A 62,372-nucleotide genomic window follows, 5' to 3' on the forward strand; every position below is an offset into this window, starting at 1 on the left:
TTATATAACGGCTGAGTGGATCCTTGTCATTTGATTGATTGTATGTCATGTGACATGGATTACATAAAATGACATAACATAAAATGTTAAATAAAATGTAACATTTGATAACATAATGATAACATAAAATGTGGAAAAAGTAAAGGGCTGTGAACACTTTCTGGATGCAGTGTGTGTGTGTGTGTGTGTGTGTGTGTGTGTGTGTGTGTGTGTGTGTGTGTGTGTGTGTGTGTGTGTGTGTGTGTGTGTGTGTGTGTGTGTGTGTGCCCCTGTGATAGACTGGCATCCCATCCAGGGTGTACCCCGCCTCATGCCCCATGACTACTGGGATATGCCCTCCATGACCCTGATTTGGACCCAGGAAGTGGGTATAAAAATGGAGGGATTGTTCACATAAATTAATAACCTCTGAGTGAAAAGTTTCAGCCTCTGGTGATTTCTGATAAAAGATTCTTGACTCGCTGACTCACATTTTGATTCTGTGAGCTTTAAGCTTCGTGTTGGAATATTGATCAGAACAGAATGGCTGCAGAAATTCTCTCAATAAAAACTCCAGTGGAACTTCTCCATGAACTCGACTGTAGCAGCCGTGGACATGAAGACACGATGGCAGACAGGTTGGACAAGTCCAGCATCACCAAGGATGTGGTCACCTGTGACACTGTGACATTAATGACCCCACACAACAAGTTTCTACTTTTTGACCTGTACTTTTAGTTTAGTCCTTCTCGTTCATAAGAGGAAAAACTCTGATTGTCAAATTAGACAAAATTCAATAATTGAGAGTTGATAAAAGTTTAGATTATTGGATATTTCAGTGATGTGGCACGGGGTGAACTGACTTTTGTTTTCCTGAGAAGGAACCTTCATCACATTAGTTTTTTTGTTTTGTTTTGTTTTTTTTACAGAATTCCAAACTTCCTCCTTTCATCACTGTGATGTTTGACACACGAGTTTATCTTCAGCGTTAGCTGATGTTCAAACTGATGTCTATGTCTCTCTGGACTGAGGACCATCATTTCAGTCTTGTCCAAATTTAAAAGCAAGAAATTACAAGACATCCAGCTTTTCACTGAAGGAATAACAAACCTCTAAAGTATTTACTCTAGAAGAGCATCTCGTCACACAAGGTGGAAGATGTCTAGTTTGAACGACAGCATTTTCACTGTAGATCTCGAAACTTATGCTGGAGGCCACGTAGATGATCACTGAACCATTGTGAGTGTCGCGGCTATTTCTTTCATTCTTTTTCTCTCTTATATTATCTCTAAGTTCTTTGCCACAATAACCACTTCAGAGTGATGACATAACTGTGCTTTACCTGTTGAGTCGGCTGTGGTACAAACTGTACGGTAAAACAACCGTAAAGCTCCGCTGTCGTCAGTCGTTTATTGATCTCAACAGCAGAAACATCCAAAACGTAACCCTTTGACTTAGAAATTCAAGCCTGTCTTTGTAAGGTTGATTTCTGATTGTGTTGCACTCTGACAATGTGTGTTGTTTTTCAGAGTACATACATGGTTTCAGGAAAAGAACTGCTGGTATGACACAGGAAACCTTTACCACCTTAATTGACTTTTCTTTTGCAGCCGGCGTTACACATGTAGCAAAGACACTTCCCTTTGTTCTTGCTGCTTGAGTTGTTTTTATGTTTGCATACGGCTTTCTGCTCAATGTCCTTTATCTCACCAAAAACAGGATCTGTAGCTATTTTAGCTTCTCTGTTTATGAATCTGACCACATCTGCAAACTTTGCTCTTTGCCCACTTTTCTCTTGGATGTCAAACGCTGAAACTCTCCACTTCTTCCTAATCTTATGCGGCAGCTTAGAAACTCCTGTTCTGAGGTGAGAAGGGTTCTCAGTTTCTTGAAGCTGGTTAATGTCTTGCATTGCATTGTTGCATCCAGTGAGAAACAGTGAGTAACTCTGAGGAGCTTTGGCATCATCTGGTTTAATCTGTGGCCAGTTGAATGCTTTGTTCATATAGGAAGTTGCAATTTTTAGCTCACTCCCATAGTGATAACTTGGCAACCTTCTTGCTTCATTGTAACCTTGATAAGGAGTCATATGCTGACAACTTCACACTAGATCTCTGGGCTCACCTCTGGTAAACTGCTCAAGATAGTAGAACCTGTCACTGTCACGATCAGCCTTGCCATGAATAGTGTGGTCAAAGGCTCTTATGAATGACTTCTACTCCAGTGGATCACCACTAAGAACTGGAACGTCTCTCTGGGGTAAATGTGCCGGTTTGTGTTGTTTGACCAACATCTCTGTGATGTCATTTTGTCTTAACATCACCTCACACAGGTCAGGACCATTGTTGACAGTCTGCTGTGTGTCATGTTCTTGTTCTTGTCTTACTTCGCAATTATTTGCCTCTGTATGTTCAACTTTCACCTTTGGACGCAGGTTCATTTGCTGTGGATGGTTTGCTGAGCTTATCACAGGATAAACGACTGTATCACTCTCACAAGAGTCATATTCACAGTCCTCCAGCACTTTGAGTTGAGCTGTGGAAGCAGCGATAGTTGTCTCCATCTCCAGTTGTTCCCTCTTGGCTTTTAATCTGTATTCCTCAATGTCTAATGCTTGTCTCTGTTTCAAAGATGCTGCCCTTGGCACCAAAGCAGCGTGTTCTGCTTGCTCCATTGGCTGCACCAACAATATGGATGAAGCTTTGGATAAAACTCTGGATGAAGCTCTGGATGATCTTGAAGAGCCACTTATAACACTGCTTTGTGTATCATATAAACCAGACTTATTTTTTACTGGTACATCAGCAGAAACAGTCATCTGGTCTGATGTCATCTTGAAGTTGTTGTCTTGTTGTTTCTATCCATTTTTCAACATCATTTATAACTTTGTTTAACTGTTCATTTCTTGGCTTAAACCAAAGCTCCTGATCAGCTGATCAGCTTCCTTTTCTTCTTCAGGTAACAAACTCCTTTAATAACTTATTGCATTCATTTAGTTGTTCATCAATGATGTCTGGACTTTCATTTTTTTTGCATAAGTCCATTTACATAGATCGTTTTTGCAGTTAACTGTGAGAGTTTGGATCGTCTTGTACTGATAGGCCTGGTCAGGTGCTCTTCCAAACCCTTTCCTGTGTGTTTTACCGGCCTCTTGTGGTTGGCTCTGGTACTGCAGCTCTGCGTCTCAGGCTGTCAATCTTGCGCATCATCATCCGCCATTTTTCCTTTTTATAAACAACTTCTCTCAACAAGTGTCCATAAGTGATGATCGATGACACAAATCACAGCTGGCTTTCATGACGACTGTCATCTTAACAAGACCAAAACTAATTATTTGTTGTCTGCTTTACTTGAGAAGATGAGTATCTTACGTCCGTTTTTCTGTTGTCTCCGGGCGTCATGGCAGCCTCCGTTGAACTTCACAGGCGGGTTGTTTTACTTTATGTAGTGGTTATTTCTTTCATTCTTATTCTCTCTTATGTTATCTCTAAGTCAGTTGGCAGATGATACAGAATTTTTTTTGAAAGATGCATCGCAGGTTCAGCCTGCAATCAATCTGATGGACACCTTTTCAAATGCGTCAGGTTTACACCTCAACCTAAATAAAAGTGAGTTATTTTCCTTAAAAAGTTGTGATATAACATACAGGTAAAAAGTAAGTCAGTTATTTGGGTGTGGTCATCACAAAAAAATCAGCAAGACAGATGCCTTCTAAACTTTGAACCGAGAATTAAGAAAGTACAAAACAAGTTTAATCTCTGGCTACAAAGAGATGTGTCTTTAAAAGGTCGATCCCTTCTATCTAAAGCTGAAGGATTCTCCAGATTAGTCTATGCTGCTTCTTTGCTTGCCTTGGACTCTAAAACGTTAAAAACAATTGATCAAATGCTTTTTAATTTTTTGTGGGAAAAAAAATGTACACATTACATTTGAAATCTGTTGTTATTAATACCTGTAAGAATGGGGGTCTTAACTTTTTAGAGTTCTCCACCTTAAATTCTGTCTTTAAAATTAATTGGTTAAAATATGTTCTCAAAAATGATTCATCTTTATGGAATTTTATACCCAAATCTGTTTTCAAACAAATTGGTGGACTCCCATTCTTACTCGTCTGCAACTACCAAATAAACAAGATACCCCTGAAATTGTCAGAATACCGGAAACAAGCAGAAACTGGTCTATAAACACAACTTCTCTCCTCATTGTTATTACTATATTATACATTATTATCACAATTATTATATCTGTAATAATGGAGACATTCTGCATAACAGAAAAAGTTTATTTCTACAAAATTGGTTTGACAAAAACTTATTTTCAGTGTCACCACTAATCACTATGGACACTTACTGAGTCATCAGGAATTCATTAGAAAATTTTCATTTTCTGTCTCTTTAAAGGAATTTAATCAGGTTATTAAAGCTGTCCCAGTTGGAGTGATGATGTTATGCAGAAATGTCTCTCCTGCAGCGTCTCTGTTGTCATTCCATGTGAAACTTACTGTGGGAAAATATGCTTTGTATCTCACAGGAATGGCAACAGAGCAATATGTGTGTTACATCAGATAGATACAGCAACAAAGCCTTATGTAATTTCATACTGGAATACATTTGTTGTTGACCTTCCGTGGTAAAAGATCTGGTTACTCCCCCAAAAATATTTGGTTACAAATAAAATCAAAGAGATCTCCTTTCAAATTCTCCATAAAATTTATCCTGTGAAACATGTTATGCTTAAATTCAAAAGGATATTGACATTAACTGCTCCTTTTGTTCTGATCAGCCTGAAACAGTTCTCTGCTTATTTTGGTCCTGCACCTGCACAAAAAAGTTTTGGCAAAATCGTGCTTGATTTTTGTGCAATAGAATACATGGAGATTCTGTTTGAAATACATATTATATTTGGTGTGTTTAAATGTAATGTAAATCATAAAAAAGCGTTTGTCATTAACTTGGTTCTTATTCTTGGAAAATTCTATATCCATACAGTCCCGTCGCCAGATCTCAGTCTTAAGGGGGGCTTATGAAATCCACCAGGTGGGCACCACTATTAATAGCTTATTTTTGCTTATTTTTACTATTTACGCAGTCCTAATCCTTCACAATAATCATCACATTAACCATGACTGGACCAGCGCTCTCTCTCTCTCTCACACACACACACACACACACACACACACACACACACACACACACACACACACACACACACACACACACACACACACACACACACACACACACACACACAAGTACAAATAACATTAGATCACACGCAGCATCTCGAACTAAACAAACAAAAAAACACCACGGCGGGTGCATTTCAAAGCAACCAACAGAGGGGTAGCAAAAGCAATAGTAATTGCCATCACACACACACACACACACACACACACACACACACACACACACACACACACACCACACACACACACACACACACACACACACACACACACACACACACACACACAAGTACAAATAACATTAGATCACACGCAGCATCTCGAACTAAACAAACAAAAAAACACCACGGCGGGTGCATTTCAAAGCAACCAACAGAGGGGTAGCAAAAGCAATAGTAATTGCCATCACACACACACACACACACACACACACACACACACACACACACACACACACACACACACACACACACACACACACACACACAATAAAAATTTAGACCTACTTTGAGCCAGCGCTGTCCTCTCTTTCAAAAACTCACACTTCATTTCCCCCATAAACGCGGTAACTGATTGTTGCTGGGCAACACGTGATTACATACGTAGACAAACTTTCCAACAAACTCACACGGTTTTAATATATTTAATGTCTTAGTGATTATGCAACACTGGCCGTTTTAACCCAAAGCAAGTACAATAAAATGAAATTAGGATTTTATTTACCTATTTATTTATTTGAGATGTGTGACTGTGATCTGGCATGGGTGGGCGAGCCCAAGCATATCAGTGGGCGGGCACTACCCCCTAGGGCCCGCCCATAGCGACGGGTGTGTATCCATAAATGTAAATTCTCCAATCAAAAGCCAATCTTCCAATTATTTAACAAAGAATTTGAATTGTATTGATATAGTGTAAAATCCCCTTGTTGTTCAAGAAAAAAAAAATCAACCTTTCATTATTGTTTGGTAAATTCAATATTCATAAATGCAGAGTATTGAAAAGGACTCCAAATTTACAAAGACTGCTGACTGAATTTGAATAATATAATATAAGCAGTATTAAACGTACAGACTCTCCCGAATGTCATAAAACTGTCGTTTGCTATAAGGAATCCCTTTACTTTTGTTATTGTACAAGTTATTCTATTTTTTCCCTTTTGTGTCGCTTTCCAGTGTCATATGTTCATTTTGTTGTTGTATTTGTTGAAATAAAGATTTGGGAAAAAAAATCACTTCCTATTCAAGTAACGTAAGTGAGGAAGTCTTAAAGCTTGGTAATAAACCTTTCAAAATAAAATACACTTATAAGTCACTGTAAACCAAAGTATAAACAACGACTTAATAAGAAAATAGTGCTTACAGTGAGTATGTTTTGAGGGTGTGTGATTTTAGAGTAGGTGAAGGAAACGTCTCCAATTGGCTTGTGAGCGTTGACTTTAAGCTGTCCACAACCGCTGTCCACCCAATGATCATGTCCAGAAAGTGATGCTAAGATATCAGGCAGTCTGGCTTCAGGTTCTGTTGGAGTTGATGTGACGTCAAGATGATGAATAAGTGTCTTGTCCCAGTGGACAGGACAGTGAAACTGTAAACTGAATAAGAGGGTGATGAGAAACCACTGACATAAGAGACACAATGTCAACATCTGAGACGCTCAGACCACAAGCGAGGATCAAATCCAGGGTGTTTCCACTAAAGTGAGTCGAACCCTGAATCCTACTATATCTGTAATGTCCATGAATGATTTGCAGAAGAGGTCAGAGAGCTTGTTTACATGGATGTTGAAGTCACCAACAATCAGAATGTTTTCCACACGAGCTGCCAAATCAGAGACAAACTCACCAAATTCATGTAAGAATAAATTTCGTTGTTTCATGTTGGGGATGAACCAAGCAGCCACTTATTTATGCAAATGAGTGGAAAGAGGAAGGAAGCCGAGCTCAGACCATAAAACCTTCATGTGCAGCATCTTTCAGCCCCACAGCTCGCTCCGTTTGACAGAAACATCTTCATTGTTCTGAACTGATCCACATTATTTAAAGCACATGTGACTGAGCTATTATTTATTTTAAGGTATTGAAGAGACAGTGATGATTGTCACAGCAGCCAGTGGATTTGTCGTCCTCCTCTCTGTGGCAGGTACTGGATATTTACTGGACATTCACACAACTTAATGAGGAAGCTGGCTTTTGTTGATAAATGAGTTCAAATTTAAATAATGTTTCCAGTTTTTGAGACTTCCTGTTGGAATATGTTGCTTGTTGTTGTTGTCGTCCATTCGGCTGCTCCCGTTTTGTTCTGGGTCGCCACAGCGGATACAGCCAGATCTGCACTGGTATTTGGCACAAGTTTTACAGTCTCCTTCAGGGAGGTGGTGGTGTCATGGTTTGGACGTGATTTAAGAGGTTTTAATTTGTCATCTGATGGTTAATAATCACATTATTCCCTTTGATCGGTTTGGGTGTACAGAGTAAAGTCTGGTCGGTGTCAGGAGGTCATTTCTCAGACTTCCTGTAATTTGTTATGAAATGATGCTGAATTTATGTGGAAATGATTGTTGTCCAGAAGCTTCAGAGATCGGTCGCTGAGATTGATGATGACTGAGGTTTTAAGCAGAAACGAGGTGATAATTGCTTAACGCTGTTGACCTCGACTGACTTCTGCATCACAGAGAAGAACTGTCAATCAAACCTCGCTCTCAAGAGACGGCCAATCACAGCAGAGCCAGTGTCGACCTGGTTCCCTCCCACATAGTGCCATAAGTTTCAAACGAGCGAGCAGAAATAAACTTCGCACGAGCAGAAATCAAATTTGAGCGGCGGGGGGAGCGCTGGTCCTCGCGCGCGCAGAGATAATTTGCACGCGGCGAGTGATTCTTGTGCGCTCACAGTTAATATCTATGCATGAATGTATTTTTTACTTGAGTGGGGTTTTGTCACTGATCTGACGCCATAGAAGTAGAGCGGCGCTCTCTGTGTGTGTGTGTGTGTGTGTGTGTGTGTGTGTGTGTGTGTGTGTGTGTGTGTGTGTGTGTGTGTGTGTGTGTGTGTGTGTGTGTGTGTGTGCGTGTGTGCGCAAGTGGCTGTTACACTGTAAAAAATGACACAAGATCTGCTGCACTGCAAAAAGACTGAATCAGTAACAGACATTAAAGCATCAGACTGATGACTACAAGCTGAGTAAAGCAAGTGAAAATAAACGGCTGCACTATAAAACAAAATAAGCTGCACTGTAAAAAAAAAAAAAAATTGCACTGTAAAAAAAGTGCAATTTTTGGATCAAGTGGAGCTTCATCAGGGAATTCTGCATTACCGCTGGGAGAACACCAGAACACTTACTGTTTTGTTTTATACCCCATGTTGTTTGGTGTATCAGTTATGTTAGAAGTTCAGCTATGTTCGTTAATTTGGGTGTTATGGTAACTTATGTGCTACCGGAACTACGTAGGCACGTTGTGAATTTTTGGGGTGAAAAAAGAGTGAAGGCAGTCTGTTTTAGATCGTGCATGTGTGTGTTGCTCGCTGGCTCTGGTGTGGCTCAACAAGTCATCTGCACCGGAGTTAGAGCGTCCACAGAGCTGTACACCTGCTGTTCTTCAGTAAAAGAAGATAAACTTAGTTTTCCTCGTCACGACTCATCCTTCTCCTGACACTTTGTTGGCTGAAATGAACAATATGATTAACTGTTTAGTTTGTATCAGAAGAAGGTTGAGAGGGGAAAAAAAGACCTGGTCAGAATTTATTAGAAAATAAAGAGATTACAGACAACCGGTGAAGTGGATCACCAATTTAGATTGTTTATACTTTGTACACGTTAAAAATGGCAAATATTTGCTTCAAAGCATTTTAAAGTGATTTATTAATGCTTTAAATGAGTCTTTCTTTAGTTAAATTTCCCAGAATAATATATTTTATTGTTGGTTCATGAGTTGCTGGATCCTGGTCCCAGTGTTGGGCACAGCTGGACTTGGTCCTCAGATAAGGTTGGTGCAGCTAAAGAGGTCGATCATGTTCTCGTGGCTGCAGAACAACAACCTCCACTGAAATGTGACCGACAGGAAACACATCAGATTTAAAAAACAAGAATGAATGAGGACTTGTAACCATGTTCCAGGTGTATAGTGAGGTTCCATTTTCAGAAAAGTAGACTGCCAAAGGTATTTTATGCTAAAAGCAGACAACAGAGGGATTCTTCTGTATTTTGACCTGCTGAATTAAAAAAAAAAGGCTGTTTCCAAGTTGTGTTAATTTGCTAATACTACATACCCGCCCAATTTATCAAAATTTCACATTTTCTTGTACTAGAAAAGAAAATTGAGCTTTGTCAAGGAAGGAATTTGTTTTGCCAGAGCACCAAAACAGTCACAGTATTTTTTTCTTCATTTTATTACAATGAGAGCAGAAACAGATTGTCTTACATTTACACATTCATTGTTCTTATAATGTTGTGTGATCTGTCATTAATTTGTCCTTTGACATTTTCATTGATTTATGTACATTTGCACATTAATTCCTTCCTCTGCTGTGTGTTCAGGATGTGGTCTCACAAGTGTACAGGAAACCATCGCTGATGTATAGTTTGCACCTGTCCGACCGTGTGTCCCTCATGACAGCAGGCAGAATTTTCTGCAGTTCCCCAATGCATTTTCTTCCACAGTTTTTCGGCCGTTTTCTGCTTCTTTCACCCAACTTTGTGATATGTGTGAAGGGGCCATTAAAGAAGCATTGTTTCGATTTATTTCAATTTCCTACTTGTATAAAACTGACAGCAATTATTGCCTTTGAAAATTTGGCATCTTTAGCTACTCTGCTTAAGACTTTCAAATGAAAATATGTTAGACAGTTGTGAAAATATCATTAATTATACATGCATTTCACATAACTGGAGGCATAACAGTGTGAAAATACTATTTTATTTAACCAGGTTTGTCCCATTGTAAAGGAGACCTGGACAGTTATAAAGTTTACAATTCACCAAACCTGCATGTCTTTAAATGTGGGAGGAAACTGGGAACACCCAGAGGGAACCCACACAGACACGGGGAGAACATGCAAACTCCACACAGAAAGGCCGGAATCAAACCTATGACCTTCTTGCTGTGAGGCAACAGTGCTAACCACTAAGTCACCGTGCTGCCCAATAATACTAATCTTGATTATTGTAATTGGGGATAAAGGATTACATGTACAGCTTTAATATAGTTGTTTTGCAAATAATCTCACCAAAAAACTTTTTTTCATTTTAGTTCTGGAACACATACAAGCAGACAAATAAATAAAACGAGCGATCTTGTTGTTTATGCAAATTTGGGGTGAAGGGGTAAAGATACAGTTTACCCATATGGAAAAGAAATAGAAAAAATTTACAAGAAGTTACATCGGTTCCAGTAATAAACTTTATATTTGACATGTGTTGTGCTTATAAGTCTCAGTTTGATATTACACATATCTACTAAGGATTCTGTATGTGGAAATACTGTCATATATTGTTCTTTTAAGTTCCCAATTTATATAAGTCACATATTGTACAAATTTACTCAGGATCTTACATCTGGTTTGGCTGTCACATGCATTACTTACAAGTTCCAGATAGAACAGATACAAACTTTATAAAATGTATGTATATCTTTTCCATATGGGTATCGACTGCATTTTTTAATTCAGCAGGTCAAAATTCATGGAAATAAAAGTTTCATTTTCTTTTCTGGTGCACAATAAAACCAAAATTAGGCAGCCATGTTGTTTTATGCTAATTAGGGGTAAAGGAGTAGAGATACAGCTTGCTAGCATCAATTTATGAGCTCAGCAGGTCAAAATACGTGGAAATAGAAGTTTCATTTTTATATAGACCCAATTTTTAAAAAATGTAGAAAATGTGATAAAAACAAGAGGTCATGTTGTTTTATGCTAATTAGGAGGTAAAGGAGTAGAGATACAGCTTGCTAGCATCAATTTTTAAGCTCAGCAGGTCAAAATATGTGGAAATAGAAGTTTCATTTTTATATAGACCCAATTCTTTAAAAAAATGTAGAAAATGTGATAAAAAACAAATGGCCATGTTGAATTATGCTAATTAGGAGGTAAAGGAGTAGAGATACAGCTTGCTAGTGTCCATTATGGTAACTTCGGCAGGTCAAAATACATGGAAATACGATATGATACGATACGATATGATACACTTTATTGTCCCTTCCAGGAAATTTGTGTTGACTCGAAGAGCTGCACAAATAAAACTGCCATGACATGATTACATAACTCATGCATATTGCACAGAACTTGAAATATAAGTTTCATGTTATTTTATAGACAAACAAACAACAAAATTGTAGAAAATTTGATAAAAACAAGGGGCCATGCTGTTTTATGTAAATCAGGGAGCGAAGGAGTGAAGACAACTTGGCAACAGAAATTTCTGAATTCAGCAGGTCAAAATATATTTGAAAATCTGTTGTCTACTTTGAACAGAAAATGCGTTTTATTCAAGCCCTTTTTTGAAAACAGAACCTAACTGTGTAGCTGGTAAAGGATGATTACAATTTGTCTTTGTTTCTTCTGCATTTGCTCTCATTCAAACTCAAATTGCTGGAAAACTGCAGATTTTTTTCTTTTTTTTTTGTTTGTTTGATTATACATGAAAACTGCTCTGATATTAATGGTTCCATTGGTTGGTAACAGTTTTCTAATTATGCAGTAATTAAGCAGTAATATTTTGGAGGCGCTCAACTCAACTCAAACTTTATTTATAGAGCACATTTAAAACAACCCGGGTTGACCAAAGTGTTGTACACATTTTAAAACAAGATAATCAATAAAATGCAACAACAACAACAAATAAATAACACTGAAATACATAACAGAGTGCAATAAAACAGAATAAAGTAACATAATGAAATTAATTAAAATTAAATTAATATTTTGCCAGAAGCCCACTTAAACTTGATTAAAGTCCAGGTAGAAGAGGTGTGTATTTAGGGAAGATTTAAAAACCTCGATCGATCCCACAGAGCGGATGTACCAGGGCAGGTTGATCCAGAGCCTATAGGGGGCGCTGTGTTTTATCAACGGCCTCCATTTCATTGACATACTGAAGATTAACATGTCAGTAAAGTGTGTTGTAAATGATGATTTGTGATGCTGGAGGCTGCACTCTGAGTGCTCTTCTAGTTCTCACTGACTTACAGTGGGAGCTCGTGGATCTGGAGTCGTTTTAGGAAGTTGTGTGTTTTTGAGCTGTTTGTTGAATCAGATTGATGACTGGTTTGTGTTCTGCTGTGTGTTGCAGTGGTTCAGACTCAGGATGACTGGAGTGTAACTTATAGACCTACGAGCATCTGTGCACCAGAAGGATCCACAGTGGAAATGCCCTGCAGATACACATACCCAGCCACATGGAATTCTGTTTCTATCAGTGTTGAACGAAGATACTGGTTTGTGAAAAAGAATAAAAATAACCAACCTGTGGATCTGCGTTCAGACCCTGAGTACTCAGGTCGGGTGAAGTATCTCTTTGATCAGAACGTCTGCACTCTGCAGATCAAGAACCTGAGAAAGACCGACTCAGCTGAATACAAGTTTCGATTCATATCAAACCATGGAGCTGTAAGCTTTACAGTTCTTCATGCAGTCACTTTGACTGTCACAGGTAACATTTTCACTCATATCCAAATGTTGAACAGAAGATTCTTATCTACTGATTTTTGAGATTTCTGTATTTTGAGGTTCAGGTGACAAACTGTTCCTGATCAACATTTAAAGATCTCTGAGTCCAGATGAAGATTCTGTGTTTGTATAAATTAGCAGCTTTTAATATGAAGCTGGTGACAGTCTAATATTTATTATTACAATTATTATTATTATTAATAATAATAATAATAATATGAAAAATGTATGACAACTATACAACTTTAAAATACATAATTTTCTTTTGTTATAAAATTACAAAGTTTAATTTACTTGACTGGCTGCAATAAATTTTAAAAAATCAAGTTGTATTTTATCAGGTTTTTGCAGATATTTTATTGCTGTCATCTTGACAGGTGATTAGTTTTACAAACTCACACCCATTAAAATATATTATTTTTATTTTTAAAAAACTCAATGTCTATCTTGACAGTTGAATACTTTCTTTAAAATAAAAAAAAACATGTATTCACAATAATATAAATAAATCATCTGCAAATAAGGAAGCAGCAGGTTAAAGGTAAAGAGAACAACAAATCAGTCAGTTGTCTTCACCTCTTGGACCTCAGAAATTGGTGACCTGCTGCAACAACATTGATCAAAGTTATTACAATATTGGGACGTTATTACATGATCAGGTTCTGCAAATGTAGAACCAGTTATTACATTATTGGTACAGAGATTATTACACTTTTGGGAAGTTAGCAAGACAAAATACAACTGACAACTGACTTTTGTCTTGCTGACAGTCGTGGTCTCCAGGGTTTCCCAAACCTGGTCCTCAGGACACAAAGTACTGCACATTTTCCAACTGTCAGGATCAGCTCAGTCAGATGTGTTCAGATAATCAACAGCTGGCTGAACTGATCCGCTCTGATTCGTCAGGGACGCACACCAGAACGTGCCGTTCCACACTGCATTATGGGTAATGACAAAAACCAACAAGTAGCCATTGTCCAATTACTTATGGTCCTGACACAGAGAACATTTTTATAATATTAATCTTGGTGTGAATTGAATCAGAGTCATTTTTTGGTGGATATCGTAACATTTAATTTCCTGCTCAGAGTTTTAATGTTGTTTCTGTCAGATTGTTTTATGATCAGTGATGATGCTGTTTCCTGTTTAGATTCAGATCTTCAGGTCAAAGTCGTCTCATCAACCAGCAACTCGTCTCACACTTATGTGTTTCTACGATGTCACAGTGAATGTGATCCACCTTATTCTTCCTTTGTCTGGTTCAATAACGGACAGAAAATTCACACTGGAACTTATTATTATGGACGGATTAATCCTGGAGATGAAATCTGGTGCACTTTGGAAGGATTTGAGGATTACCGCTCTGCTTCAGTGTGTAAGTTTATTATTTCACTGTGGAACTAGTTTTTCTTCCAAAACTCAAACATCCTAAACTCAGGATGTTGACTGATAGAAATCTGATGTTTCTGCGTCATTAAATATATATTTAAAAGTTTTTTTTTCTGTGTGGACTTGATTCTGCATTCGTTCACATTAACTGTGGTTAGCGGGAGCAGTTAGCATCAAATACAGTTCAGTCAGACAACGTTTAGCGTATTTATAGCAGCAGAACATAGTTTGAATTTGGCGTTGAGGCTCCGCCCTCATCCCTCCCCACAGATGATGACTTGTGATATTGGGGAGTGATGATTAGACACATTTCCACCAATCACAGCCCAGAGCTGGATGCTGGGGTGGAGGCGGGGCTAAGCAGCAAAATGGACGCGGCAGCAGCAGCGTTTAACAGGCAGCTGGGAAACATCCATCTTTAATCTGGATATTTGTCAAAGACGAATCTTGTGTCCAAACCTCTGGATGAGGATTGTTGACTGTTTGTCCATCAGACTCATTTTGTCCAAAACAATCAATATGGCGTCTGTTTCTGCAGCCGTTTTGAAAAATGAGTCCAGTTTCCGCTCAGGGTTATAAAAGATCTGCAGAGTGTCAAACAGTAACTTTTTGTTTGTGGGATCAAGACCAGTTGATTGAAAAAAATATGAACTGGGAAACGAGCAGAAAATACGTACTTGAAATCATTGATTTTGTCCAAACACACTTATTTTGCCATTTTCCAGTTTAAAGACGTACAGACAGTAGGTGGCAGCACATTCTATCTAATGTCAGTCACTGAAGTAACTTATTATGATACAATTAATGTTCTGACTTCAGTTTCAGTTCCATTACAGTATTTAAATCCTTCTTGCTTGTGCAAATATCAAGATGATGTCGACCCCGTATAATTACTGGGTTCAACATCCAGATTTGCTCAGAATGCATCAGTCGTTGTCAAATGTGGTGCTTTTGGACAAAATACTTTCTACAAAAACTTCTTTCAGGCCTTAAAATTGATTTCCTTCAGTTTCAGTTTTACTCTTTAATAGATAGACCATTCAAAAATGATGATATATAGTTTGTAAAATAAAATATTTTGATGGAAAATTAACCCTCTGGAGTCGAATGACGCGCCCTCATGTAAAAAAGTCACATGACCTAATTAGGCAGACATAACACTCAATCTGCTGCACTCTAAGGCTCCCTTTAAAAATGTGTTGAGACGTCATCCTTTATAGCACTTTTTAAATTTTTTTAATAGGCCGAGTATAACTTGACCATGCGTTTTCAGTAATATTATTGCCATTTTTCACTGTGCGTTTATGTACACACATGCAGCCAAAAGGATCATTTCCTTCTCTACTGCAGCAGCAACAGTGGTGGAAAATATGACTCCTTCTTCCTCATTGGTTGGCTCCTAAAATCTTCCACCAATCAGAAGTCATTAACCCCACGTGTTCACAAACCCCACGTGTTTGATCACAGCCCCCCACGCCATGTGGGTCTGATTGTGTGTGCGTCTTCTCTTTGTTACTGGTGGGAAGCGTGTGTGGTTAGTGTTTTGTTGTTGTTTGTTTGTTTGTTTGTTTTTAATAAAAATGAGGCATTTTATGAATGTGGAGAAAGTGCTTTGGTTTTTTTTTTTTTAACTGGAGATAGACTGAGCGTGCAGTGAGTTGTCAGAGTCTGAAATAGACAGTGAGGATTCTGGTCATGAAAGAGATGATCCCTCTTCTGTTCTGGAGGAGCAGCCAAAACAGGTGGATCCACCAACGTATGCATGGAGATCTGGACAGAGGGTCGGAGCTTGCGCTTCTGTTTCCAGATCCAGATCTACGCTCGGATGTGCAGCAGAGACACGCCCCACCACTGACACACCCCAGCACTGACTGCTGGAACACAGAGGAGGATGCAGTCACTGGTCCAGCAGTAAGCAGATTTCAGCCTCGGAGAACACCAGGAGTCCAGGTTGATACACTTTCCACCCAAAAGTCCAAAAGACCTTTTTCTTTTGTTTTTTGCAACTGACACAATTAGAACAATTTGCACCAACACAAATAAAATTGCTGCAAAAAACAAGGCATTAGGGACAAAAATACAACTGGATAGACACTGAAATGGAAGATTTGTACAGTTTTTTTGGACTTCTGATATACACGTTGTTGGTGTCACTGCCAAGTCTCCAGGACTACTGGAAACAAACTCGTATTTTGTCTGTGCCCTTTCCAGCAAAAGTAATGTCCAGAGACAGATTTAAATCAATATTCTGGAACATCCTCCAAAGTGATCCAGATGGGGATGTAGAAAATGATAAAAAAAAAAAAAAAGGGAACAGCAGGTCATGATATGTTTCAAGTCAGGCTTCTTTATGATGACATCCTCAGTGCTTGCCAGGCTTATTACCACCTGAGGAGGGAGCTGGCAGTGGATGAAAGGATGGTGGTGGTGAAGGCAAAAACTGGAATGACTCAATATTTGAAGGACAAGCCAACAAAATGGGGCATGAAACTTTTTGTATTGGCTATAATGGCTACACACAAGTTTTCCATTTACACTGGCAAGACTGTGAACACAAGTGAGTCATACGATGTGGTCATGAACCTGATACAGTCGTCTTCGCTTGGTACTGGTACCACATTTACATGGACAATTTTTACACAAGTCCCAAACTGTTCATGGACCTGGCTAACATGAAGTTTGGGGCATGTGGCACATACAGGGAGAACAGATGAGGATGCCCCAAAGGGAGGGCAAATGCTCTCACAAAAAAATCTGAAAGAGGATCTACAAGATGGATAAGAGAGGGGCTTCTGGTGTTTGTAAAGTGGATGGACACACAGGTGGTGTTTGTGTGCTCCACCATCCATCATGCGTTTTCGGGTGAGACAATGTGGAGAAGGGTGAAGAATGAGAAGGGTGGATGGTGGACGGTGAAAGACATCTGAAGCATTTCCTGCATTTATGTAAATAGTTGTATTTTTGTCTTGTTTTTGTTTTGTTTTTGCTACATTTGTACATATGTTCTTGAAATTTACAATATATATTTGCATTTGAAGTTATGAAAATGGTTCGTTAAACAAGTTTGTGGTTTTCATAGTAAAAAACCCAAACTTTTTCATACTTGGATTTTATGTTTTTTGTGTGATTTTAGGTTCACTGTGTTAATACAGTCGGTCAGAATGAATGAAAAACTGTAAAGTCACACAGGTGAGGTTGTGCTGAAAAAAAAAATGACACCAAACAAGGCCAGGTAAACACTTTTTAAAGGTAAATTATAAAAGGTAAAACCAACTAGAGACATTCATCACGAAATGCCCCGTGCGCAGTATTATTTTCCATGCAAAGTGCAGCAATATGTACTTGTATCAGGTGGGTATTTGGTTGAACATTATGTGTTTGAATGTAAACTGGGATATAAAGTGAAAAAATTGGAGATTGCCATAATATTTATTTTGAGGATGTGACAAACTGACCATAAAAAGTTGGTCACAGTCGCCAGACTTCCAAACAAATGCAACCACTGGTGACCTTAAAAAGCAGGTCAAGGTCACTGGCCTTCGAACCCATGTGAAGTACTCCTCCAAGGCATGTACCCACCAAATATTAAGTTTCTACGAGCAAAAGATGCCGAGCTATGTTGCGGCGAACGAATTGCGGCAGGACAGACGAACTGACAGAAGGTCAGACAGACAACCTGAATGCTATATGCCCCGCCTTGCGGCTGAAGCGCCGTGTGGGGCATAAAAATAGCCAAAAACGGCCAATTATACCCTGGACTCCAGAGGGTTATAGCATTGTGCCAAATGCTGCACAGGTATATTCATTTTGGTGGCATTTCAAAGTGCTGCATGCTGATGACGCCATTTCACAACACTTTATTTAGAACTCAGTTTGTCTACATTTGGTATCATCATGTGGTATTGATCAGGTGATGGTCTTTTTTTAATTTAAATTTTTTTAGCTCCCAATTTTCTGTAGGACTACAAACTTCCTACAGGCACTGCACGAGTTTCACAAAACGACAAATAACCTTTGCGTTGCCCGTTCCTAGTTTGAGCATCCGCTAACAGTATGTTACTCTCGTTCAACGTGCAGCTCTGCTGGATTTAAGTCACAAAACCATCAAATGAGTTCTTGTTTCTTTTCCATACTTGTATTCCAGATGCTCCAAAGAGTTCCTTAGTGTCTGTGAGACCATCTGGTGACGTCATAGAGGGACGTTTAGTGACTCTGACCTGTGACAGTGATGCGAAACCAGCAGCTACTTACACCTGGTACAAGAACCAAAACCAGCTTCAGGGAGCAGAAAGAACATATCGTTTTTCCTCCATCAAGTCTGGTGACATCGGCTCGTACACCTGCAGAGCTCAGAATCAGTTTGGAGAGAAGAAATCTGCTCCTGTGTTTCTGAATGTTCAGTGTGAGTATAAATATGTACAGTCAGATTTTACAGTGATGTGCAAAAGATTTAGGCACCCTAGAAATGAAACTGGTCTTTTAGAAGTCTTTCAGTTCTCATATTTGTCCATAAATGTGTACAGACACGTCCTCTAATGAATCTCTGTCTGATGAGACGGATCCATTCTGTCACACAGTGGAGAAAAAAGAAAAAAAAAAACAGACGACATGTAATGACACTAAATGTGAAATTAAATCAGTTCTCAGAGAGGAGGTGGAGAAAAGAAATATGTTTCATTTTGGGCATTTTATTTCTGAAAATCAAACTAAAGAAAATTCACAACAGGAAAAATAACCAAATGGATCAACTGGCTCACAGTCGCACAGCTGTGACCGTTTATACACCGACACTAAAATATTTGTTTCACTGTTTTCTTTACAGTGACACAAAACCACTTTTGAAATGTTCAGAAAGTAATCAATTAGATAAAAAATAAACTAATTAATTCTAATTAAAATGTATAGTACAGAGTTCTGAACTTTCCCTCTGTCTCATTTAATTAATCATTAGTCTCATAAAAATGTTTTTACAGATGCTCCAAAGAGTTCCTCAGTGTCTGTGAGTCCACCTGGTGACATCACAGAGGGACGTTCAGGTGAATCTGGACCTGTGTCAGTGACGCAAACCCAGCAGCTACTTACACCTGGTACAAGAAGAAACGAAAATGTTTCTAAACAGCATCAGGACCCGTCTGGACCATCACCTGAGATCAGACCTGAACACAGTGGGGATTATTACTGTGAAGCCCAAAACATCTTTGGAAGCCAACCTCCACCGTGAGTCTGAACATTAAATCAGGTAAATTCATGTGCTCATATTCACACATTCACACCTTTGTTGACTGTCCGACTCACAGATCAATCGTGGTTTAACTTTCAAGTTGCCAAACACCAGAAAAGTCTTCAATGACACCAGGAAAAGTAGCTCGATTTGTTGCTACTTGCTTTTGAGAAAATAAGTTGCCAAGAGGGTTTGGAAAGTCACCAGATTTTGTGAGAAATTTGCCAAGTTGGCAACACCACCCATAGGGACACCATAAAAAGAATTCTAACTTTCCTCCCTCAAAATCTTATCTTTGGAAATTCTCGCCACCTAACCAAGCAACGCTAGTCATGTGACTCCATCCTTGCAAAGCATACACTTTAACTATTTTGACGTATTCACCATCAAAGTCCACAAAAAACACAGATTTCACACTGAAAAAAAAAAAGAAGATGTTTTCCTCATTCATTTTAGGGGCGTGACCTGAGATTATGTCACCAAAATTCATATTGCACACAGTTTGAGGTTTCTGAGCGTTTATCAGAGGCAGGTGAAATCAGGCTAATTTCCCATGTTCATAACTTCATTTCTCTGGTCATATGGCACCAAAAAAAAAGAGAAATGTATCAATATCTTCATAATTCTTTATTTATTTATAATAGTTTGACATTTTATTTATTAGTGATACACACTTAACCTTTGACCAAAAGATGTTGACCTACTATCCAGTCATAGTGACTTAACAGAAGTTTAAAGATGGGATAAACTATATAGTTTTGCTTTCTGTATGATATTTTTGATGGGATTTGAGTATATTATTTTTTAACTATGGCTAAAATTCCTGCCACTTTAAATATAACAGAATGCTAAATACCCTCAGCCGAATTAGCACTGTCTTATTTATAATTTGCAGTTGTTTAGTTGAACCTCGATTTCACAACTTAATTGGTTCCTTCCTAAAGGCCCCTTCACACATACAGTTGTATGCAAAAGTTGGGGCACGCCAGATAATTTCCATGATTTTCCTTTATAAATCATTGGTTGTCTGGATCAGAAATTCAGTTAAATATATCATATAGCAGACAAACACACTGATATTTGGGAAGTGAAATGAAGTTTCTAGTATTTACAGAAAGTGTGCAATAATTATTTAAACAAAATTGGGCAGGTGCATAAATTTGGGCACCTTTGTCATTTTATTAATTTGAATACATTAACACTAATTATTAGAACACAAAATGCATTTGGTACGCTCATTGACCCTTGACCTCCTTACACAGGTGAATCCAATCAAAGGGTATTTAAGGTGGCCATTTGCAAATGTTTCCCGTCTTTGCATCTCTTCTAATGAGTAGCAACATGGGAGCCTATAAACAACTCTCAAGTGACCTGAAAACAAAGACTGTTCAACATCATGGTTTAGGGGAAGGATACAAAAAGCTATCTCAGAGATTTCAGCTGTCAGTTTCCACTGTGAGGAACATAGTGAGAAAATGGAAGACCACAGGCACAGTGCTAGTTAAGGCGTGAAGTGGCAGGCCAAGAAAAATCTCAGATAAGCTAAGCGAAGGATGGTGAGAACAGTCACAGTCAACCCAAAGACCTGCTCCAAAGACCTATAACATGATCTTGCTGCATTTAGTGTCTCTGTGCATCTTTCAACTATACAGCACACTTTGCACAAAGAGATGCTGTATGATGCTGTAATGCAGAGGAAGCCTTTTCTGCGTATACGCCACAAACAGAGTCGCTTGAGGCATGCTAAAGCACATTTGGACAAGCCAGCTTCATTTTGGAATAAGGTGCTGTGGACTGATGAAACTAAAATTGAGTTATTTGGACATAACAAGGGGCAGTATGCATGGCAGAAAAAGGACACGGCAGACCAAGTAAAACACTTGCTACCTACAGTAATTTGGAGGTGGTTCCATCATGCTGTGGGGCTGTGTGGCCAGTGCAGGTACTGGGAATCTTAAAGTTGAGGGTCACATGGATTCCAGTCAATATCAGCAGGTTCTTGAGAACAATGTTCATGAATCAGTGACAAAGTTGAAGTTGAGCTGGATCTTTTAACAAGACAATGACCCTAAACACTGCTCAAAATCTATTAAGGCATTCATGCAGAGGAACAAGACAAATGTTCTGGAATGGCCATCTCAGTCCCCAGACCTGAATATTATTGAAAATCTGTGGTGTGATTTTAAGCGGGCTGTCCATGCTCAGAAACCAACAACCTGAGATGTTTTGTAAAGAAGAATGGTCCAAAATACCTTCAACCAGAATCCCAGACTCTCATTGGAAGCTATATGAAGCATTTAGAGGCTGTTATTTCTGCAAAAGGAGGATCTACTAAATATGATGTATTTTTTTCTGTTGGGTGCCCAAATTTATGCACCTGCCTAATTTTGTTTAAAGAATTATTGCACACTTTCTGTAAATCCTAGAAACGTCATTTCACTTCTGAAATATCAGTGTGGTCATCTGCTATATGATATATTTAACTGAAAATTGCTGATCCAAACATCCAATGATTTATAAAGGAAAATCATGAAAATCATCAGGGGTGCACGAACCTTTACATACAACTGTAACACGATTGAATCCGATTCGCGCACAAAGGAGGAATTTCATGCCACTCGTGAAAAATCGAAGCCGCTGAAAGACAGCAAGTGCCCTGTGAGTGTACTGTACTACTGTCTGACAACTTCACGATAAACTACATTAAAGTGGTTTAGAGCAGTTTATAGTTTCTTCAGGACACCTGCAGTCTTTCAGGTCTTAATTACTTTCACTCATCAAAATTTCTTAAATAATTAGGAACATTCTGATCAGTTAATTGATTTTTGACCCTGACTGGATTCGGCACAGTCCCTGATACAGTCGATGTAAACGACTGTGTGGTTACGTTGCTGAAGTACACGTGCTCTCTGAGAGCTGCTGTAATTAAATGAATTCTTTCTGATAACAATTAACAGATTCAGCAGCCATCATTAAAATCGCTGCCATTCCAGTCATCACCGTGTTCCTGGTTGCTGTACTCCTGTTTGCCGTCTTTGCATTTGGTGAGCAGTTTTATGTGACTTTGACTGTCTTCATTAATGAATCTTTACTTGTGTGATTTGGTTTATTTTAATGCCATTTATTTTCATGTTAATTGTCTGTGTTCATCAGGAGAAAGAGAAGGTCCAAACAACAATCAGACGGTGGACAGAAAACAGACAATGAATCCCAGGTGAGGAAGACGAGGAAATGATGACGGGTCAATGAAAATGCAACTATCTAACTAACAATCCTTTTTTTGTGACGCTTATTTAACACAACTTAGGAGGTAGACATTAAGGGCCCTATCTGTGCAGTCTTTCATCCACAGTCTGAAACAGAAAATGCAAGTGTATTTGTGTGTCTAACCCACACTTATTGTCCACATGGCGTGAAGCAATCAGCATGAAATGCGCCACTGGGTGCAAAGGCACTCGATAAAGACACCTAATTACTCATGGGTGTGTCAGTGGAATAACATCAAATCAACCAGAGTGTCATTTGTCATGCTTTCAAGTCTTTTATACCGTTTGCTGCTGAGACAGTGAGCTGACAAGTGAGAGGTTTTCGGTGCACCATAGAAGGAAACACATCTCAAATGTAGGAAGTGTGGTGACTGCTGTGGCAGATAGATTACCTGTTGTTCGTCTAAAAGTGTGTATGAAGATTGTTCACTGACGACTGTGCACAGACTGAACTGGTGGAAGTTTTAGGAATAACAAATCCCACATCCATGTCAGTCGCAGCACTGTTAAAGATGAAAGTAAAAACTGTTACCTTTATGTTGTGGTGTTTATGCCACGATGCATTAAAACATGGGTTGTTACCGCATCTTAAAGGTATAGTGCCACTGGGTTTTTCAAGTTAAGGCAATAAAATAATTTTCTTTGGCACCACTATAATTTTATTCCTTTGCAATTGATAAGGATTCCTAATATGATATTGCCAATATGATCAAAATTCATGCTGTCTGGAAACAGCATGGAATTTTGCTTGGAATTCAACCCCTGAGGGGGAAAATTTCAAGGAATGAGACACTATGATGAATATTTGGTGGCTTTGATAGTGATTTAAAAGATATCTTATGGATATTAATTAACATGAGTCACAAGTAATCTCAAAACCTCATGCATATGCTTCGTCCTGTAGTTAGTCCTGCATGATGATGATGAAGGAAGGAAGACAATAGTCACTCTGGAATTCCCCCCAGATAAATATGTTCTCTTCATGTAATTTGCAATATGTTACAAAAATATACCAACATTATAAAACTTGGATTTTGGTAGAAACTAAAATTTTTCTCAGTTTTGTTAAATTTGAAAGGCCCTATAGCTTTAAACGATATTTTTGTAGTAGTCTACATTTTCAACTCAAGCCACATTTAAAGGACATGTCGCACCAAAATTATAACAAGTTAGATTTAGGCTGTTAGTGACCATCCAATCCTACATCAGGATTACTTGTGTACTTCTGTGACCGGTCTCAAAGTACAGAGACTGCCGAAAACAAGTACCTCTGAGTATTCATTTTTCCAAGTGTTTCCAACAGTGTTTACGCAGCTTTGAAGAAAACTCCCAGTCCACGCTTGAATAGAATGTAGCTGTGGTTAAGATGAAGCTGCAGATTAATAGAAAAGTTTACTTAAGTGTGAAATTGTGTTATGGTGACTCGTGTTTAAAGTGACAGCTCTTCATTTTGATGCAGTCACGGGAAAACCAGCAGCCCGCTCTCCATTGTGAGAAGACTTAGTGTGCGTGCACAGGCATTAGTCATAAACGCGGGCTGTTATAAACCGTGTCTGCTAGAGCCTGAAATTGATATAGCCTGAAAAACAGCTGAGAGGTACGCGTGAGTGTGCACGTTCACTGCGGCAACTATAATGGAGTTAAAACAGTGTGCTGCTCTGTTGTAGAACAGACTCACACACATCAAGATCCAAAATCTGACAGACTCTCTCAAGTATACGGAAAATAAACCCTACCAGCTCCACTGAGAAGAACAACATACAAAAGGTAAAAAAAAAAACTGAACAGGGCACTCACCCACTTATAGAATGATTTCCCAGATTAAATATGTAAAGTCCACTCCACCAAAGAAGTCCTCACGCATGGATCATGCGTGATTGCCAGCCAGAGAACCATGATCAGGTCCACTCTCAGTCCTCACGCACTGATCACGTGTAAACTCTAGCCAGAGAACAATGTCCAGGTCCACTATAAGTTCTCACACATGGCTCACGCGTGATCACCAGCCAGACAATAATGTCCCATGGCAGCTTTGCTGTCACCTCCTCACAAAGTTCTCTCATGATTCTGGGATGTTAGAAAGTCCACTATCTCCTGAAAATAATGTTTGGATTTTTTCCAATGTAAGAAATACATTTACATGTTCAGGCAGCCTGTAAAAACTGCGTTGTGAAGACATTCTACGTGCATGTTCCTTATGGCAGTAAAAGAGTGTAAATAGTATAAGACGTCTGTGTGGTGACACAGACAGCTGAGTTACCACACATTAGGTTAAAAAATCTGACAGACCCTGACAAATGTAAGATTTTCGGGGTGAAGTGTGTCGTCTCCTCTCTGTACACTCTATGTCAATCTAAGTCATCACTTTTGAATGAAAGCTCAGAAACTTCGTTATCAGATGTAGCAGCGTTCATTTCACTCTGCTGGCCATCGGGATGTTTCTGCTTTTCCTAAAATGTATGTCACACACAGAGAAATGCCGAGCAAGACGTTTCTGGAAATGCACCTGCTGACTCCCAAAGTGAGAGGGATAATTAGCATTAAAATTCATCAGTGACTACTAATTATTACTGCATGTGCACGCATGGATTTACCATCATAAATACTTTAATCTTAAATAACGTGCGCTATGCCCTTTAAACGTCTGGCCGCCCTGTGAAAACTGAAAGCTTCGTTTTGATAACACATTTTAAAAATATGCCATGTTCTTCTATGATACCTGCTTTTGTTTCTATTCATGATTTAATGTTTTTGTTCTTGGGTATGATGGATCGTCTCTCCATCAAATCAAATCAAATCAGTTTTATTTATATAGCGCCAAATCACAACAGCAGTTGCCGCCAAGGCACTTTAATTGTAAGGCAAAAGCCATACAATAATTACAGAAAAAACCCTAACGGTCAAAACGACCCATATGACAGGGGTGGCCAAGTTCGGTCCTCGAGAGCCACATTCCTGACACTCCTGAAAGGCTCATTAAAGTCTGCTAACAAGTTTCATTGGATTCAGGTGTGTTGGAGCAGGGAGACAACTAAGAGTGTCAGGAATGTGGCTCTCGAGGACCGACCTTGGCCACCCCTGCCCTATGAGCAAGCACTTGGCGACAGTGGGAAGGAAAAACTCCCTTTTAACAGGAAGAAACCTCCAGCAGAACCAGGCTCAGGGAGGGGCAGTCTTCTGCTGGGACTGGTTGGGGCTGAGGGGAGAGAATAAGGAAAAAGACATGCTGTGGAAGACAGCAGAGATCAATCACTAATGATTAAATGCAGAGTGGTGCATACAGAGCAAAAAGAGAAAGAAACACTCAGTGCATCATGGGAACCCCCCAGCAGTCTTAATCTATAGCAGCATAACTAAGGGATGGTTCAGGGTCACCTGATCCAGCCCTAACTATAAGCTTTAGCAAAAAGGAAAGTTTTAAGCATAATCTTAAAAGTAGAGAGGGTGTCTGTCTCCCTGATCTGAATTGGGAGCTGGTTCCACAGGAGAGGAGCCTGAAAGCTGAAGGCTCTGCCTCCCATTCTACTCTTAAAAACCCTAGGAACTACAAGTAAGCCTGCAGTCTGAGAGCGAAGCGCTCTATTGGGGTGATATGGTACTAAGAGGTCCCTAAGATAAGATGGGACCTGATTATTCAAAACCTTATAAGTAAGAAAAAGAATTTTAAATTCTATTCTAGAATTAACAGGAAGCCAATGAAGAGAGGCCAATATGGGTGAAATATGCTCTCTCCTTCTAGTCCCCGTCAGTACTCTAGCTGCAGCATTTTGAATTAACTGAAGGCTTTTCAGGGAACTTTTAGGACAACCTGATAATAATGAATTACAATAGTCCAGCCTAGAGGAAATAAATGCATGAATTAGTTTTTCAGCATCACTCTGAGACAAGACCTTTCTAATTTTAGAGATATTGCGCAAATGTAAAAAAGCAGTCCTACATATTTGCTTAATATGTGCATTGAAGGACATATCCTGATCAAAAATTACAATTACAATTTGTTCATGTAAATGGGGAATCTTCTTCACAGACTAAGGTTAATTATGGAGTTCCACAAGGTTCTGTGCTAGGACCAATTTTATTCACTTTATACATGAAGCCAGAGGACACACACCATTAGCTAAACTGCAGGATTGTCTTACAGACATAAAGACATGGATGACCTCTAATTTCTGCTTTTTAAACTCAGATAAAAGTGAAGTTATTGTACTTGGCCCCACAAATCTTAGAACATGGTGTCTAACCAGATCCTTACTCTGGATGGCATTACCCTGACCTCTAGTAATACTGTGAGAAATCTTGGAGTCATTTTTGATCAGGATATGTCATTCAAAGCGCATATTAAACAAATATGCAGGACTGCTTTTTGCATTTACGCAATATCTCTAAAGTAGAAGGTCTTGTCTCAGAGTGATGCTGAAAAAACTAATTCATGCATTTATTTCCTCTAAGCTGACTATTGTAATTCATTATTATCAGGTTGTCCTAAAAGTTCCCTGAAAAGCCTTCAGTTAATTCAAAATGCTGCAGCTAGAGTACTAACGGGGACTAGAAGGAGAGAGCATATCTCACCCATATTGGCCTCTCTTCATTGGCTTCCTGTTAATTCTAGAATAGAATTTAAAATTCTTCTTCTTACTTATAGGTTTTGAATAATCAGGTCCCATCTTATCTTAGGGACCTCATAGTACCATATCACCCCAATAGAGCGCTTCGCTCTCAGACTGCAGGCTGGATCAGGTGACCCTGAACCATCCCCTTAGTTATGCTGCTATAGACTTAGACTGCTGGGGGGTTCCATGATGCACTGAGTGTTTCTTTCTCTTTTTGCTCTGTATGCACCACTCTGCATTTAATCATTAGTGATTGATCTCTGCTCCCCTCCACAGCATGTCTTTTTCCTGGTTCTCTCCCTCAGCCCCAACCAGTCCTAGCAGAAGACTGCCCCTCCCTGAGCCTGGTTCTGCTGGAGATTTCTTCCTGTAAAAGGGAGTTGTTTCCTTCCCACTGTCGCCAAGTGCTTGCTCACAGGGGTCGTTTTTGACCTTTGGGGTTTTTACGTAATTATTGTATGGCCTTGCCTTACAATATAAGGTGCCTTGGGGCAACTGTTTGTTGTGATTTGGTGCTATATAAATAAAATTGATTGATTGATTGAAAAATGACTCCAAGATTTCTCACAGTATTACTAGAGGTCAGGGTAATGCCATCCAGAGTAAGGATCTGGTTAGACACCATGTTTCTAAGATTTGTGGGGCCAATACAATAACTTAAGTTTATCTGAGTTTAAAAGCAGGAAATTAGAGGTCATCCATGTCTTTATGTCTGAAAGACATTCCTGCAGTGTTAACTAATTGGTGTGTGTCCTCTGGCTTCATGGATAGATAAAGCTGGGTATCATCTGCGTAACAATGAAAATTTAAGCAATGCTTTCTAATAATACTGCCTAAGGGAAGCATGTATAAAGTGAATAAAATTGGTCCTAGCACAGAACCTTGTGGAACTCCATAATAACCTTAGTCCTGTGAGAGATTCCCCATTTACATGAACAAATTGTAATCTATTAGATAAATATGATTCAAACCACCGCAGCGCAGTGCCTTTAATACCTATGGCATGCTCTAATCTCTGTAATAAAAATTTATGGTCAACAGTAGGGCTGCAGCTATTGATTATTGTAGTAATCGAGTATTCTATCGATTATTCTGGCGATTAATCAAGTAATCGGATATAAAAAGTACTTTTGCGTTTTAAAACATTAACAGTCCAGGGCTCTCCCTAAGTAATGGTACAGTGTCACTGTGTCATCACGGTGACTGTCAAATTTAGTGTATCCCTTTCTGTTTTTCTGGGTAATTATTTATTTTTTCACATCTTTACAAGTTTTGGATCTTTCCTGTTGCTGTTTTCTGTACTATGATGAATTCTAAACCCTGACTGAAACTCTTCAAATAGACCATTCCTCTGCAGATGATCAGTTAGCTGTTTTACAACTACCCTTTCAAGAATTTTTTTGAGAGAAAAGGAAGGTTGGAGATTGGCATATAATTAGTTAAGATAGCTGGGTCAAGTGATGGCTTTTTAAGTAATGGTTTAATTACTGCCACCTTAAAAGCCTGTGGTACATAGCCAACTAATAAAGATAGATGATCATATTTAAGATCGAAGCATTAATTAATGGTAGGGCTTCCTTGAGCAGCCTGGTAGGAATGGGGTCTAATAGACATGTTGATGGTTTGGAGGAAGTAACTAATGAAATAACAGACAGAACAATCGGAGGAGAAACAGTCTAACCAAATACCGCGCATCACTGAAAGCAGCCAAAGATAACGATATGTCTTTGGGATGGTTATGAATAATTTTTTCTCTAATAGTTAAAATTTTATTAGCAAAGAAAGTCATTACTAGTTAAAGTTAAAGGATATTTGGCTCAATAGAGCTCTGACTCTTTGTCAGCCTGGCTACAGTGCTGAAAAGAAACCTGGGGTTGTTCTTATTTTTCTTCAATTAGTGATGAGGTAGTAACATGTCCTAGCTTTACGGAGGGCTTTTTTATAGAGCAACAGACTCTTTTTCCAGGCTAAGTGAAGATCTTCTAAAATTAGTGAGACGCCATTTCCTCTCCAACTTACGGGTTATCTGCTTTAAGCTGCAAGTTTGTGAGTTATACCACGGAGTCAGGCACTTCTGATTTAAAGCTCTCTTTTTCAGAGGAGCTACAGCATCCAAAGTTGTGCTCAGTGAGGATGTAAAACTATTGACGAGAAATATCTATCTCACTCACAGAGTTTAGGTAGCTACTCTACACTGTGTTGGTATAGGGCATTGGTGAACATAACAAAGAGAGAATCATATCCTTAAACCTAGTTACAGCACTTTCTGAAAGACTTCTACTGTAATGAAACTATTCCCCACTGCTGGGTAGTCCATCAGAGTAAATGTAAATGTTATTAAGAAATGATCAGACACAAGGGGGTTTTCAGGGAATACTGTTAAGTCTTCAATTCCATACCATAAGTCAAACAAGATCTAAAGTATAATTAAAGTGGTGGATGGACTCATTTACATTTTGAGCAAAGCAATTGAGTCTAATAATAGATTAAATGCAGTGTTTGAGGCTGTCATTCTCAGCATCTATGTGGATGTTAAAAATCACCCACTATTTAATTAATAAAACTAATATACCTTATCTGAGCTAAGCACTAAGTCAGACAAAAGGTCTGAAAATTCACAGAGAAACTCACAGTAATGACCAGGTGGACGATAGATAACAACAAATAAAACTGGTTTTTGGACTTCCAGTTTGGATGGACAAGACTAAGAGTCAAGCTTTCAAATGAATTAAAGGTCTGTCTGGGTTTTTGATTAATTAATAAGATGGAATGGAAGATTGCTGCTAATCCTCCGCCTCGGCCCGTGCTACGAGCGTTCTGACAGTTAGTGTGAATCGGGGGTGTTGACTCATTTAAACTAACATATTCATCCTGCTGTAACCAGGTTTCTGTAAGGCAGAATAAATCAATATGTTGATCATTATTATATAATTTACTAACAGGGACTTAGAAGAGAGAGGCCTAATGTTTAATAGACCACATTTAACTGTTTTAGTCTGTGGTGCAGTTGAAGGTGCTATATATTTTTTCTTTTTGAATTTTTATGCTTAAATAGATTTTTACTGGTTATTGGTGGTCTGGGAGCAGGCACCGTCTCTACGGGGATGGGGTATTGGGGGATGGCAGGGGGAGAGAAGCTGCAGAGAGGTGTGTAAGACTACAACTCTGCTTCCTGGTCCCACCCTGGATAGTCACGATTTTGGAGGGTTTAATAAAATTGGCCAGATTTCTAGAAATGAGAGCTCCTCCATCCCAAAGTGGGATGGATGCTGTCTCTCCTAACAAGACCAGTTTTTCCCCAGAAGCCAATTATCTATGAAGCCCACCTCATTTTTGGACACCACTCAGACAGCCAGCCAATTCAAGGAGAACATGTGGCTAACCATGTCACTCCCGGTCTGATTGGGGAGGGGCCCAGAGAAAACTACAGAGTCCCGACATTGTTTTTGCAAAGTTACACACCGATTCAATGTTAATTTTAGTGACCTCCGTTGGCGTAACCGGGTGTCATATACTGCCGACGTGAATTACGTCCTTACCAAAATTTACGCTTAGCCTTAGCCAGCAGTTCAAATTTCCTTCAGTGTCGCCTGCTCTGGCCCCCCAGAAGACAATTGACTATGGTGGTGTGTCGCTAACTTCACATTTCGCAAAACAGAGTCGCCAATAACCAGAGTTTTGTTCCTCAGCGGGTGTGTCGCTGAATGGGGAAAAACGGTTAGAGATGTGAACGGGTTGGTGGTGTACAGGGGGTTTGTGTTTAGGACTACGCTTCCTCCTCATAGTCACCCAGCCGGCCTGCTTTCCCGGCTGCTTGGGGATCTGCTGGGTGACAGCTAACGGCGGCTAAGCTACCTTGGTCCGCACCGACTACAGGGGCCTGGCTAGCTGTAGAGTTTTCCAAGGTGCGGAGCCAAGTCTCCAATTCGCCCAGCCTGGCCTCCAAAGCTACGAATAGCTACACTTATTACAAGTACCATTACTGCTAAAGGAGGCCGAGGAATAACTAAACATTTCACACCCAGAGCAGAAAAGTGCGGGAGAGACAGGAGAAGCCGCCATGCTAAACCGGCTAAGAGCTAGTACGCTAAGCTAGCGGATTCCTAAAAACACACAAAGTGAATGTGTAAATCATTTAGAGGTGATTCAGCAGAGGGAGTGCTTTAGTTAAGGCACGTGAAGATTACACTGTGAAACAAATCGTTATCTAGTTAACTAGATCAATCTAACTGCGCAGATTAAACAGCTAACAGATACAGAAAAACACCGCCGTGCTCCGGAACAGGAAGTGATACAATACCGCAGTGAGAGCCAACCACCATCAGTGACAACCACTAAAAATCAACAAGAACGCAGATCAGAATTTGTGCAATTATTTTTGATCCCATAAAAATGGGACACCGCAAACAAAATGCTGAGGTAATTCCTACAACAGACACCTGATGTAAATATCTTCCAAATGAAGCAGTCTGTCTGTGTCCAAATATTTATGGTCCCAACTGTTCGTGGCTTCTGGCCATCAGCTCGTTGAGGATCCAGACTACGAGAACACGTCAGCTGCTGCACAGAGGTCACCAGCAGAGCAGCAGCACGTTTTCTACGCCAGCGTGCGTTTCACCAAAAACAAGGCTGACGCTCTTTACTCCAGCGCCACAGCGGCTCAGCCACGCCCACAACGCCAGGACGAGGAGACCATGGAGTACAGCACCATCAACATCAGCAGAGGGTGAGAGGATGAGGACGCAACTAAACTAATGTTTACTTCAATAATAAAACATAACTTGTTCTGATTTTCCTTTTACAGAAAACATCAAGAAGCTGTGGAGGATTCTGATCTGCTGTACAGCACGGTCACCAAAACACACAAAAAATGAACAAGACTGACGTCTGTGTGTCTTTATCTGATTGTTGAAAGGAGGACTTGCACAGATGAGAAAAAAAACAATTTCTTTGAACAAATCGTCATAACGGCAGCATAAAGACACATCTACAAATGAAAACAATTCCATAAATATTCAAATTTCTTTTTTTAACTCACTTTGTGTATTCATATTTAATGGTTGTATGTTCGTGGGGAGATGATCCTCAAATCATCTGTCATTTAAGTTTTCCATGAATATCTGGATTTCTCCATGTGGAGTGGGGCTGATGTTATAATGTCACGGTGCGTTACAACTGTGTGGGCCCTATCTTGACAAACTATGCTGCATGGTTTGTGTCAGGTATAAAATCAGTCTCCCAGTGCAATTTGTGACCCAATTCCAAAAATGAAGAAATCAGGCCTGATTTAATAATAGCTGTCCAAATTAGTGCGCCATATTGTTGCATACCGATGATAGCTGGTTAGCGCTGAGTGAATACGGTGGAATGTCAATGCGGCCCATGACACAAGTGCTCGTACAATGAAGCCAAATGCACACAAATACTCCACACAGCCTGCACTGTCACCTCAGTGGTGGTTATTACCAAAAGCTAAAATGTTAACGTTTCAAAAGTGTCTTCTGTTGAAGAGCTCAACATGCTTTCAATGGGATTTATGTTGCAGAGGAGAATCAAACCAAAGCTGTCTGTAAAATTAATGTAACAGACACGTTTTGGATTGCTCACATTGTTGTACAAGGCTACTATCACCACAGATTACACCAGATTTAAGCCTCTGATTGGGTATCCAATTTGTATTTTTGTCACAAAAAACTGTACACATTCGGGTGTGACATATTGACAGTGGGAGACTTAGCGGCATGATGTTATAACATTAGTATCGCCTGCTGTTAATGCGCCAGCACATGCTAACACTAAAGGTAAGGTCACATTAGCTACAATCAATAGCAAGCACAGACGCAAAGTGGCAACGTGTCATTGATTTTCAATTAGAGTGGGAGTTTTGCAGTGGCAAGAGACAACAGTCGCTCTGCCGTCAGCTAGGCGGCGCTAAAACAGACAAAAGGTCTATTTCATGCAAATACTGAGTGATGCGACCCTGTGACTACCAATCAGAGTGAAGAAAGGTAGCGCAGTGTCAGCTGGCTGCTTGTGCGAGCAAAATAAACTAAAGTGGAGGAAAACGTTCCAAAACAGTTTATGGGGCTATTCCACATAGCGCTATTCCTTTCCGCTTAATCCCCCATATCAAATTGGGGCACGTTTTGATGTATTGCAGTAACTTCTTGACGCTGTGTTCAGCACGCAAAAATCTGAGGATACTGTCATTACAATTTATTCAGTATCATCTCTCCATTAAAGTAATCTAAGTCGTGTCTGCAGACATGCAAAAGTTTCCACAGAACCTGTCAGGTGGTTGGAGTTCAAAAAAATCTTAATTGTGTGTGAGACGTCTGTGTGAAGTTTCTTATTACAGTAAATAGCAGTGAGTCAATCATTTACATTTTACAGCTGTGAATTTGCGCGTGTGTGTGTGTGTGTGTTTAACTCAGTACGAGCTGCAGACACACTGAAGAATGAAGGAAACACAACAGTTTCAGTGTGACTGGGCCTTAAAACCAGAAGTAAGTGTGTTGCTTCGTCGTTTAACTGTCAGTGTCACGCTGGTCAGCGTTCGGCTGTGGTTAAAACAGAAACAGCTGTGGTTAAAACAGAAACAGCTGTGGTTAAAACAGAAGATGAGTTGAGGAACATCAAAAAGGTCAGGATGACCATGAAAGACAGAAGAATTCTTCACCTGGTGAAGAAAAACCCTGTTCCAACAGCTGGCCAAGTCAAGAACACACTCCAAGTAGTAAAGTCACAAAGAGGGGATTTCACCAGGGCAAATAGAGCATTTAGGGCCAGCTGCTTGCCAAAAAATAACATAAAATAATAATAAATCTGGTACCAGGATTATGTGAACTGTATAACTGGTAATATTTATGTGGTTTTTGTTTGTGTTTTGTCTTTTCACCTATTTAAAGTCAGAAACGTGCTGAACATTCTGTGCCACTAGTCAACTAGCCAAAGACTTATTGAGCAGTGAACAAGTCAGTCACCTGACCTGAATCCAGCTGAGCAGCATTTTTACTCGCTCTCAAACACGCTGAATGTGTCAAGAAAATCTCCAAAGGAGGTGACATTGGTTACATTTACCACTTAAATCTAAACTTTTCAGAGGAGACCGGGGTAACTCATCGGGACAGGACACAGTGTCAGCATTGTCCCGGTCCACCCGGCTGTGAATGGGTACTGGCCTTGACTGGGGAAGTAATGTTGAATGGACTGGCAGATCCTCATTCACGGGAAACGTCTGGACCAATGGACTGCAGGGACTGTATAGACCTTACAGACCTGATAACTGTGGAGCAGGTAGCTCAGTGGATAGAAGCAGCCCCACCAATATGTATATCTGGGTATGAATGGTAAAAACAGGTGGCGGCCTTGGCGAGGGAAGTAAATGTGACTCGTCATTGCAAAGTGCTTTGACCCTCGTACCTTCAGTATAAAATCAAAATCCAGTGTTTCAGCCAATAAGCTTTTATTCAAACTTTTATTGCCGTTTATGTGCACGCCAGTTTATCAGCACTGTTTGTGTATTCGCATTGATAAATATATGCATTTATTTTCCTCTTCCCAGAAGTTGAAGCGAGCAAACTGTTAAGAACTACGTAGCTGCACTGTTTTACACTCTACTCACACACGTATCAGCGGTATCTTCATAAAACACGGACTCCATTTATTATGAGGCGTTTAAATGGTGCGTTTCCAGTTGACGAGTTTGTGGTCGTTTCTCTTACAGCCTGCAGCCGTTAACGGACAGCTCCTGAGTCGCCGCCTCCAGGCTGGTGCATTTGAGCTGCAGTCTGGGGTTGCTGGCGCATGCAGATGAAGGCCAGCGCTCCACCCACGTGTCCTTCCCCAGCATGTAGTTGTATCTGACACACAATGTAAATAGTGTTGATAGTCTTGGATCCGAACAGATATTTACAGTCATGATTCTGTTGTATTTATCTTCAAACAGATTATCACAAATCCAGATGTTCTGAACCGATTGTTGCATCGTCAGTTTTTGCTAACTCACAGTTGATGGGCGGAGCTACAGTATATGATGATGCTGTGACGAGTTAACATACCGCCCGTCCGTCCCATTTCAAATAAACCTACTTTTGTAGAATTCTCCTGCCACTGCGGTTAGTGTAGGTTTTTTTTTGTTAAAGTTCTCGATCCATACCTTTTGGTATCGACGTCGATGTTCCACTGGTCCTCCTTGGGGCCGATGATGAGGTACTGAGACCCTTTCTGCAGACTGAGTCCCTCTCTGCAGCCTCCGTGAGACATGAAAAATCGTTTCTGGCCGACTTCAACTCCAGCCTCAATACCTGGATAGAATTAATCGGAACATCATTATGGGTTTCCTGAAAGTAATTTAAATACAGGATGACCCAAAAAACAGAACCGGTAAATGTCTTGATATTTGCTGGAGTTAAAATTCAGTCTGTGTACAATCATTCCCCAAAGTTTCAGTTATCTTGGTCGCATAAAAGTCATGTTCTTTCCAAATTATGCTCCAAATGGTATGATTTTTGGCAAAATAGGCCACCAAGCAAAATGTCTTTTCATTGGTTGACCAAGACATGTTGGGGAAGACTATTGGCACAATAGTCTTCCCCAACATGGAGGATTTGTTACTATTTTTATGGGTTCCTGGTTTTTTTTTGGTTCACCCTGTATGTGACCATGTTTTGGCTTCTCCCATTTTGTCACAGTGGATCCAAAATAGATGCACATGTTGATTTGACACAACTTTTATGGCAGATGTAAAATGAAAATGGAGTCTTGAACCAGGGTTCTTCTCTTTATGATGCAAAAGTTTGACCGTGGTCCTCCCATTGTCTGCTTTGGTTTGTCTCATGCATCTTGTTTCACTTCCTGCACTCACATCGATTAACTGCATTGATTATTTCCATCCTCACAGTCATCTTCACTTCCTTCCTCTTTTTTGTCACTTCAGTTTTTATCTTTTCACCTCCGTCAACTGTTAAACCGCAGCATAGTGACCTGCTCGGAAACCTAATATGTGCAATGTCAATTTCTTACATTAATGTTGCAAACTGAGTCTCACATGCTGAAAATTAACTTGACAGTAAGACAACTTGAGAAAAAATAAAATGAAATGTTTGAATTCCATGGAAATGTTGCCTAATCATCAGAGTCCAGGTTCAAATGATTTAAGCAAATGAAGCACAAACTGACTCACCCAACTTGATAACTCGTGTGATCTCCATCTCATATTTGTCGTAGTAACTCTGACTCACACTCACAACCTTCACCTGGAACACTGGAACACAGACAATAAAGCTGATGTCAGTTTATAACTTTAGTGTTTTGTCAAGATGTCTGGACGGCGATTAGTCAGCCACAAGGAATTTCTTTCTTTTTTGAAAATTTATTGGATTTGAACCAAGAACCTTCTTCCACTCCATTGCCCCCAGTTTGGCAAATATTTATCAAATAATCCCAGAATGCCTCCTTCACCTTTTCTCCACGGTTACAGTCCAGGCAGAAATTTCATTTATATGCAGTACCTCTAAATATATACTAAAACACAAACACGATGGCTTAGTGGTTAGCACTGTTGCCTCACAGCATGAAGGTCACGGGATCAATTCCCACCTGTGGCCTTTCTGTGTGGAGTTTGCATGTTCTCCACGTGTTTGTGTGGGTTTCCTTCGGGTGCTCTGGATTCCTCCCACATCCAAAGACATGCGGATTGGATGGATTGGAAACTCGCTTGTAAAAGAGATCTCGATTTCAACGGGACTGACCTGGTTAAATTTAAAGGAGCTCTGTATGGTCTGATCTTAATAGCCTGTAAACATTTGTTGTGTTTTTTTTTTTTTCTTCTATTTCATGCTGTTGTTGTTATATTGTTGTTTTTATATAACTGTGCCAAATAATTTCCAAATACTTTTGTATAAATGCTGGTATTGTTGGAAATCCAATTTAAAAAAAAATAAAGATTATATGAAAGATTATTGAAAAAGCACAAGTCGGGTGATGGGTAGAGATGGAGACAACAATGAAAACCATGACAACGGTGAAGGAGTTACAAGTTTAAGTGGCTCAGATTACAGAAACATGTACTGTAACATTTTCTTGCTTTGCTGAAACAAGAGAACCGAAGTCACTAGATGATCCTCATTAAAACCTGTGAAGCACACGGACAACTGTTGTACTTTACATATTCAGTCTGAGCCACTAAAGGTTCCTGGAACATGTCACAGAAAATTTTCCTCATGTGCACTTATTCCACTTTATCAAACAACGTGTGTGTTATGCCCACTTTATTTCCGTATCGAAGGTCAACAGATTTTTAGGTCACGGTGCTTGAGCGCTCTCTGAAAGACGGATGTTGTCACATTTCCTGATTCTGTTCCAGCTTAAGAACAAAACGTCTTTAATTCCCGGGTGTTAATTCAGACCTCCATCCTCACTGAAGGAAAATGTGTGTGGTCCTTAGATTCTGGTGGACTGTATTTGCTGGTCAGTAACTTTTTTTTAAACTACTTTGGGATGTTCTGTGATATTTTCCAAAGTGACGTATAAGTCAAGAAACAGAGGTGTAGCGGTACACAAAAATCATGGTTCGGTACGTTTTCAGTACACTGAAAAGAAGAAACTGTGTTAAAGATATTTATCCTGTGTTCTGTGTGACAGAATAGTCCTCTCACACTGTTAAACAATGTATATTCTTGAGGTATAATTAATCTTTTTGAAATGGGTCCAAAGGAGGAAGCTGATTTCTAGAAATTGAAAAAAAATTGTTATGAGCTCTTTAATTTGAGATTTTTGTAAAGTGTTGTAGTTTACTTTTTATTAATACCATTTTATTTGAGTTAATTTTGTTTAGTGATCCAATTCCGAGGAACGTTTTATATCAACATATAAATTACTGTTATTAATAACAAACTTGTGATTTTTCGGTATATAACTTACACTTGATTTTAAGTCGCAGGGCCTCCAAAACTAGTAAAAACATCAACACCAACAACAAAATTCCCACGGCCTACCTGGAAAATGAGATAAATCAATTCCTGGAATGTTGTGGAATGTTCAATGTGGTTTAACAAGGTGGTGAACATGTGTATGTAAATATCTGATCATCTTAAAAATCTGACACGGTGAAGAAAAATCAAAGACCTGTGACTTGTGGCTATTATTTTAAAATAACTTTATATACTTGTATAAATGAAGCAGACATTCTTCATACAACCCTGGCAAAAATTATGGAATCACCGGCCTCGGAGGATGTTCATTCAGTTGTTTAATTTTGTAGAAAAAAAGCAGATCACAGACATGACACAAAACTAAAGTCATTTCAAATGGCAACTTTCTGGCTTTAAGAAACACTATAAGAAATCAAGGGAAAAAAATTCTGGCAGTAACGGTTAATTTTTTAGACCAAGCAGAGGGAAAAAAATATGGACTCACTCAATTCTGAGGATATAAATTATGGAATCACCCTGTACATTTTCATCCCCAAAACTAACACCTGCATCAAATAAGATCTGCTCGTTAGTCTGCATCTAAAAAGGAGTGAACACACCTTGGAGAGCTGTTACACCAAGTGGACTGACATGAATCATGGCTCCAACATGAGAGATGTCAATTGAATCAAAGGAGAGGATTATCAAACTCTTAAAAGGTGGAAGTTGAAGAAAATGGTCCATGACAAGGCTCCAACCTGCAAAGCTGATCTGGCAACAGCAATCATAGAAAGTTGGAGCCAGATTGATGAAGAGTACTGTTTGTCACTCATTAAGTCCATGCCTCAGAGACTGCAAGCTGTTAGAAAAGCCAGAGGTGGTGCAACAAAATACTAGTGATGTGTTGGAGCGTTCTTTTGTTTTTCATGATTCCATATTTTTTTCCTCTGCTTGGTCTAAAAAGTAACTGTTACTGACTGCCACAATTTTTTTTCCTGATTTCTTATAGTGTTTCTTAAAGCCAGAAAGTTGCCATTTGAAATGACTTTAGTTTTGTGTCATGTCTGTGATCTGCTTTTTTCTACAAAATTAAACAACTGAATGAACATCCTCCGAGGCCGGTGATTCCATAATTTTTGCCAGGGGTTGTAGGCGCTGTTGTAGAATATGTTGAGTTGTAGAAAATTGATTGCTCTGATTGTTTTAGGTTGGGTGTATGTAAATATAAGGCCCTAACTGTGTTTGTTTATGTTGGATTAAAAGTATTTACCCTTTAAACATTTTTTTTAAAACAAAGACCTAAAAATCAATCAATCAATAATCCCCGTCACCTCCATAACTCTGAGATCCTTGTGTTAATGACTACGGTTAACCTCGTCTTGTGAGTTTCAAGGTCACGCGGTGAAGGCGGCGTGTTGTACCGTGATGTAACTGCGTGCAGGCAAACGTCTCTCTTTCCTTGTTGGGGAAGTTTTCATTGTCGCTTTTGGAAATGCAGCAGTCACCTGGTGATTCCGAGCAGAGTTCACAGAAATGATCAGTAACACTCTGGATCACCCGCGCAGGCTCTTGGTGTCGCGGACGCACTCACCCTGCGTGCAGCGGCAGACATTTTCTCTGCAGATCTGCCTCAGCGCCGTTTGTCCTCGATGGGTGTGTACGTACGACTGCACCGGTGGTCTGACACACAGACAGACAGACACAGAGTCAGCGACGCACTTTGTTTTCTTTTTTGGATAGTGTTGACATTGTAGTGTGATGTCACAAAGCGGACAGATGCACAACCACTTTGACGATGCATTTTCAGAACAAATTTTAAATAATTCAATATTTTTCAGTAATCAAGAAGAATGAAGTCAAATTTTGAAATGTGGTATGAGCCAATGCTCAATCAACACACCTGCTGCTAACCGCTGAGCTGTTTAGCTGGTTACCTGGTTACCTTACCATCCCAAAAATTATACAAAATACCGTACTGTGATATAAAGTCACAAAAATAGATTGATATAGTGCGCAGGTACTTTTTTCACATAACTGACCAACTCACTGCACTGAACTAGCTAGTAAGCTAGCCAGTCAACGCGTTTTACACAATGGATCACCAAGCACCCAGCTTAGCTAACAGTTTGAGTGTTTAGTGAGAACCCACTCCAGTGTTTCCATACCTGGGTTGTTACTGAAAACATAACAGAGTGCAATAAAACAGAATAAAGTAACATAATGAAATTAATTAAAATTAAATTAATATTTTGCCAGAAGCCCACTTAAACTTGATTAAAGTCCAGGTAGAAGAGGTGTGTATTTAGGGAAGATTTAAAAACCTCGATCGATCCCACAGAGCGGATGTACCAGGGCAGGTTGATCCAGAGCCTATAGGGGGCGCTGTGTTTTATCAACGGCCTCCATTTCATTGACATACTGAAGATTAACATGTCAGTAAAGTGTGTTGTAAATGATGATTTGTGATGCTGGAGGCTGCACTCTGAGTGCTCTTCTAGTTCTCACTGACTTACAGTGGGAGCTCGTGGATCTGGAGTCGTTTTAGGAAGTTGTGTGTTTTTGAGCTGTTTGTTGAATCAGATTGATGACTGGTTTGTGTTCTGCTGTGTGTTGCAGTGGTTCAGACTCAGGATGACTGGAGTGTAACTTATAGACCTATGAGCATCTGTGCACCAGAAGGATCCACAGTGGAAATGCCCTGCAGATACACATACCCAGCCACATGGAATTCTGTTTCTATCAGTGTTGAACGAAGATACTGGTTTGTGAAAAAGAATAAAAATAACCAACCTGTGGATCTGCGTTCAGACCCTGAGTACTCAGGTCGGGTGAAGTATCTCTTTGATCAGAACGTCTGCACTCTGCAGATCAAGAACCTGAGAAAGACCGACTCAGCTGAATACAAGTTCAGATTCATAACAAACCATGAACGTGGAAGATATACAGGTTCTCATGCAGTCACTTTGACTGTCACAGGTAACATTTTCACTCATATCCAAATGTTGAACAGAAGATCTTATCTACTGATTTTTGAGATTTCTGTATTTGAGGTTCAGGTGACAAACTGTTCCTGATCAACATTTAAAGATCTCTGAGTCCAGATGAAGATTCTGTGTTTGTATAAATTAGCAGCTTTTAATATGAAGCTGGTGACAGTCTAATATTTATTATTACAATTATTATTATTAATAATAATAATAATAATCATCATATGAAAAATGTATGACAACTATACAACTTTAAAATACATAATTTTCTTTGGTTATAAACTGACAAAGTTTAATTTACACGATGGTCTGCAATAAATTAAAAAAAATCAAGTTGTATTTTATCAGGTTTTTGCAGATATTTTATTGCTGTCATCTTGACAGGTGATTAGTTTTACAAACTCACACCCATTAAAATATATTATTTTTTATTTTAAAAAACTCAATGTCTATCTTGACAGTTGAATACTTTCTTTAAAATAAAAAAAAAACATGTATTCACAATAATATAAATAAATCATCTGCAAATAAGGAAGCAGCAGGTTAAAGGTAAAGAGAACAACAAATCAGTCGGTTGTCTTCACCTCTTGGACCTCAGAAATTGGTGACCTGCTGCAACAACATTGATCAAAGTTATTACAATATTGGGAAGTTATTACATGATCAGGTTCTGCAAATGTAGAACCAGTTATTACATTATTGGTACAGAGATTATTACACTTTTGTGAAGTTAGCAAGACAAAATACAACTGACAACTGACTTTTGTCTTGCTGACAGTCGTGGTCTCCAGGGTTTCCCAAACCTGGTCCTCAGGACACAAAGTACTGCACATTTTCCAACTGTCAGGATCAGCTCAGTCAGATGTGTTCAGATAATCAACAGCTGGCTGAACTGATCCGCTCTGATTCGTCAGGGACGCACACCAGAACGTGCCGTTCCACACTGCATTATGGGGAATGACAAAAACCAACAAGTAGCCATTGTCCAATTACTTATGGTCCTGACACAGAGAACATTTTTATAATATTAATCTTGGTGTTAATTGAATCAGAGTCATTTTTTGGTGGATATCGTAACATTTAATTTCCTGCTCAGAGTTTTAATGTTGTTTCTGTCAGATTGTTTTTTGATCAGTGATGATGCTGTTTCCTGTTTATATTCAGATCTTCAGGTCAAAGTCGTCTCATCAACCAGCGACCCGTCTCACACTTGTGTGTCTCTACGATGTCACAGTGAATGTGATCCACCTTATTCTTCCTTCGTCTGGTTCAATAACAAACAGAAAATTCACACTGGAATTGATTATAAAGAACGGATTAATCCTGGAGATGAAATCTGGTGCACTTTGGAAGGATTTGAGGATTACCGCTCTGCTTCAGTGTGTAAGTTTATAGTTTCACTGTGGAACTAGTTTTTCTTCCAAAACTCAAACATCCTAAACTCAGAATGTTGACTGATGGAAATCTGATGTTTCTGCTTCATTAAATATATATTTAAAAGTTTTTTTTTCTGTGTGGACTTGATTCTGCATTCGTTCACATTAACTGTGGTTAGCGGGAGCAGTTAGCATCAAATACAGTTCAGTCAGACAACGTTTAGCGTATTTGTAGCAGCAGAACATAGTTTGAATTTGGCGTTGAGGCTCCGCCCTCATCCCTCCCCACAGATGATGACTTGTGATATTGGGGAGTGATGATTAGACACATTTCCACCAATCACAGCCCAGAGCTGGATGCTGGGGTGGAGGCGGGGCTAAGCAGCAAAATGGACGCGGCAGCAGCAGCGTTTAACAGGCAGCTGGGAAACATCCATCTTTAATCTGGATATTTGTCAAAGACGAATCTTGTGTCCAAACCTCTGGATGAGGATTGTTGACTGTTTGTCCATCAGACTCATTTTGTCCAAAACAATCAATATGGCGTCTGTTTCTGCAGCCGTTTTGAAAAATGAGTCCAGTTTCCGCTCAGGGTTATAAAAGATCTGCAGAGTGTCAAACAGTAACTTTTTGTTTGTGGGATCAAGACCAGTTGATTGAAAAAAATATGAAACTGGGAAACGAGCAGAAAATACGTACTTGAAATCATTGATTTTGTCCAAACACACTTATTTTGCCATTTTCCAGTTTAAAGACGTACAGACAGTAGGTGGCAGCACATATTCTATCTAATGTCAGTCACTGAAGTAACTTATATGATACAATTAATGTTCTGACTCAGTTTCAGTTCCATTACAGTATTTAAATCCTTCTTGCTTGTGCAAATATCCAGATGATGTCGACCCCGTATATTACTGGGTTCAACATCCAGATTTGCTCAGAATGCATCAGTCGTTGTCAAATGTGGTGCTTTGGACAAAATACTTTCTACAAAACTTCTTTCAGGCCTTAAAATTGATTTCCTTCAGTTTCAGTTTACTCTTTAATAGATAGACATTCAAAAATGATGATTATATAGTTTGTAAATAAAATATTTTGATGGAAAATTACCCTCTGGAGTCGAATGACGCGCCCTCATGTAAAAAGTCACATGACCTAATTAGGCAGACATAACACTCAATCTGCTGCACTCTAAGGCTCCCTTTAAAAATGTGTTGAGACGTCATCCTTTATAGCACTTTTTAAATTTTTTTAATAGGCCGAGTATAACTTGACCATGCGTTTTCAGTAATATTATTGCCATTTTTCACTGTGCGTTTATGTACACACATGCAGCCAAAAGGATCATTTCCTTCTCTACTGCAGCAGCAACAGTGGTGGAAAATATGACTCCTTCTTCCTCATTGGTTGGCTCCCTAAAATCTTCCACCAATCAGAAGTCATTAACCCACGTGTTCACAAACCCCCACGTGTTTGATCACAGCCCCCCACGCCATGTGGGTCTGATTGTGTGTGCGTCTTCTCTTTGTTACTGGTGGGAAGCGTGTGTGGTTAGTGGTTTGTTGTGTTTGTTTGTTTGTTTGTTTTAATAAAATGAGGCATTTTATGAATGTGGAGAAAGTGCTTTGGTTTTTTTTTTTTAACTGGAGATAGACTGAGCGTGCAGTGAGTTGTCAGAGTCTGAAATAGACAGTGAGGATTCTGGTCATGAAAGAGATGATCCCTCTTCTGTTCTGGAGGAGCAGCCAAAACAGGTGGATCCACCAACGTATGCATGGAGATCTGGACAGAGGGTCGGAGCTTGCGCTTCTGTTTCCAGATCCAGATCTACGCTCGGATGTGCAGCAGAGACACGCCCCACCACTGACACACCCCCAGCACTGACTGCTGGAACACAGAGGAGGATGCAGTCACTGGTCCAGCAGTAAGCAGATTTCAGCCTCGGAGAACACCAGGAGTCCAGGTTGATACACTTTCCACCCAAAAGTCCAAAAGACCTTTTTCTTTTGTTTTTTGCAACTGACACAATTAGAACAATTTGCACCAACACAAATAAAATTGCTGCAAAAAACAAGGCATTAGGGACAAAAAATACAACTGGATAGACACTGAAATGGAAGATTTGTACAGTTTTTTGGACTTCTGATATACACGTTGTTGGTTGTCACTGCCAAGTCTCCAGGACTACTGGAAACAAACTCGTATTTTGTCTGTGCCCTTTCCAGCAAAAGTAATGTCCAGAGACAGATTTAAATCAATATTCTGGAACATCCTCCAAAGTGATCCAGATGGGGATGTAGAAAATGATAAAAAAAAAAAAAAAGGGAACAGCAGGTCATGATATGTTTCAAGTCAGGGCTTCTTTATGATGACATCCTCAGTGCTTGCCAGGCTTATTACCACCTGAGGAGGGAGCTGGCAGTGGATGAAAGGATGGTGGTGGTGAAGGCAAAAACTGGAATGACTCAATATTTGAAGGACAAGCCAACAAAGGGGCATGAAACTTTTTGTATTGGCTATAATGGCTACACACAAGTTTTCCATTTACACTGGCAAGACTGTGAACACAAGTGAGTCATACGATGTGGTCATGAACCTGATACAGTCGTCTTCGCTTGGTACTGGTACCACATTTACATGGACAATTTTTACACAAGTCCCAAACTGTTCATGGACCTGGCTAACATGAAGTTTGGGGCATGTGGCACATACAGGGAGAACAGATGAGGATGCCCCAAGGAGGGCAAATGCTCTCACAAAAAAATCTGAAAGAGGATCTACAAGATGGATAAGAGAGGGGCTTCTGGTGTTTGTAAAGTGGATGGACACACAGGTGGTGTTTGTGTGCTCCACCATCCATCATGCGTTTTCGGGTGAGACAATGTGGAGAAGGGTGAAGATGAGAAGGGTGGATGGTGGACGGTGAAAGACATCTGAAGCATTTCCTGCATTTATGTAAATAGTTGTATTTTTGTCTTGTTTTTGTTTTGTTTTTGCTACATTTGTACATATGTTCTTGAAATTTACAATATATATTTGCATTTGAAGTTATGAAAATGGTTCGTTAAACAAGTTTGTGGTTTTCATAGTAAAAAACCCAAACTTTTTCATACTTGGATTTTATGTTTTTGTGTGATTTAGGTTCACTGTGTTAATACAGTCGGTCAGAATGAATGAAAAACTGTAAAGTCACACAGGTGGGTTGTGCTGAAAAAAAAAAATGACACCAAACAAGGCCAGGTAAAACACTTTTTAAAGGTAAATTATAAAAGGTAAAACCAACTAGAGACATTCATCACGAAATGCCCCGTGCGCAGTATTATTTTCCATGCAAAGTGCAGCAATATGTACTTGTATCAGGTGGGTATTTGGTTGAACATTATGTGTTTGAATGTAACTGGGATATAAGTGAAAAATTGGAGATTGCCATAATATTTATTTGAGGATGTGACAAACTGACCATAAAAAGTTGGTCCACAGTCGCCAGACTTCCAAACAAATGCAACCACTGGTGACCTTAAAAAGCAGGTCAAGGTCACTGGCCTTCGAACCCATGTGAAGTACTCCTCCAAGGCATGTACCCACCAAATATTAAGTTTCTACGAGCAAAAGATGCCGAGCTATGTTGCGGCGAACGAATTGCGGCAGGACAGACGAACTGACAGAAGGTCAGACAGACAACCTGAATGCTATATGCCCCGCCTTGCGGCTGAAGCGCCGTGTGGGGCATAAAAATAGCCAAAAACGGCCAATTATACCCTGGACTCCAGAGGGTTATAGCATTGTGCCAAATGCTGCACAGGTATATTCATTTTTGGTGGCATTTCAAAGTGCTGCATGCTGATGACGCCATTTCACAACACTTTATTTAGAACTCAGTTTGTCTACATTTGGTATCATCATGTGGTATTGATCAGGTGATGGTCTTTTTTTAATTTAAATTTTTTAGCTCCCAATTTTCTGTAGGACTACAAACTTCCTACAGGCACTGCACGAGTTTCACAAAACGACAAATAACCTTTGCGTTGCCCGTTCCTAGTTTGAGCATCCGCTAACAGTATGTTACTCTCGTTCAACGTGCAGCTCTGCTGGATTTAAGTCACAAAACCATCAAATGAGTTCTTGTTTCTTTTCCATACTTGTATTCCAGATGCTCCAAAGAGTTCCTTAGTGTCTGTGAGACCATCTGGTGACGTCATAGAGGGACGTTTAGTGACTCTGACCTGTGACAGTGATGCGAAACCAGCAGCTACTTACACCTGGTACAAGAACCAAAACCAGCTTCAGGGAGCAGAAAGAACATATCGTTTTTCCTCCATCAAGTCTGGTGACATCGGCTCGTACACCTGCAGAGCTCAGAATCAGTTGGAGAGAAGAAATCTGCTCCTGTGTTTCTGAATGTTCAGTGTGAGTATAAATATGTACAGTCAGATTTTACAGTGATGTGCAAAAGATTTAGGCACCCTAGAAATGAAACTGGTCTTTTAGAAGTCTTTCAGTTCTCATATTTGTCCATAAATGTGTACAGACACGTCCTCTAATGAATCTCTGTCTGATGAGACGGATCCATTCTGTCACACAGTGGAGAAAAAAGAAAAAAAAAAACAGACGACATGTAATGACACTAAATGTGAAATTAAATCAGTTCTCAGAGAGGAGGTGGAGAAAAGAAATATGTTTCATTTTGGGCATTTTATTTCTGAAAATCAAACTAAAGAAAATTCACAACAGGAAAAATAACCAAATGGATCAACTGGCTCACAGTGCACAGCTGTGACCGTTTATAACACCGACACTAAAATATTTGTTTCACTGTTTTCTTTACAGTGACACAAAACCACTTTTGAAATGTTCAGAAAGTAATCAATTAGATAAAAAATAAACTAATTAATTCTAATTAAAATGTATAGTACAGAGTTCTGAACTTTCCCTCTGTCTCATTTAATTAATCATTAGTCTCATAAAAAATGTTTTTACAGATGCTCCAAAGAGTTCCTCAGTGTCTGTGAGTCCACCTGGTGACATCACAGAGGGACGTTCAGTGAATCTGACCTGTGTCAGTGACGCAAACCCAGCAGCTACTTACACCTGGTACAAGAAGAACGAAAATGTTCTAAAAGCATCAGGACCCGTCTGGACCATCACTGAGATCAGACCTGAACACAGTGGGGATTATTACTGTGAAGCCCAAAACATCTTTGGAAGCCAAACCTCCACCGTGAGTCTGAACATTAAATCAGGTAAATTCATGTGCTCATATTCACACATTCACACCTTTGTTTGACTGTCCGACTCACAGATCAATACGTGGTTTAACTTTCAAGTTGCCAAACACCAGAAAAGTCTTCAATGACACCAGGAAAAGTAGCTCGATTTGTTGCTACTTGCTTTTGAGAAAATAAGTTGCCAAGAGGGTTTGGAAAGTCACCAGATTTTGTGAGAAATTTGCCAAGTTGGCAACACCACCCATAGGGACACCATAAAAAAGAATTCTAACTTTCCTCCTCAAAATCTTATCTTTGGAAATTCTCGCCACCTAACCAAGCAACGCTAGTCATGTGACTCCATCCTTGCAAAGCATACACTTTAACTATTTTGACGTATTCACCATCAAAGTCCACAAAAAACACAGATTTCACACTGAAAAAAAAAAAGAAGATGTTTTCCCTCATTCATTTTAGGGGCGTGACCTGAGATTATGTCACCAAAATTCATATTGCACACAGTTTGAGGTTTCTGAGCGTTTATCAGAGGCAGGTGAAATCAGGCTAATTTCCCATGTTCATAACTTCATTTCTCTGGTCATATGGCACCAAAAAAAAGAGAAATGTATCAATATCTTCATAATTCTTTATTTATTTATAATAGTTTGACATTTTATTTATTAGTGATACACACTTTAACCTTTGACCAAAAGATGTTGACCTACTATCCAGTCATAGTGACTTAACAGAAGTTTAAAGATGGGATAAACTATATAGTTTTGCTTTCTGTATGATATTTTTGATGGGATTTGAGTATATTATTTTTTAACTATGGCTAAAATTCCTGCCACTTTAAATATAACAGAATGCTAAAATACCCTCAGCCGAATTAGCACTGTCTTATTTATAATTTGCAGTTGTTTAGTTGAACCTCGATTTCACAACTTAATTGGTTCCTTCCTAAAGGCCCCTTCACACATACAGTTGTATGCAAAAGTTGGGGCACGCCAGATAATTTCCATGATTTTCCTTTATAAATCATTGGTTGTCTGGATCAGAAATTTCAGTTAAATATATCATATAGCAGACAAACACACTGATATTTGGGAAGTGAAATGAAGTTTCTAGTATTTACAGAAAGTGTGCAATAATTATTTAAACAAAATTGGGCAGGTGCATAAATTTGGGCACCTTTGTCATTTTATTAATTTGAATACATTAACACTAATTATTAGAACACAAAATGCATTTGGTACGCTCATTGACCCTTGACCTCCTTACACAGGTGAATCCAATCAAAGGTATTTAAGGTGGCCATTTGCAAATGTTTCCCGTCTTTGCATCTCTTCTAATGAGTAGCAACATGGGAGCCTATAAACAACTCTCAAGTGACCTGAAAACAAAGACTGTTCAACATCATGGTTTAGGGGAAGGATACAAAAAGCTATCTCAGAGATTTCAGCTGTCAGTTTCCACTGTGAGGAACATAGTGAGAAAATGGAAGACCACAGGCACAGTGCTAGTTAAGGCGTGAAGTGGCAGGCCAAGAAAAATCTCAGATAAGCTGAAGCGAAGGATGGTGAGAACAGTCACAGTCAACCCAAAGACCTGCTCCAAAGACCTATAACATGATCTTGCTGCATTTAGTGTCTCTGTGCATCTTTCAACTATACAGCACACTTTGCACAAAGAGATGCTGTATGATGCTGTAATGCAGAGGAAGCCTTTTCTGCGTATACGCCACAAACAGAGTCGCTTGAGGCATGCTAAAGCACATTTGGACAAGCCAGCTTCATTTTGGAATAAGGTGCTGTGGACTGATGAAACTAAAATTGAGTTATTTGGACATAACAAGGGGCAGTATGCATGGCAGAAAAAGGACACGGCAGACCAAGTAAAACACTTGCTACCTACAGTAATTTTGGAGGTGGTTCCATCATGCTGTGGGGCTGTGTGGCCAGTGCAGGTACTGGGAATCTTAAAGTTGAGGGTCACATGGATTCCAGTCAATATCAGCAGGTTCTTGAGAACAATGTTCATGAATCAGTGACAAAGTTGAAGTTGAGCTGGATCTTTTAACAAGACAATGACCCTAAACACTGCTCAAAATCTATTAAGGCATTCATGCAGAGGAACAAGACAATGTTCTGGAATGGCCATCTCAGTCCCCAGACCTGAATATTATTGAAAATCTGTGGTGTGATTTTAAGCGGGCTGTCCATGCTCAGAAACCAACAAACCTGAGATGTTTTGTAAAGAAGAATGGTCCAAAATACCTTCAACCAGAATCCAGACTCTCATTGGAAGCTATATGAAGCATTTAGAGGCTGTTATTTCTGCAAAAGGAGGATCTACTAAATATTGATGTATTTTTTTCTGTTGGGGTGCCCAAATTTATGCACCTGCCTAATTTTGTTTAAAGAATTATTGCACACTTTCTGTAAATCCTAGAAACGTCATTTCACTTCTGAAATATCAGTGTGTTCATCTGCTATATGATATATTTAACTGAAATTGCTGATCCAAACATCCAATGATTTATAAAGGAAAATCATGAAAATCATCAGGGGTGCACGAACCTTTACATACAACTGTAACACGATTGAATCCGATTCGCGCACAAAGGAGGAATTTCATGCCACTCGTGAAAAATCGAAGCCGCTGAAAGACAGCAAGTGCCCTGTGAGTGTACTGTACTACTGTCTGACAACTTCACGATAAACTACATTAAAGTGGTTTTAGAGCAGTTTATAGTTTCTTCAGGGACACCTGCAGTCTTTCAGGTCTTAATTACTTTCACTCATCAAAATTTCTTAAATAATTAGGAACATTCTGATCAGTTAATTGATTTTTGACCCTGACTGGATTCGGCACAGTCCCTGATACAGTCGATGTAAACGACTGTGTGGTTACGTTGCTGAAGTACACGTGCTCTCTGAGAGCTGCTGTAATTAAATGAATTCTTTCTGATAACAATTAACAGATTCAGCAGCCATCATTAAAATCGCTGCCATTCCAGTCATCACCGTGTTCCTGGTTGCTGTACTCCTGTTTGCCGTCTTTTGCATTTGGTGAGCAGTTTTATGTGACTTTGACTGTCTTCATTAATGAATCTTTACTTGTGTGATTTGGTTTATTTTTAATGCCATTTATTTTCATGTTAATTGTCTGTGTTCATCAGGAGAAAGAGAAGGTCCAAACAACAATCAGACGGTGGACAGAAAACAGACAATGAATCCCAGGTGAGGAAGACGAGGAAATGATGACGGGTCAATGAAAATGCAACTATCTAACTAACAATCCTTTTTTTGTGACGCTTATTTAACACAACTTAGGAGTAGACATTAAGGGCCCTATCTGTGCAGTCTTTCATCCACAGTCTGAAACAGAAAATGCAAGTGTATTTGTGTGTCTAACCACACATTATTGTCCACATGGCGTGAAGCATCAGCATGAAATGCGCCACTGGGTGCAAAGGCACTCGATAAAGACACCTAATTACTCATGGGTGTGTCAGTGGAATTAACATCAAATCAACCAGAGTGTCATTTGTCATTGCTTTCAAGTCTTTTACCGTTTGCTGCTGAGACAGTGAGCTGACAAGTGAGAGGTTTTTCGGTGCACATAGAAGGAAAAACATCTCAAATGTAGGAAGTGTGGTGACTGCTGTGGCAGATAGATTACCTGTTGTTCGTCTAAAATGCTGTGTATGAAGATTGTTCACTGACGACTGTGCACAGACTGAACTGGTGGAAGTTTTAGGAATAACAAATCCACACATCCATGTCAGTCGCAGCACTGTTAAAGATGAAGTAAAAACTGTTCACTTTTATGTTGTGGTGTTTATGCCACGATGCATTAAAACATGGGTTGTTACGCATCTTAAAGGTATAGTGCCACTGGGTTTTTTCAAGATTTAAGGCATAAAAATAATTTTCTTTGGCACCACTATAATTTTATTCCTTTGCAAATTGATAAGGGATTCCTAATATGATATTGCCAATATGATCAAAATTCATGCTGTCTGGAAACAGCATGGAATTTTGCTTGGAATTTCAACCCCTGAGGGGGAAAATTTCAAGGAATGAGACACTATGATGAATATTTGGTGGCTTTGATAGTGATTTAAAAGATATCTTATGGATATTAATGTAACATGAGTCACAAGTAATCTCAAAACCTCATGCATATGCTTCGTCCTGTAGTTAGTCTGCATGATGATGATGAAGGAAGGAAGACAATAGTCACTCTGGAATTTCCCCCCAGATAAATATGTTCTCTTCATGTAATTTTGCAATATGTTACAAAAATATACCAACATTATAAAACTTGGATTTTGGTAGAAACTAAATTTTTCTCAGTTTTGTTAAATTTGAAAGGCCCTATAGCTTTAACGATATTTTTGTAGTAGTCTACATTTTCAACTCAAGCCACATTTAAAGGACATGTCGCACCAAAATTATAACAAGTTAGATTTAGGCTGTTAGTGACCATCCAATCCTACATCAGGATTACTTTGTGTACTTCTGTGACCGGTCTCAAAGTACAGAGACTGCCGAAAACAAAGTACCTCTGAGTATTCATTTTTCCAAGTGTTTCCAACAGTGTTTACGCAGCTTTGAAGAAAACTTCCCAGTCCACGCTTGAATAGAATGTAGCTGTGGTTAAGAATGAAGCTGCAGATTAATAGAAAAGTTTACTTAAGTGTGAAATTGTGTTATGGTGACTCGTTTTTAAGTGACAGCTCTTCATTTTGATGCAGTCACGGGAAAACCAGCAGCCGCTCTCCATTGTGAGAAGACTTAGTGTGCGTGCACAGGCATTAGTCATAAACGCGGGCTGTTATAAACAGTGTCTGCTAGAGCCTGAAATTGATATAGCCTGAAAAACAGCTGAGAGGTACGCGTGAGTGTGCACGTTCACTGCGGCAACTATAATGGAGTTAAAACAGTGTGCTGCTCTGTTGTAGAACAGACTCACACACATCAAGATCCAAAATCTGACAGACTCTCTCAAAGTATACGGAAAATAAACCCTACCAGCTCCACTGAGAAGAACAACATACAAAAGGTAAAAAAAAAAACTGAACAGGGCACTCACCCACTTATAGAATGATTTCCCAGATTAAATATGTAAAGTCCACTCCACCAAAGAAGTCCTCACGCATGGATCATGCGTGATTGCCAGCCAGAGAACCATGATCAGGTCCACTCTCAGTCCTCACGCACTGATCACGTGTAAACTCTAGCCAGAGAACAATGTCCAGGTCCACTATAAGTTCTCACACATGGCTCACGCGTGATCACCAGCCAGACAATAATGTCCCATGGCAGCTTTGCTGTCACCTCCTCACAAAGTTCTCTCATGATTCTGGGATGTTAGAAAGTCCACTATCTCCTGAAAATAATGTTTGGATTTTTTCCAATGTAAGAAATACATTTACATGTTCAGGCAGCCTGTAAAAACTGCGTTGTGAAGACATTCTACGTGCATGTTCCTTATGGCAGTAAAAGAGTGTAAATAGTATAAGACGTCTGTGTGGTGACACAGACAGCTGAGTTACCACACATTAGGTTAAAAAATCTGACAGACCCTGACAAATGTAAGATTTTCGGGGTGAAGTGTGTCGTCTCCTCTCTGTACACTCTATGTCAATCTAAGTCATCACTTTTGAATGAAAGCTCAGAAACTTCGTTATCAGATGTAGCAGCGTTCATTTCACTCTGCTGGCCATCGGGATGTTTCTGCTTTTCCTAAAATGTATGTCACACACAGAGAAATGCCGAGCAAGACGTTTTCTGGAAATGCACCTGCTGACTCCCAAAGTGAGAGGGATAATTAGCATTAAAATTCATCAGTGACTACTAATTATTACTGCATGTGCACGCATGGATTTACCATCATAAATACTTTAATCTTAAATAACGTGCGATATGCCCTTTAACGTCTGGCCGCCCTGTGAAAACTGAAAGCTTTCTTTTTGATAACACATTTTAAAAATATGCCATGTTCTTCTATGATACCTGCTTTTGTTTTCTATTCATGTATTTAATGTTTTTGTTCTTGGGTATGATGGATCGTCTCTCCATCAAATCAAATCAAATCAGTTTTATTTATATAGCGCCAAATCACAACAGCAGTTGCCCCAAGGCACTTTATATTGTAAGGCAAAAGCCATACAATAATTACAGAAAAACCCTAACGGTCAAAACGACCCCATATGACAGGGGTGGCCAAGTTCGGTCCTCGAGAGCCACATTCCTGACACTCCTGAAAGGCTCATTAAAAGTCTGCTAACAAGTCTTTCATTGGATTCAGGTGTGTTGGAGCAGGGAGACAACTAAGAGTGTCAGGAATGTGGCTCTCGAGGACCGACCTTGGCCACCCCTGCCCTATGAGCAAGCACTTGGCGACAGTGGGAAGGAAAAACTCCCTTTTAACAGGAAGAAACCTCCAGCAGAACCAGGCTCAGGGAGGGGCAGTCTTCTGCTGGGACTGGTTGGGGCTGAGGGGAGAGAATAAGGAAAAAGACATGCTGTGGAAGACAGCAGAGATCAATCACTAATGATTAATGCAGAGTGGTGCATACAGAGCAAAAAGAGAAAGAAACACTCAGTGCATCATGGGAACCCCCCAGCAGTCTTAATCTATAGCAGCATAACTAAGGGATGGTTCAGGGTCACCTGATCCAGCCCTAACTATAAGCTTTAGCAAAAAGGAAAGTTTTAAGCATAATCTTAAAAGTAGAGAGGGTGTCTGTCTCCCTGATCTGAATTGGGAGCTGGTTCCACAGGAGAGGAGCCTGAAAGCTGAAGGCTCTGCCTCCCATTCTACTCTTAAAAACCCTAGGAACTACAAGTAAGCCTGCAGTCTGAGAGCGAAGCGCTCTATTGGGGTGATATGGTACTAAGAGGTCCCTAAGATAAGATGGGACCTGATTATTCAAAACCTTATAAGTAAGAAAAAGAATTTTAAATTCTATTCTAGAATTAACAGGAAGCCAATGAAGAGAGGCCAATATGGGTGAAATATGCTCTCTCCTTCTAGTCCCCGTCAGTACTCTAGCTGCAGCATTTGAATTAACTGAAGGCTTTTCAGGGAACTTTTAGGACAACCTGATAATAATGAATTACAATAGTCCAGCCTAGAGGAAATAAATGCATGAATTAGTTTTTCAGCATCACTCTGAGACAAGACCTTTCTAATTTTAGAGATATTGCGCAAATGTAAAAAAGCAGTCCTACATATTTGCTTAATATGTGCATTGAAGGACATATCCTGATCAAAATTACAATTACAATTTGTTCATGTAAATGGGGAATCTTCTTCACAGACTAAGGTTAATTATGGAGTTCCACAAGGTTCTGTGCTAGGACCAATTTTATTCACTTTATACATGAAGCCAGAGGACACACACCAATTAGCTAAACTGCAGGATTGTCTTACAGACATAAAGACATGGATGACCTCTAATTTCCTGCTTTTAAACTCAGATAAAAGTGAAGTTATTGTACTTGGCCCCACAAATCTTAGAAACATGGTGTCTAACCAGATCCTTACTCTGGATGGCATTACCCTGACCTCTAGTAATACTGTGAGAAATCTTGGAGTCATTTTTGATCAGGATATGTCATTCAAAGCGCATATTAAACAAATATGCAGGACTGCTTTTTTGCATTTACGCAATATCTCTAAAATTAGAAAGGTCTTGTCTCAGAGTGATGCTGAAAAACTAATTCATGCATTTATTTCCTCTAAGCTGGACTATTGTAATTCATTATTATCAGGTTGTCCTAAAAGTTCCCTGAAAAGCCTTCAGTTAATTCAAAATGCTGCAGCTAGAGTACTAACGGGGACTAGAAGGAGAGAGCATATCTCACCCATATTGGCCTCTCTTCATTGGCTTCCTGTTAATTCTAGAATAGAATTTAAAATTCTTCTTCTTACTTATAAGGTTTTGAATAATCAGGTCCCATCTTATCTTAGGGACCTCATAGTACCATATCACCCCAATAGAGCGCTTCGCTCTCAGACTGCAGGCTGGATCAGGTGACCCTGAACCATCCCTTAGTTATGCTGCTATAGACTTAGACTGCTGGGGGGTTCCCATGATGCACTGAGTGTTTCTTTCTCTTTTTGCTCTGTATGCACCACTCTGCATTTAATCATTAGTGATTGATCTCTGCTCCCCTCCACAGCATGTCTTTTTCCTGGTTCTCTCCCTCAGCCCCAACCAGTCCTAGCAGAAGACTGCCCCTCCCTGAGCCTGGTTCTGCTGGAGATTTCTTCCTGTTAAAAGGGAGTTTTTCCTTCCCACTGTCGCCAAGTGCTTGCTCACAGGGGGTCGTTTTGACCTTTGGGGTTTTTACGTAATTATTGTATGGCCTTGCCTTACAATATAAGGTGCCTTGGGGCAACTGTTTGTTGTGATTTGGTGCTATATAAATAAAATTGATTGATTGATTGAAAAATGACTCCAAGATTTCTCACAGTATTACTAGAGGTCAGGGTAATGCCATCCAGAGTAAGGATCTGGTTAGACACCATGTTTCTAAGATTTGTGGGGCCAAATACAATAACTTAAGTTTTATCTGAGTTTAAAAGCAGGAAATTAGAGGTCATCCATGTCTTTATGTCTGAAAGACATTCCTGCAGTTTAACTAATTGGTGTGTGTCCTCTGGCTTCATGGATAGATAAAGCTGGGTATCATCTGCGTAACAATGAAAATTTAAGCAATGCTTTCTAATAATACTGCCTAAGGGAAGCATGTATAAAGTGAATAAAATTGGTCCTAGCACAGAACCTTGTGGAACTCCATAATTAACCTTAGTCTGTGAAGAAGATTCCCCATTTACATGAACAAATTGTAATCTATTAGATAAATATGATTCAAACCACCGCAGCGCAGTGCCTTTAATACCTATGGCATGCTCTAATCTCTGTAATAAAATTTTATGGTCAACAGTAGGGCTGCAGCTATTGATTATTGTAGTAATCGAGTATTCTATCGATTATTCTGGCGATTAATCAAGTAATCGGATAAAAAGTACTTTTGCGTTTTAAAACATTAACAGTCCAGGGCTCTCCCTAAGTAATGGTACAGTGTCACTGTGTCATCACGGTGACTGTCAAATTTAGTGTATCCCTTTCTGTTTTTCTGGGTAATTATTTATTTTTTCACATCTTTACAAGTTTTGGATCTTTCCTGTTGCTGTTTTCTGTACTATGATGAATTCTAAACCCTGACTGAAACTCTTCAAATAGACCATTCCTCTGCAGATGATCAGTTAGCTGTTTTACAACTACCCTTTCAAGAATTTTTGAGAGAAAAGGAAGGTTGGAGATTGGCATATAATTAGTTAAGATAGCTGGGTCAAGTGATGGCTTTTTAAGTAATGGTTTAATTACTGCCACCTTAAAAGCCTGTGGTACATAGCCAACTAATAAAGATAGATTGATCATATTTAAGATCGAAGCATTAATTAATGGTAGGGCTTCCTTGAGCAGCCTGGTAGGAATGGGGTCTAATAGACATGTTGATGGTTTGGAGGAAGTAACTAATGAAAATAACAGACAGAACAATCGGAGAGAAACAGTCTAACCAAATACCGGCATCACTGAAAGCAGCCAAAGATAACGATATGTCTTTGGGATGGTTATGAATAATTTTTTCTCTAATAGTTAAAATTTTATTAGCAAAGAAAGTCATTACTAGTTAAAGTTAAAGGAATATTTGGCTCAATAGAGCTCTGACTCTTTGTCAGCCTGGCTACAGTGCTGAAAAGAAACCTGGGGTTGTTCTTATTTTCTTCAATTAGTGATGAGTAGTAACATGTCCTAGCTTTACGGAGGGCTTTTTTATAGAGCAACAGACTCTTTTTCCAGGCTAAGTGAAGATCTTCTAAATTAGTGAGACGCCATTTCCTCTCCAACTTACGGGTTATCTGCTTTAAGCTGCAAGTTTGTGAGTTATACCACGGAGTCAGGCACTTCTGATTTAAAGCTCTCTTTTTCAGAGGAGCTACAGCATCCAAAGTTGTGCTCAGTGAGGATGTAAAACTATTGACGAGATAATCTATCTCACTCACAGAGTTTAGGTAGCTACTCTACACTGTGTTGGTATATGGCATTGGTGAACATAACAAAGAAGGAATCATATCCTTAAACCTAGTTACAGCACTTTCTGAAAGACTTCTACTGTAATGAAACTTATTCCCCACTGCTGGGTAGTCCATCAGAGTAAATGTAAATGTTATTAAGAAATGATCAGACACAAGGGGGTTTTCAGGGAATACTGTTAAGTCTTCAATTTCCATACCATAAGTCAAAACAAGATCTAAAGTATAATTAAAGTGGTGGATGGACTCATTTACATTTTGAGCAAAGCCAATTGAGTCTAATAATAGATTAAATGCAGTGTTGAGGCTGTCATTCTCAGCATCTATGTGGATGTTAAAATCACCCACTATTAATTAATAAAACTAATTATCTTATCTGAGCTAAGCACTAAGTCAGACAAAAGGTCTGAAAATTCACAGAGAAACTCACAGTAATGACCAGGTGGACGATAGATAACAACAAATAAAACTGGTTTTTGGGACTTCCAGTTTGGATGGACAAGACTAAGAGTCAAGCTTTCAAATGAATTAAAGGTCTGTCTGGGTTTTTGATTAATTAATAAGATGGAATGGAAGATTGCTGCTAATCCTCCGCCTCGGCCCGTGCTACGAGCGTTCTGACAGTTAGTGTGAATCGGGGGTGTTGACTCATTTAAACTAACATATTCATCCTGCTGTAACCAGGTTTCTGTAAGGCAGAATAAATCAATATGTTGATCAATTATTATATAATTTACTAACAGGGACTTAGAAGAGAGAGGCCTAATGTTTAATAGACCACATTTAACTGTTTTAGTCTGTGGTGCAGTTGAAGGTGCTATATTATTTTTTCTTTTTGAATTTTTATGCTTAAATAGATTTTTACTGGTTATTGGTGGTCTGGGAGCAGGCACCGTCTCTACGGGGATGGGGTATTGGGGGGATGGCAGGGGGAGAGAAGCTGCAGAGAGGTGTGTAAGACTACAACTCTGCTTCCTGGTCCCAACCCTGGATAGTCACGATTTGGAGGGTTTAATAAAATTGGCCAGATTTCTAGAAATGAGAGCTCCTCCATCCAAAGTGGGATGGATGCTGTCTCTCCTAACAAGACCAGGTTTTCCCCAGAAGCCAATTATCTATGAAGCCCACCTCATTTTTTGGACACCACTCAGACAGCCAGCAATTCAAGGAGAACATGTGGCTAAACATGTCACTCCCGGTCTGATTGGGGAGGGGCCCAGAGAAAACTACAGAGTCCGACATTGTTTTTGCAAAGTTACACACCGATTCAATGTTAATTTTAGTGACCTCCGATTGGCGTAACCGGGTGTCATTACTGCCGACGTGAATTACAGTCTTACCAAATTTACGCTTAGCCTTAGCCAGCAGTTTCAAATTTCCTTCAGTGTCGCCTGCTCTGGCCCCCAGAAGACAATTGACTATGGTTGGTGGTGTCGCTAACTTCACATTTCTCAAAACAGAGTCGCCAATAACCAGAGTTTGTTCCTCAGCGGGTGTGTCGCTGAGTGGGGAAAAACGGTTAGAGATGTGAACGGGTTGGTGGTGTACAGGGGGTTTGTGTTTAGGACTACGCTTCCTCCTCATAGTCACCCAGCCGGCCTGCTTTCCCGGCTGCTTGGGGATCTGCTGGGTGACAGCTAACGGCGGCTAAGCTACCTTGGTCCGCACCGACTACAGGGGCCTGGCTAGCTGTAGAGTTTTCCAAGGTGCGGAGCCAAGTCTCCAATTCGCCCAGCCTGGCCTCCAAAGCTACGAATAAGCTACACTTATTACAAGTACCATTACTGCTAAAGGAGGCCGAGGAATAACTAAACATTTCACACCCAGAGCAGAAAAGTGCGGGAGAGACAGGAGAAGCCGCCATGCTAAACCGGCTAAGAGCTAGTAGCTACGCTAAGCTAGCGGATTCCTAAAAACACACAAAGTGAATAATGTGTAAATCATTTAGAGGTGATTCAGCAGAGGGAGTGCTTTAGTTAAGGCACGTGAAGATTACACTGTGAAACAAATCGTTATCTAGTTAACTAGATCAATCTAACTGCGCAGATTAAACAGCTAACAGATACAGAAAAACACCGCCGTGCTCCGGAACAGGAAGTGATACAATACCGCAGTGAGAGCCAACCACCATCAGTGACAACCACTAAAAATCAACAAGAACGCAGATCAGAATTTGTGCAATTATTTTTGATCCCATAAAAATGGGACACCGCAAACAAAATGCTGAGGTAATTCCTACAACAGACACCTGATGTAAATATCTTCCAAATGAAGCAGTCTGTCTGTGTCCAAATATTTATGGTCCCAACTGTTCGTGGCTTCTGGCCATCAGCTCGTTGAGGATCCAGACTACGAGAACACGTCAGCTGCTGCACAGAGGTCACCAGCAGAGCAGCAGCACGTTTTCTACGCCAGCGTGCGTTTCACCAAAAACAAGGCTGACGCTCTTTACTCCAGCGCCACAGCGGCTCAGCCACGCCCACAACGCCAGGACGAGGAGACCATGGAGTACAGCACCATCAACATCAGCAGAGGGTGAGAGGATGAGGACGCAACTAAACTAATGTTTACTTCAATAATAAAACATCATAACTTGTTCTGATTTTCCTTTTACAGAAAACATCAAGAAGCTGTGGAGGATTCTGATCTGCTGTACAGCACGGTCACCAAAACACACAAAAAATGAACAAGACTGACGTCTGTGTGTCTTTATCTGATTGTTGAAAGGAGGACTTGCACAGATGAGAAAAAAAAAACAATTTCTTTGAACAAATCGTCATAACGGCAGCATAAAGACACATCTACAAATGAAAACAATTCCATAAATATTCAAATTTCTTTTTTTAACTCACTTTGTGTATTCATATTTAATGGTTGTATGTTCGTGGGGAGATGATCCTCAAATCATCTGTCATTTAAGTTTTCCATGAATATCTGGATTTCTCCATGTGGAGTGGGGCTGATGTTATAATGTCACGGTGCGTTACAACTGTGTGGGCCCTATCTTGACAAACTATGCTGCATGGTTTGTGTCAGGTATAAAATCAGTCTCCCAGTGCAATTTGTGACCCAATTCCAAAAATGAAGAAATCAGGCCTGATTTATCATAATAGCTGTCCAAATTAGTGCGCCATATTGTTGCATACCGATGATAGCTGGTTAGCGCTGAGTGAATACGGTGGAATGTCAATGCGGCCCATGACACAAGTGCTCGTACAATGAAGCCAAATGCACACAAATACTCCACACAGCCTGCACTGTCACCTCAGTGGTGGTTATTACCAAAAGCTAAAATGTTAACGTTTCAAAAGTGTCTTCTGTTGAAGAGCTCAACATGCTTTCAATGGGATTTATGTTGCAGAGGAGAATCAAACCAAAGCTGTCTGTAAAATTAATGTAACAGACACGTTTTGGATTGCTCACATTGTTGTACAAGGCTACTATCACCACAGATTACACCAGATTTAAGCCTCTGATTGGGTATCCAATTTGTATTTTTGTCACAAAAAACTGTACACATTCGGGTGTGACATATTGACAGTGGGAGACTTAGCGGCATGATGTTATAACATTAGTATCGCCTGCTGTTAATGCGCCAGCACATGCTAACACTAAAGGTAAGGTCACATTAGCTACAATCAATAGCAAGCAACAGACGCAAAGTGGCAACGTGTCATTGATTTTCAATTAGAGTGGGAGTTTTGCAGTGGCAAGAGACAACAGTCGCTCTGCCGTCAGCTAGGCGGCGCTAAAACAGACAAAAGGTCTATTTCATGCAAATACTGAGTGATGCGACCCTGTGACTACCAATCAGAGTGAAGAAAGGTAGCGCAGTGTCAGCTGGCTGCTTGTGCGAGCAAAATAAACTAAAGTGGAGGAAAACGTTCCAAAACAGTTTATGGGGCTATTCCACATAGCGCTATTCCTTTCCGCTTAATCCCCCATATCAAATTGGGGCACGTTTTGATGTATTGCAGTAACTTCTTGACGCTGTGTTCAGCACGCAAAAATCTGAGGATACTGTCATTACAATTTATTCAGTATCATCTCTCCATAAAAGTACATCTAAGTCGTGTCTGCAGACATGCAAAAGTTTCCACAGAACCTGTCAGGTGGTTGGAGTTCAAAAAAATCTTAATTGTGTGTGAGACGTCTGTGTGAAGTTTCTTTATTACAGTAAATAGCAGTGAGTCAATCATTTACATTTTACAGCTGTGAATTTGCGCGTGTGTGTGTGTGTGTGTGTTTTAACTCAGTACGAGCTGCAGACACACTGAAGAATGAAGGAAACACAACAGTTTCAGTGTGACTGGGCCTTAAAACCAGAAGTAAGTGTGTGTTGCTTCGTCGTTTAACTGTCAGTGTCACGCTGGTCAGCGTTCGGCTGTGGTTAAAACAGAAACAGCTGTGGTTAAAACAGAAACAGCTGTGGTTAAAACAGAAGATGAGTTGAGGAACATCAAAAA

General features: G+C 39.6%; 3 protein-coding genes across 3 annotated transcripts; 2 read left to right on the forward strand and 1 right to left on the reverse strand.

Moving 5' to 3' along the window:
- Positions 1–7,149: 7,149 nt before the first annotated feature.
- Positions 7,150–19,431, forward strand: LOC117525763 (sialic acid-binding Ig-like lectin 10). Its single transcript, XM_034187698.1, has 5 exons — positions 7,150–7,302; positions 12,445–12,804; positions 13,978–14,196; positions 18,355–18,612; positions 19,184–19,431. The coding sequence occupies exons 1-5, from the start codon at positions 7,254–7,256 to the stop codon at positions 19,429–19,431; spliced, it is 1,134 nt and encodes a 377-aa protein (XP_034043589.1). The 5' UTR covers positions 7,150–7,253.
- A 15,572-nt stretch (positions 19,432–35,003) lies between these two features.
- On the reverse strand, positions 35,004–39,918 carry LOC117526507 (complement C3-like). The gene is made up of 5 exons (XM_034188570.1): positions 39,812–39,918; positions 39,642–39,725; positions 36,492–36,572; positions 35,466–35,613; positions 35,004–35,169 (listed from the first exon to the last, which is right to left on the reverse strand). Exons 3-5 carry the CDS (start codon positions 36,517–36,519, stop codon positions 35,028–35,030), a joined length of 318 nt encoding a protein of 105 aa, XP_034044461.1. The 5' UTR covers positions 36,520–36,572; positions 39,642–39,725; positions 39,812–39,918; the 3' UTR covers positions 35,004–35,027.
- A 798-nt stretch (positions 39,919–40,716) lies between these two features.
- On the forward strand, positions 40,717–60,612 carry LOC117525766 (B-cell receptor CD22-like). Its single transcript, XM_034187704.1, has 7 exons — positions 40,717–41,196; positions 42,372–42,590; positions 47,563–47,823; positions 50,771–50,858; positions 50,969–51,029; positions 60,239–60,441; positions 60,523–60,612. The coding sequence occupies exons 1-7, from the start codon at positions 40,878–40,880 to the stop codon at positions 60,590–60,592; spliced, it is 1,221 nt and encodes a 406-aa protein (XP_034043595.1). The 5' UTR covers positions 40,717–40,877; the 3' UTR covers positions 60,593–60,612.
- Positions 60,613–62,372: the final 1,760 nt, after the last annotated feature.

The sequence above is a fragment of the Thalassophryne amazonica genome, chromosome 15 (genome assembly GCF_902500255.1).
Source record: "Thalassophryne amazonica chromosome 15, fThaAma1.1, whole genome shotgun sequence".
Lineage (NCBI taxonomy): Eukaryota > Metazoa > Chordata > Actinopteri > Batrachoidiformes > Batrachoididae > Thalassophryne > Thalassophryne amazonica.

What these genes read in the sequence shown, in the direction of transcription:
- LOC117525763 (XM_034187698.1), top strand. Translation starts at nt 7,254, where the DNA reads ATGATTGTCACAGCAGCCAGTGGATTTGTCGTCCTCCTCTCTGTGGCA. An exon ending in CGTCCTCCTCTCTGTGGCAG is followed by an intron (nt 7,303 to 12,444) that starts GTACTGGATATT and finishes TGTGTGTTGCAG; the next exon opens with TGGTTCAGACTCAGGATGAC. An exon ending in TGTGTTTCTGAATGTTCAGT is followed by an intron (nt 18,613 to 19,183) that starts GTGAGTATAAAT and finishes ATGTTTTTACAG; the next exon opens with ATGCTCCAAAGAGTTCCTCA.
- LOC117526507 (XM_034188570.1), bottom strand. Translation starts at nt 36,519, where the DNA reads ATGGAGATCACACGAGTTATCAAGTTGG. An exon ending in CACACGAGTTATCAAGTTGG is followed by an intron (nt 35,614 to 36,491) that starts GTGAGTCAGTTT and finishes AATTCTATCCAG; the next exon opens with GTATTGAGGCTGGAGTTGAA. An exon ending in ATCGACGTCGATACCAAAAG is followed by an intron (nt 35,170 to 35,465) that starts GTATGGATCGAG and finishes ATTGTGTGTCAG; the next exon opens with ATACAACTACATGCTGGGGA.
- LOC117525766 (XM_034187704.1), top strand. Translation starts at nt 40,878, where the DNA reads ATGAGCATCTGTGCACCAGAAGGATCCACAGTGGAAATGCCCTGCAGA. An exon ending in TTACCGCTCTGCTTCAGTGT is followed by an intron (nt 42,591 to 47,562) that starts GTAAGTTTATAG and finishes ATGTTTTTACAG; the next exon opens with ATGCTCCAAAGAGTTCCTCA. An exon ending in ACCATCAACATCAGCAGAGG is followed by an intron (nt 60,442 to 60,522) that starts GTGAGAGGATGA and finishes TTCCTTTTACAG; the next exon opens with AAAACATCAAGAAGCTGTGG.